The sequence below is a fragment of the Medicago sativa genome, chromosome 1, assembly GCF_051527215.1.
Source record: "Medicago sativa cultivar Bolivia chromosome 1, Bolivia_mono, whole genome shotgun sequence".
NCBI lineage: Eukaryota > Viridiplantae > Streptophyta > Magnoliopsida > Fabales > Fabaceae > Medicago > Medicago sativa.
This window is the reverse complement of record NC_140749.1, coordinates 60267821-60339909: the sequence shown is the minus strand read 5'-3', so window position 1 is coordinate 60339909 and position 72089 is coordinate 60267821. Positions and strand designations below refer to the sequence as shown.

General features: G+C 35.4%; 6 protein-coding genes and 1 long non-coding RNA gene across 8 annotated transcripts; 3 read left to right on the top strand and 4 right to left on the bottom strand.

Annotated features, from left to right (window-relative positions):
* Positions 1–15864: 15864 nt before the first annotated feature.
* Positions 15865–17442, top strand: LOC146955975 (uncharacterized). Its single transcript, XM_085748997.1, has 2 exons — positions 15865–17307; positions 17422–17442. The coding sequence occupies exons 1-2, from the start codon at positions 15865–15867 to the stop codon at positions 17440–17442; spliced, it is 1464 nt and encodes a 487-aa protein (XP_085605123.1).
* An 11958-nt stretch (positions 17443–29400) lies between these two features.
* LOC146955974 (uncharacterized) lies at positions 29401–32533 on the bottom strand. The gene is made up of 2 exons (XM_085748996.1): positions 32380–32533; positions 29401–29750 (listed from the first exon to the last, which is right to left on the bottom strand). The coding sequence occupies exons 1-2, from the start codon at positions 32531–32533 to the stop codon at positions 29401–29403; spliced, it is 504 nt and encodes a 167-aa protein (XP_085605122.1).
* Positions 32534–43331: 10798 nt separating this feature from the next.
* LOC146955973 (auxin-induced protein 6B-like) lies at positions 43332–44228 on the bottom strand. The gene has a single exon (XM_085725370.1). It carries the CDS (start codon positions 43904–43906, stop codon positions 43574–43576), a length of 333 nt encoding a protein of 110 aa, XP_085581496.1. The 5' UTR covers positions 43907–44228; the 3' UTR covers positions 43332–43573.
* Positions 44229–48987: 4759 nt separating this feature from the next.
* Positions 48988–50164, top strand: LOC146955972 (uncharacterized). Its single transcript, XR_015018462.1, has 2 exons — positions 48988–49279; positions 49510–50164. It is a non-coding gene; the product is annotated as an uncharacterized LOC146955972 (long non-coding RNA).
* A 4654-nt stretch (positions 50165–54818) lies between these two features.
* Positions 54819–55788, bottom strand: LOC146955971 (acylphosphatase family). Of its 2 annotated transcripts, none has more exons than XM_085725308.1 (2): positions 55433–55788; positions 54819–55311 (listed from the first exon to the last, which is right to left on the bottom strand). In XM_085725308.1, exons 1-2 carry the CDS (start codon positions 55739–55741, stop codon positions 55039–55041), a joined length of 582 nt encoding a protein of 193 aa, XP_085581434.1. In that variant the 5' UTR covers positions 55742–55788; the 3' UTR covers positions 54819–55038. The 2 variants fall into 2 exon arrangements, with proteins under 2 accessions (XP_085581434.1, XP_085581440.1); XM_085725314.1 differs by having other exon boundaries at positions 55400–55741.
* Positions 55789–56581: 793 nt separating this feature from the next.
* LOC146955970 (uncharacterized) lies at positions 56582–60924 on the top strand. Its single transcript, XM_085748995.1, has 5 exons — positions 56582–57580; positions 57637–57668; positions 59049–59374; positions 59504–60401; positions 60477–60924. Exons 1-5 carry the CDS (start codon positions 56582–56584, stop codon positions 60922–60924), a joined length of 2703 nt encoding a protein of 900 aa, XP_085605121.1.
* Positions 60925–62717: 1793 nt separating this feature from the next.
* Positions 62718–64091, bottom strand: LOC146955969 (uncharacterized). The gene has a single exon (XM_085748994.1). The coding sequence runs from the start codon at positions 64089–64091 to the stop codon at positions 62718–62720; it is 1374 nt and encodes a 457-aa protein (XP_085605120.1).
* Between the last annotated feature and the right edge of the window lie 7998 nt (positions 64092–72089).

Here is a 72089-nt window from a genome sequence, read left to right as displayed (position 1 = left end):
ATAATTCAGAAGCTCTCTCTCCACTTCCAATAAATGGAGATTTAGTCATTTTTCCTTTGAGACAAGATTCACAAGTTTCATATGATTCATAATCATAACTATCAAGGTAACCTTCCTTGTGTAACTTGTTAATTCTTTTCTCACTAATGTGACCGAGCCTACAATGCCAAAGGTAAGTTTTATTTAATTGATTATCTCTTTGTCTCTTGAAACCGGAAGAAACATGCAAAATAGAGTTATAATTTACATTCGGCAAGACATATATGTCCCGTTGGAGACAACCATTCGCATATAAATCATCATTATGATAAATAGAGCAAATATTATTATTGAAGGTAATACGAAAACCACGCTTGTCCAACATAGAAATTGAAATTACATTTGAAATAAATTCCGGAACGTAATAACAATTATCTAACACTAGCACTCTGCCAGTGGGCATTATTAATGAGACTGATCCTACGGCTACAGCAGCAACATTTGCTCCATTCCCAACTTGAAGGTTCACTTCACCTTTATTCAGCCTTTTGGTTATCCGCAGTCCCTGTAACGTATTACAGATGTTAAAACAACTACCAGTATCTAATACCCATATTGTAGGATCTGTAACAGTTAAAGAAATCATGAAAACATTTTTCACTAATATCTTACCTTGTTTCTTCAGAGAATCAAGATACTTCTTGCAATTTCTCTTCCAATGCCCCTTCTCTTTACAGTAGAAGCATTCAACATCAACTTGATTGACATTGACCCTTTTGTGCTTAGGTTTGGTCACACCACCAGTAGGTCCAAAAGGTTTCTTTTTTGGATTAAGCTTTCTTTTGCCCTTTTTCTTAAAGGTCTTGCCAACAACCATGACAGTTCCTTTCTTCTTTTCAGAGGTAAATTGATTCTCATAATCAATCAACAAGTTAAGCATCTCATGCAAATCAGAGTCCATCTTGTTCATATTAAAATTCACAACAAATTGTGAGAATGAATCAGAAAGTGATTGCAGAATCAAGTCTTGAGAAAGCTCTTTCCCAATATTGCACCCCAACTTCTCAAGTTGTTCGATGAGATCAATCATCTTAAGCACATGGGGTCCAACTTGATCATTTTCACTCAATGAGGACCTGAACAAAGTTTTAGACAGCTGATATCTAGCTGTCCTACTTTGACCACCGTACATCTTCTTAAGATGTTCGATAATTTCAGATGGATTCATATCCTCATGTTGCCTCTGAAGGTTAGAACTCATGGAAGCTAGCATGATGCACTTAGTAGTGAGACATTGCTCCAAGTACTTCTCATAAGTATTGGTAGCTTCAACATTGGTTGGATCAACCGGTGCAGTCACAGCAGGCTTATCAATGATGTCGATTAGTTTTTCGTGCATGAGAACAATTCTCATGTTACGGTACCAATCATCATAATTGGGTCCAACCAATTTTCCAGATTCAAGTATTCCACGGAGCGAAAGAGAAGACATACTGTTTTATCATATAAAAATTTATGATGTGAGAACATTTTATCTTTTAAAATAAATAAAAAAAATTGGAAGATCACTTAAAAGTAATATATAAAACACTTGGTTGTCAAGTCGTTTCTCATATATAAGTTTTAAGTCATGATGTATCGTATACAAAAAAAAAATATCATACCACATAAGTTCCTGGTTGTCAGGTCAATCCTATTGGTGTGTGTATATATATTTTTTAAGTTATAAATTAATTTTATTACTCCTCCGGGTAGTCCAGACGTTAAGTATATAATTAATTTAAAGTATGCATCATATGCTATAATTAGTCGTTAATTACAAGTTTTCTGGTAGTCAGATCAACTCTTGAATTTTACTACTAATTATATATACAATAAAACATTTTTATCATTAATTATAATTAATTATTAATTATAAGTTTCCTGGTAGTCAGGCCATTTCTTATTATTGACAATTAATTATATATTAAAATTGTATCATATACAAAATACACGATAAAAAAAAAATTGAACATTTTAATCAAACATGTGAAGATATATATGGATTAACAATTTAATACATATAATAATTGAACATAAATATCAATTATATCACATTCAAAATTGTTTAAGTAATTAAAATGTAAATTGCTCAAAGCATTACCGATGCATATTTATACTTATATTATTATAAATCATTTTGATATACAAATATCAACATATATATGTAAGTCTATACGAAAACATATATGTAAATATAATCAAATAAAATCGAAATGTGCAGGACACATGCAAATGGTTTTAATTCACTTTTATCATCATATATAATATAGTAAATTTACCAAATTGAATATGTACTAGCATTTTGATATTTTGATTATATCTAATAAAAGTATAAATGGTAACAAGCTAGCAATCTTCGTTACGTCACACATGTAATTTTAAAATATCAATGAACCGTCGTAACGATGATTACGTAAAGAAAAAAAAATTTCAGCTTTGTTATATTTCTGAAATTATAATTTAAACACAAAAGATCCATGCTCTGATACCAATTGAAGTAAAAATAGTGTTCATAACACATGCAACGGAATATAGTTTGGATCTATTTTGCGATTAAATTATAAAATTATAATTTAGATACTAAAAGTGTACCTTTGTATCAATTCTTGAAGCATGAAAAATTCTTCAATGATATGAAGACTCTACGCGTATCCACACCGAGACCAATTCTTACTCTCAACCTTTGAGTAGTGGAACAAGAAAACTAGAGCATATTTTGTTTTGTATTTTGTTGTGTTGTGTGTCTTGATCAAATAACTTAAGGTCTATTTATAGGTCACACACACTACTATCAAATAGAAGGTGTTGACTCATCTTAATGACCTTTTAATTTCATATGGTCAATTCTTATAAAAACAATTAACACATGTTAATGCTAATTTATTTGAAAAACCATTTTTCTACTAAGATGACCATTGACCAATATGATTCCACATAATTATATATAATTGCACATATATAATGTCGTACGTTTTTCTTTCTTTCTAAAAGATCAATCATTGACCAATTGCCTTATTTCCATATATACATGGCCAATGCAACGTACACCAAACTTTTCTTATTTATTTACTTTTTCAATAAATAATATGCTCTTGTTCATATATATTATTTGTATTCTCTGTACTAGCAAAAAATACAATAATATTCCACTTAGAAAATTTATATTTTGATTAATTAAATTCTTCAATTTAATCATCAAATAATAAAGTAATTCTTTAGCAAGAATTAGAACACTCGTTTGTGTGTGACCCTGTAGGTTCAATACTAAACTGGTAATAGATTAATCAAATTAATATATTAATCAAGGTAGGCGTCTAGTAACACTCCTTGACGTCCAGGTAGTATGAAGTATTACTTTTCCTTCAAGAACCAATTAGAATAATATAATATTTTTCTTCCGTCGTTACAACTCTTGTTAACTCTAGAGCATGGTACAATTGTCAAACTCTAATAAGTTAACATATTTGACTTAAGAAACTCATTTCTTCTTTCATTTAATTTCCCTGGCCAGGGTTTTAATTTTATCATAGAGTTCAAACTCATTACCAAGAGTTGACGGATCCCATCTTGATTAGTCATTAATTATACAAGTATTTAATCGTATCCAATATCCTTTCAACTAGCACCCTAAGGTATTAGGTGTTCAGAATCAAAATACAATAAATAACATGTTAATTACCATGACAATCTCAGGTCAAAGAAAATCATTATATTCTTTCTTGAGAATTTTTCTATTGACATTTTAAGGTAATATCGACCATTAGAAATTCTCAGTCGAGTCAGTTCAATGATCACATCACTATATGTATCATCTATATATGTAATTTAATAAATGAGACTTATTAATCTTTATCCAATAAAGACTATCACATATATATTGATCTATCCGAATTATTGATGTCCTACTCACAATAATCATACGATCAAGAACAATTTAGATTAAAATAATAAAAGACTTGTTTCTCATTATCATAATCTCTATCATGATAACAAGTCTATAGTCTTAATCAAGGACGTTATCAAATTAACTATTTCACTAAACAGTAAACAAGATAATGAATATTTATTAAGTCTAAAATTGGTTACATAATTGATTGGATCTTGGGCATCTCCAACAATAATTAATACATTGGTCATGGAAACTTGCACGAAAGAGTACTTGATTGGCAACTTGTAGATATATATAGTACTAGATTCTTCGCACGATCCAGCTATATTGTTGGTCCGTATATTATGTTTAATTTTTTTAATGGATATATTATGAAAAGAGAGTGTTGCTAGCATGACTCTAACAGATATTGTGATAAATATTAAGTAAGTTATATTGGTGGTTCATATAAATATGTGACATCCCTTAAAAAAGAAGATTCTCATATATATATTTGGATCTTTACATGATTTAAAGGATGTCATATGTGATAGAATGATAATTACATCTTTTGGGGCGTGTTTGTTTCAAGGTAAGAAATTAAAAGTTATGAGAGAGAGAGAGAGAGAGAGAGAGAGATAGCTAGAGAGATATAGGCGACGAACATGGAGTTAACCTACGATCACCGCGTCAACGGCCTTTTTACGCCAGATGAGAGGTTCAATGGCGGGGGGATATGACAGGGAGGCACAAAGGGGATGGGATATAGGTGAGTGGACTGAGGTGAGTATTAGACGTAGAAAGCTAAGGGACCAGATTTTCAGTGAGAGTGTTTACATCGGGAGAGCAACAAACAATTAGGGTTCGGCAGGGAGGATGAATTCAGGCCAATTCGGTACAGGCAGGGAAGGTCATGTCATCGAACAGGGAGACATGTTATGTCTTGTTTTTCTTCGGCTGGGGTTACAAAGGTTTCAGCTCGGGGAAGGCCACGTGTTCGATGGTGTGAACGTGACCATTCTGTTTTGCTATCGCAATCAAAAAGGGAAGACAGAAGGTCGCTGGTTAGAGTGAGTTCTACAACAATTCAAAAGCATGTTGTTGTTTATCGTAAACCTGGTAGTGTAAACCGAGTGCAGAATGTTACAACAAAGTGATCTTTTGATCATGGCAATTGAGAGGGAACATCTCAAGCATCGGTGGTTTTTTATCTTGCTTATATTCTAGAACATCTATTATGTGTTGATTTGAGGAGAGGGTTGGAGGTATGTGGTATGCTTGCTGCTATTTATGTTTCAAGAAACCTCAATGTTAGAGGTCATATATTTGGTTTTGTCAACTTTATTAAAGTCTGTCATGTTAAAAAATTGAACAAAGCTCTTAACAATGTGTTCTTTTGGGATAATTGTTTATTCACAAAAGTTACCAAATTTGATAGGTTTGGAAATAATGTCCGTAGTGGAGGTGGTTTGGGTGAGGGGGAAAAAGTCTTAGAGAGGAGGGAGAAGAAGATGGCGATGTTGGAGTGGGTGGGGTGGTTGAGTGTGTTATGGAGATGGTTGGAGTTGAGAGGGGAGGTAAGGACTCTGGTGTGGTTGTCAAAGGAGTATCTTATGTTGGTGTCGTGTCGGGGAAGAAAAAGGAGGCGACGTTACATTCTGATAGAAATCTAGAATAGGGGGTATCGGAAAGAATTTTTTGCCTTTGTCTGAAGATGATCCGGTTTGACCCAAGAGGATGGTGGAGCTGCTGCCTGCAACGGTTGAACCACTGATTTGTCTGTCGTCAGCCTAGTTATGTTGAGCTGTGGTGAGCTGATGATTCTGGTGAGGTGGTTGATCGTCAGCCCCCGATGAGACGAAGGGGGCTATGTAGCTACACTTGTTGTGACGCAAGTAAGTAAGGGTTTCAATAGAAGGGGTTACAAATTTAGGATAAAAAGTATCATACATGTCCCAAAGCAATGCTTGGGTATATATAGGAGTTAGGCAGGGCTTGGCTAGCGAACCTTATCCTAACAAGTAATGATCGTACCTGTTAGTATGGACGTGGGTAAACCTCGGTTCTGGGACTCGCCTTCGGCCATTGTAGGCATGGTCAACCCTCGGACATTGTGTGTAACCCTCATCTTGTACAGTAATCTGGTGTGTTTTAGGGTGTGTCCATCATATGGTATCGCCTACATAATGGACCCAGGTCAGACCCGAGCGGAGCCTGATTGGGCTTATCCCTATCTGGAACAGAAGATATTTAACTGTCAAGCAGAGGCTTGACAGATAAAGTTAGAAATGATACATTTGTTCATATGCTACAACATATTGTTTAGATGTTGTGTTTATGGAGTTCAAGGTTATAGCTATGGGAGGGGGATAATGTTTTTTCTATCATAATGGGGATGTGGATGTGATGTCAGTCTTTAATGAAGCGGCTGAATTTTCCAAACATTATTTGTACGATTGTCGGCCTTGGTCGAAGAAAAATTTTGTTCAGTATGAAATAGGGGCTTGGGCGAGATGTTATGGTATTCCTATTCACGCTTGGAAGAGTGGATTTTTTTTTAAGAACTAATATTGGTCTTAGGCAGGTTACTAAATATTGAGGATCAGACTCTTCACAAATAAATGTTTGATTTTGCTCGGTTGCTTATTACGACCAAAATTTTGAAAAAACTAAATGTTTTAGAAGATATATGGGTTATTGGACATAAATATACGATTCAGATTATTGAGGACCTTGAGTTTGGGTTAGTTGAGGATGCTTGTACGGTTGAATATGAGGATGATCATCAATTGATGCATTGTAAACTGTTATGTGTGAATGATGATGAACCTCTTGTGGAGACTCTAGTGAGTCAATTAAATCAAGATTGGGTTAAGGAGAAGCAAAATGTGTTAGAAGGTGAGGTTGTTATGAAAAATTATGATCCGGGGAGGGGGGCAATGGTTTATCGAAGGATTAATTATGACTGAGTCCAATGGGTCAGCTGTGAATAAGGTGGTCGGCAGTAAAGGTGATGAGGAGGCAGCTTTGTGTTTGGGTGATTCGCGTGTTGGGAGCGGATCAGAACTATTTTCCCCCTTTTTAAGTGGGAAAAAGCTAAGTTTTTCAACCCAAACTCAAGTGGAAACTTTGCCTATAAATACAAATCCTCTCATTCATTATTTTTCTCATTCATAACGAAGTGGTTGAAGAGGAAGGCAAACACTAGGAGATTTAAGGGAGGAGTCTCTCCTCACTTTAAATCTCTAGGATATGTTTCATCTCTTTTGTAATTTGTCTTTAGTTACAATGAATAACTAAACCTATTTGGACAGGGTTCTAAGACGAACCTCTATTTTATTTGCTGAATTATTTAATTTAAGTTTTTTATTCATTTATTTTATAAATCCTATATTCTGGAGCTAACCGTTACAAAAGCATGGACTTTTTCACCAAGGTATCAAACAAAATGAATTGAACTATATGCATATGGATGGATTATGATGATGTCAAAATTATTTCTAAATCAACAAGCTCGTTACACCTATTCCTTCAAAAAAAAAAAAAAAAAAAAAGCTCGTTACACCTATAAAACCGAGAATTCATTGATTTTCTCAAGAGTTATAATTTATATTAATTTATTTACAAGCAAATTAACTCTATTCTGTATTCAATTTAAGATCGTAAAATTATTCAGAAAAATCTCTTACTACTAACATATATATGTCGGTAAATGGTTTTGTGGTTCATGATGCACTTTGTCTGTGTTACCACAATATTGGAAGATCAAGGAAAATGGCAATCATAAGGGAAGTAATGATTGATAAATTATGAGTGAATGAGAAATGTATGTTCAGTCCGGCCCCTATATTGCTAACCGTTTTATTGAATTATACAGTATCTGTTACTAGTTATATCTGCAATGAAAATCGGGACTTTAGTATACAAACACACTTTCATTGTCTGCAGAGAGAGTAGGGTCTGAAGACAAGAACTATTGGGGAGACTGTGGTCGCAGGGGAAACAACGGGTTTAAATGTTTCATGATCATAAGAGAGGACAACATCACATCTCCATCCAAAATTTTAAGTCAAGATTGTTTTCGATAATTCGGAGGCCTCGCTATATTTTTGACATTTTTTTCATTTAATAAAAATTTAAAAAAAATCTAACAGCACTTGTAAAGACTTGTAATGACAGACAACTAAGTTGTAGCGATTAAAACACGACTTTACCTACAGGAAATTCATAATTGAAGTTTCAGACTTTTACCTACAGGAAAATAACATTTATAGTGATGGAGTTTAGCCGTGGGTACTAGTGTTTTTCCTTATGTTTTTAAATTCAGAAGCCCCTCTAAGTTTGTAGTAAAATACATAAGCAATGATTAAAATATGACTTTTACCTACAGACAATTCATAATTAAAATTTCGGAAGTTTACCTACAGAAAATAACTTTTAGTGATGGATTTTGCCGGTAGGTACAAGTGTTTTTCCTTTTTTTTTTAAATTCAGAAGCCCCTCTAAGTTTGATGCCCTGTGCCAGGGGCTTGTCCCAGCTTAAGTTATTAAGTATATGAGTCACCTTTCTTATATATCCAACATTTTACTCATTCATCGGCGAGGTGAGACATAATCACTCGTAGTGATTTAATGATTGATAAATTATGAGTGAATGAGAAATGTTTGTCCATTACGGCCCCTATATAGCTAACTGTTTTATTGAATGATACAATATATATTACTTTTATATCTGCAATGAAAATGGGGCCTTTAGTAGACAAACACAGTTTCAATGTCTATTTAGAGAGTAGGGGTCTGAGGACAAGAACATAATATACAGTACATAAATAATAAAACATTGGTGTCATGGATGAAAACTTGCACGAAAGAGTACTTGATTGGCTACTTGCAAATATATATACTAGATCCTTCGCACGATCCAGCTATATTGTTGGTCCATATATTATGTTTAAATTTTTTTGAATGGATATATTTTGTTAAATTCAAACATACAAAAATGAGCTATATTAATAGATATTGTGATAATATTAAGTCGGTTATATTGGTGGTTCATATAAATTAGTGACATCCCTTAAAACAGAAGATTCAGACATATATTTGGATCTTTACATCATGTATGTGAGAGAATGATAATTTACATCCGTTATTGTTTTCCTTGTGGCTAAGTGCGCATAGATGACGAGATGATAACCGAATATGAGATTAAGACTAATAGTAAAGAGAGAACTTCTACGGTACATTCGTAAAGATATGAAGTAGTCATGTATCATGACAATAAATAGTTTATCTTTTTTATTGCTTAGCACGCCGACGTGTCGGTCGATTAATTTTTTCTTGTTTTGAATGCAATATTTTAGGATTATATAGAAGGGAAATGATAGATATATTGACAAAATTTATCAAGAAAATTTCAAAACAGTATATTTGCTAACACTTTTCTTTAATTACACATCATTACCTCCCTTGATTTCCGCCAAATAACAAATTTAATTAGTTGAGACATTTTCTTGATAAATTTTTGATAGAAACTCTCTAGATAAATAGCAATGCTCTAGATAGAATCGAATCTAGGTTAGTTTATGTTATTCTTTATTAGTTATTTCTGCATTTTTTAATTGTAGCAATTTTTTATTTTGAAAGTATTTGTATTATGGACTAAATTTATTTATCCTTTTGTTATTTTTTTTTAAGGATTTATAAACACTTTCAACATATAAGATGTCACACGAAGTATTACAACTTAATATTTGGTCAAAGTTAGGCAGGGCCGGTGGCTACAATAGCATTAAAATAGTTTTAATTATAATTTATCCTTTTGTTATTTTTTTTTTTTGAAGGATTTATAAACACTTTCAACATATAAGATGTCACACGAAGTATTACAACTTAATATTTGGTCAAAGTTAGGCAGGGCCGGTGGAGAAATTCTTAGGTGGTCCAGGACCAAGAAATTTTCTTTGGTCACAACCAAAGAAAGAAGAGAGAGAAGAGAGAAGAGAGAGAAAATGAAAAGTATTTGTTTATTTGTGAAGAGAGAGAGAAGGCAAAAACTCTATGTATGACCAAACCAAATTTCTTGGTCCTGGTTCACACAAGAGTTTCTCGGGCCGGTGATAGCTACAATAGCATTAAAATAGTTTTAATTATTAATGTACACACGAAGACTAGTACTATTTTCTGTTCAACAACATTTATGTTTCTATGTAGGATCTTGGTTGATTGTTTGAGCATAAAATAAAACGACAGTAAAAATGATAGAATTAACAAATAAGTAAACATTGGACTTTCGTTAATTATTTTTCTTATGTTCAAGTTATCATTCATATCTTCACATATCAATCTTCGTATGTTTTAATTCCTGACAAACGATGTGAAAATAACATCCAAGATGGTTCCTCACTCTTAAGTAACCCTCCGCCTTGTTTGTTTTGTGCTCCTCTGTGTTCTCTCTAAAGTTTCCCAATTCAATTTATAAGTTGAGCTTTCTATTTATACATACAAGGTAAGTAAATTTTTCTAAGCGGATTTGTGCTTGTTGAACGATTTGACTTTGCTTCACCATGAAATAAATTCAGATGTTCTTCTAAAAATCACTATACTTAGATGGTTGATTAGGTCGCTAAACGATTTTGTCATCTTTCATATCTCAAATTTTTGTGGCCGAATCGCCCAACAATTTCATGCTTGATAAGCCATTTGACAACAATCATGTTTCTTCATTCCTTTGGCTCAAAGCTCTTCAGTTGTTTTCCATCCATGAGTGTTTATGTCTCTTCAGCCTACTAACACAAGGAAAGATGTAAAAACAACTATTCTTATAGTAAAAGCTTGTAAGTTCTTTCTTCAAAAAAAAAAGCTTGTAAGTTCTAAACAAGTACAACAAATTAGGAGAATTCATATGTTTTTCATCATTTCATATTAATAAATGTCATTAAAGGTATATTAAAAAGTGAAATTGACACTTATCAACTCTTCTTAACTTAGAACTTTTTTTTTCTCTCAAAAAAAATAAAACTTAGAACTTTTTTTGCCAACAAAATCCCTATCAAAATTGTTGAGATTTTATCTCCATATCTCTCTCTATAATCTCCTTAGATCAAGGGATTGTACAGTTGTATGTTTTATTTTGTTTTCCTGATTTATAGCCTCTGATATGCTAATTCACTTCTAATTTGGAGCTTATTTGTAACAATATATATTGATGCTATGTACCCATCTGATTTAATTGAGAAAGTATCAATAATAAAATACTTCTTTCTTTCAAGTTGGTATCAGAGCGATACCTAAAAAAAAAAAAAATCCCGAAACCCTAGCCAAAATGAGTGAACCACAAAACAATGAAAAAAATGTTGAAGCATCTGGAATAAAATTAATTCCAGTTTGTGGTTCAATCTGAAGGCGTTTTTAATGATGGAATCGTTCTTGATGAATTAAACTATGATGTTTGGTCACAATTGATGGAGATGCATATTGCTGAAAGAGAAAAACTCTCTTATATTAGGGGCAAAATGAAGAAACTTTCCGAAACTAATGATGGGTATGCGAAATGGTATGCTGAAAATCAGAAAGTGAAGAGATGGCTATTGATGTCCATGAAACCTGAAATCATGAAAAGGTATTTACGTATACCTACTGCCCATGAAATATGGAGTGCCTTGTCGAAGGCATTCTATGATGGAAGTGATGAATTGCATGTCTTTGCATTGAATCAAAGGGCTTTTACTGGTAGACAGAATGGAAGGCCTTTATCTGAATATTATGGAGATCTGGTTGAGATATTTCGAGAATTGGATCATCGGGATATGTCATACCCCAAATTTTGACCACCTTGCTCTGTTTTTACCCATTTTTGTCTATATTTCAAAACGGATTAATTTCTTTTTTTATTCGCTTTAACCAGTTAAAATTTCTTCAGTCGTTGTTTAATAATTTAAAGTCTTTTATCTTGCAAGTAAAATTTTGTTCGCGCTTTATCTGGTTGAAATCGCTTTATTTGTTTTTTTAGACATTTTAAATTTTTACGCGTGCTTTTAAAGTCTTTTATTCATTTCTTTGATAAATAGACCTTTTTAGGTAAATTCCTTTTGTCCGTATGATTAAACTGTTTAAAAAGTTTTGTTCGTGTTTTAAAAACACCGCGAGTTTTAGTCGTCTCAGTCGAAGTTTCGACAGCTTTAAATTTTATTACATTTTTTTATCACTTTTATATTATTTTACAATTCTATTTTATTTTATTTCATTTTAACCATTTATTCTTTTTGCTTTTAATGTCATTTTTATTTTGTTTTTTTAATAACTTGTTTTGTCTTAAGTCCATGTGTCCTTTGTTAATTGGTCCAAGAAGCATCTAATTCTTTCCTTTGTCTCCAAGTTTCTTCAAGGGTAACTTGGTCTTTAGCACATTCATCTTTCATAACCTAGTTTTTTTACTATAAGTAGTGGTGCCAATCATTGGCAAAGGAGGCTGCACTATTCACACTCATACATCCCAGCGGCACAGAAACTCAAAATGAACAACATTCCAAATTGGTAGCCATAGAAAGATGGATCAAAACCCATTTTCTCTTCTCCTTTTCTCAAGAGCAACATACAAAGAATAATAACACTATGAACTCAAAGCAATTTCCAGCAACCTTCTTCATTTTTTCAGTAGCACAATTGTAAGCAAAATGCACATTCATTTTTTTCTCGTGTTCACTTAACATCCAGTCAATCCACAAACACAATATGATCAAAAAATCATCAAAAATCCATCATCACGACTAACTTCCGCAACAACATCTTCAATTGTTCATACAACCTAACAACAACTTCAAATCGATCTACACACAAACACATTCACAAGGTCGAATCATCATCATCAAAAACGAGATCAAGCCGGTGAAGAGAAGCAGAAGTTGAATGAACCGAATCTGGACAAAGAGGCAAAACGTGAAAGAAGAAGAAGGAACCGAATAATAAAGCTCAGCGGAGAAGCACCAGATCCGAACCGGAACAAGAGATGGCTGAAGTCATCCGTCGTGTTTGTTCATCTCCGATCTGAACCTAAGGTAATGTTCCTTGAACCTTTTCGTTCAAACGTTATGAATCTTGTGGTGTTTTGTTGGTTTTAGCTTCATTTATGGCATGGACAAAGAATAGGTGAAATTATTTTTTTGAAACTTGTATGTTAGATCTAAAAGGTTTTGTTTGTTTGGTTTGAAAAACTATTGTTGAAAATGAATTGGAAATGGGAAGAGGATTTTAAAACTGTGAAAATTTTCAAGTTTGGCGGAGTTGCGAAGCTCCGGCACGGTGGTGCCACCACCGGCCACCGTGCCGGAATCCTCAAACTCGCCTGAGAAGATGAAGCAATGGGGGTACTGGTTATTTCATGTAAAGAGATAAGTGAGCAATTTTTTTTTGAAAGAAGAAGAACGTGAGATGTGTGAAGGTGATTTAAGCCTGATTGATTTTTTTGTTAGTTAAAACATCTTTTATACTATCCACATCCCAAACCCATTTTTATGACCCAAACCCATGGACTTAACTCCATATCCGACCTAGCTGGAAAACCCAGCCCATTGTCTTTTGTTTTAAACCCCCTGTGCTGCTTGCTGTTTGCGCCATCTCTTCATGGCTGCCTGCACCTCCCTCTGTTCCTTACATGTTAATTTTTATTCATACTTCCATGCGTTTTTCATCTCATGCATCATCTTACTATGAAGTCTGTTTAATGTTAATTATGCTTTCATACATTGTGGTTCAAACAATTTTTTTCATGTCATGCATCGCGTTCTTGTATGGTTTGTTCATTAAATCAATTTCCACCATATGCATTATCATCTATGTAGGCTTTTAAACAAAAATCATTTCATGCATTTTAAATGTTGTTTACCACATAATATCTTGTGTTAATTTTGCTTTAATATTCCAATTTCTACTTCATGCATTGCTTTAAAAACTACTTCATCTCATGCATTTTTAAACTCATTTTGGGACTTTGCTCCAAGCATTCTAAATACTTTAATCTCCATGACTTTCATTTTGCTTTAACGTTTTAAAAAGTTTTATTTCATGCATTTTAAATGTTTCTACTCCACAATATCTTTTGTCAATTTTTGCTTTAATATTTCAATTCATACTTCATGCTTTCCTTTAATATTTTGACCTCATGTTTTCTTTTGGTAATCCATGCAAGGCTTTTACGTTTCTTATCTTGCTTGCTTTAATCCTAGCATAATCTCTTGCATTTTTCTTCTTCTTGCAATTTATTTACTCTCCAATATCTTAGTGTGTATTTTAGGCATTTGATGTAATTTATTTTTGAGCTTTTATTTCTTGCTTTAGAATGCCCCTAGGATGGTATGTAATAATGTAGTAATTGCACACACCGACACAAGCACCGACACTATCACTTTATTTATCGCCTTACGCTCGCTTTATGTTTCACGTTATTACGCTAGCTTTCCGTTAGTTAGAAAAAACCTTTTTTATCCCAAAAATCAAATGAGCAAAAGTCAAATCATTTTCTTAATAAACCTTGGATCCAAATCCAAGTGATTTTCCCTTTATTTTCTTAATCAAAATTCCTAATTGAACTTTAATTAAACTTAGACTAAATTTCGCAAATAAAATGAAACAACCTCACTTCTATTTTATTCTTCTATGCCTTGAGGTCTCGCAACCCTTCTTAAAAATCATTTTCAAAAATCAAACTAAAATCAACCTAACCCACAAAAATGTTTTTATAAGAGTGAACTACGACGGTTTTGATCCCTTTAAGGGTACGTAGGCAGAGGCTTTAATCCTTTCAAATCGATCAAATAAAATCGAGCAAGAATAAAATCTTGGTCCGATCAAGTCCGGTAGATTGAAGGTTCAAGTCCGATCAATGGCTTGACACCCGAAAATCTTGGTCTACAAAAATGGCGACTTCACTGGGGATCCTACGCGGGTTAAGCCCACCTTTCTTCTTTTTTAACTTGTGCTTTTTACCTTGTAAATACGTGTTTACTCGTTTATTTTTAACGTGAGTGGTGAGACAAGTCCAAAACCCAGACTTGAGAGAAACATTAGGATAGGATGGTGGTATAATCATAGTGTCCTGCCAAGAGTGAATTTTGGTTGTGGCACATGTGATAACCCCACTCGACTTAGGGATCTTAGAGATATACTATGTTGACATGAGTATTCGTGATCGACATGTTCATTTTTAAGTGACCGCTAAAAGTTGAGGACCTTTAGTTACCTTTAACCCCACTTGGCCTTTTTAGGACGTAGTGCGGTGGCTAATCTTGAGTCAATCTTGATTTAGTTGATACGCGATACTACACTCAGACGAGACTTTATTACGGACGATATTGGAACGAGAGTAATTTCGTAAACCGATAAAATTCGTAAGTGGTTGAAAACTCTGGGAACTTGGTAGAACCCTCGTCACTTTTGCAAATGGAAACCATAGTCCTTACCAAATGGCGTTATTGTCCCTAAGCTCCAACATTGTATACCTTAAACCTCATCATGTATTCTAGCATAACCATGCATACATACATGCATTCATCCATAAACCTTTTTTTTCATCCATTAAAAAAAAATATTGAAGGATTTAGCCAAGATTTTTGTAAACATCAAAGGAATGGACCTTGTAAGAATGAACATCAAGCAATACAGTTTCAAAAAAAAAAAAAAAATCTGAACTAAGCTTTTGCTTTTGTTGAAGAACTTTGTCCTTGGTTTCGTTCTTACCTCTTAAAAAGGAAACCGATTGCAATATCTTTACAAATCTTCAAAGGAAATCATGTTCATCTGCAATGTTTACAATTTACCTTGATAAATCCTTCAATAAGAAAAATCATCATCCAATTTTTGCATAAACATACCATGCATCATTTTGCATTCATAGTTTCTAGTATGTGTCTCATACTTTGTCTCTATCTACAAAAGGTCAATCTATCAGTCTACTCGCACCTACAACACTCGAGCAAATCAGAATGGATCATCTTGAACAAGAGAACCACAAGCTTTGTGAAGAGATGACAACCCTTCGGACCGAAAATGAGATTTTGAGGAACTTGGTATCTTTGATGACGGTTGCACAGAGTCAGCCATTATCTCTTCCAGTTGGCAGCACTCAAGCTCAGACGGTTGCCTCCACTACCCCGATTTCAACAGTGTTTGCTAGTACTCCTCAACATGCTATGCTGGAAGGTTATCTCTGGAGTACACCTCTAAGTTCTGGTGAAGTGTTCCGTCCTGGTATCTCTAAGGTTCAAGCTCCTTTTGTGCAACAGACAACACCTATCTCTCAATCGGGCCCTTTGATCCCTCAAGCTTCTATGACCTATTCAGCTCCTTTGATTCATACTACTCAGCAGGGCCCTAGACCCATCCATCGCTCAGAAAATGTGGTTGCATACGACCGGATAGCTGAACTGGAAGAAAAGTTTGACAGAATACAGTTGGAATTGAAATCTCTTCGTGGGAAAGAACTGTTTGGGAAAAATGCTTATGACCTTTGCTTGGTTCCTAATGTCGTTATACCACCCAAATTCAAGGTCCCCGATTTTAATAAGTACAAAGGGAACACTTGCCCTGAGCTTCATTTGATAATGTACGTGAGAAAGATGTCTGCTCAAGTAGGCAATGATGAGCTCCTTATCCACTGTTTCCAAGATAGTTTGACTGGTGCCGCACTGATATGGTATATGAGTCTGAGCAAGGATGATATCAAAATTTTCAGTGATTTGTGTGAGGCTTTCGTTCAGCGGTATAACTACAACTTGCACTTGGCCCCAAACAGAAAGGAACTACAGTCCATGACTCAGAATGATAATGAATCCTTCAAAGCTTATGCCCAACGATGGAGAGATGTCGCCGAACAAGTCCGTCCACGTCTAGAAGAGAAAGAGTTGACCGATATTTTCCTGGAAACTCTGGATCCGTTCTATTTTGAGCATATGCTTGCAAGTGCATCTGGCGATTTCGCGGATATGATGACCGCGGGCATGCGTATTGAAGATTGGGTTCGAAAAGGACATTTGATCAAAGAAGTTGTTCCCACTAATGGTTCAGAGGAGGAATACCAGGAAATGAGTGTGGAGGAGAGTCAGCCTCAACAACTGTATCCGGCTTATTACCCTGTTGCCGCTGTTATGCCTGTCACAAATGCTCTGCAAAGTTCGGGTTATCAACCCCAGTTTCAGCAATATCAACAACAGCCTCGACAACGGACTTCAAGGAAACAGATTGATCCTACTCCCATGACGTATGCGGAGTTGCTTCCAAAGTTGCTTGAAAGGAATTTGGTCTATACCAAGGCACCTCTGCCAGTGCCAGCAAAATTGTCAGCCCGGAACAGGCCCGACCTCTTCTGTGCTTTCCATCAAGGGGCACCAGGACATGATATTGAGCACTGTTGTGCATTGCAGAAGATAGTTCAGAAGTTGATCCAGAAAAATCTCATACCTTTTGAAGAGTTTTGAATTTGAAGGTGCAAGCTAATCCGTTATCGGATCTTGACGTCTAATGTTGTTACATGGAATGTTTAGCTGCAACTGGGTCTTCGTTGATGTTTATTTTTACTACTCATCTGTTTAATTAATATGTTTGTTTGTTGCTTTATGTTTTTCAAAAAAAAAAAAATCCTTTCGTCCCCCCCGAGACGGAAGTGAACTTGTTTAGGGCTTTTTGCTTTATGTATTTTCATCATTAATTAAAAGGTCGTCTCGATCTCGACTTTGTTTTATTTTGTGCTTTTTCTGGAAAAATGGTAATACAAAAAACCAAAAAAAAATTCTCTTTCTTTAAATCATTTTCACATACCTGCATAATCATAATGTTTATATCAATAATCAAATCATGCATTAATAAACCCGTTGAACACTTTAACCCTATGCTCTCTCTCGACTTTGAGTTCTCTGTGTTCGAAACTGAAGAAAAGGAGGATGAAAGTTTCCTAAATGTGATATATTGCCTACTGGGGCATTTTGGCCGTCGAAGCTGCAAGTATCAAGAAAGATTGTCCAGAAGAGGACTTTCATGTACAAAGACTGGCACGAGATGCTTCCATCTGCCTGCAGGGATATGTACTTCAAGTGCACACTTTAACAGGGGCAACCCCCCCACCATCCCTCAATATACAATATAAAAGCAATGCCCCACATGGAGGTCAAAGTTCTGTCAACGGGAATTCCAATGAAAGCTAAGCTGGATTGAATTTAAAAGTGTTATTGCAATGTGCCCTGTACAGTTATGTCAAAAGGATAAAGCAAGTATTTGACAAAGAAGGCTCGTCCCCGTGAAAGTCAAGAAAGTGGCTTTGTGCTAAAAATGTGTTACCTGATTCCAGGGGCAAAGGAGTGCCTAATTACGAAGAATGGTGACAAACTTGTATGTCCTGTGAATGCCATTGCAGTCAAGAAATACTTTGTTAAAATGAAAAGCTCGATAAGTCGCAAACCTGAAAAAGCGGCTTAGGCAAAAAAGAGCGTCTCGATGGACTGAAAACCCGAAAGGGCGGTTCATGCAAAAGTTAGAGACATAAAAAAAAATGATAAAAAAAAAATGTACTTATCCTGATAGGTTGAAACCCGCAAGGGCGACCTATGCAAAAGTTAAGGATTATGACAAAGTAACTGCATCTGGTCGGACATGACTCACTTGGGGAATTTCAGCCGTCAAAAGACCGCCAACTCATGGCAAGGTAATTGCATCATAACAGATATGACTCATCTGGGGCATTTCAGCTGTCAAAAGACCTTCGACACGAAGCATCTGCAAAATCAAAGACTCGGAACAGTGGAATTCAAAGTTGTTAGAGAGCATAGCGGTTATCGTGTTCAATGTACCTTTTCCAATATGATTACCATTTTCCAAACTTTTTTAAATCTTTGGAACCACGCCTTTGGCAGGTCACCACTCCTTTACATCTAATTTGAGCCTGTGCCCATTTATTTGAAATTCTCATTTATTCTGTTTGCATAATTTTCTTCTATTTTTGATGCGAATACCTAAAGCAAAAAAATAAAAAAAAAATCTTTTTGTAATGTCTTTTGAAAAGCATAAACAACAGGTGCATCTTCTTTGAACTTATGAGTAGTAGAAACATACATCAACATTCGTCTCAAGGACAGTTAAACTCTGCATGGTAAGCATGACAAAAAGCTGGGAGATGACCTCTGTCAAAAAAAAAAAAAAAGAAAAGAAAAAGAGCTCGCTAAGTCGAAAACCCGAAAGGGCGGCTTAAGCCAAAAATGAGCGTCCCGGTGGATTGAAAACCCGAAAGGGCGGTCCAGGTAAAAATTAGGGGCATAAAAAAAAATATATATACTCTCGGTGGATTGTAAACCTGAAAGGGCGATCCAGGCAAAAGTTAGGGACTTTCAAAAAAAAAAAAAACAATACAAAAAAATGAAAAAAGACAGAGGTATCACAGTTCAAGTGGGCCAAATGGAAAGAATGCACTTTGTGCTGGCTTACGAGTGACGACTTTTGCTGGAATGGTTGATTGAGAAATGGCGACTTTTGCCGGTGATTTGATGAATGGCGACTCCTGCCTATGGTTTAATTGACGGTGTCTCCCATCTGTGGCTTGATTAATATATTTTATCCCTTAGAGATGGCGACTTCTGCCAAATTGTTGATTGATGAGCTGTTTCCCCAAGAGGATTGATTATGGGGCATTCTGTCTCCAAGCGGTTTGATTACGGGGCATTCTCCCTTCAGTGGTGTGGTTATGGGTTGTTCGCCCACCAGTGGTCTGAGTTTGAGCTTTACCCTGACAGTGTTTAACTCATCTCCAATAATGTTATCCCCAATGAAGATTGCCGAGTGTTTGTACTGCGGTGTCAATCCATCTCTCATCTTACCTATCCTCTTTTGTTTCATCAAGTTCACCTGTCATACAGTCATATATTCTTACATTCATATTCTCATACATTCATTCATACATATAATCATGCATATAAACATTCATGCACATATTGCTTGCATACAAATATCATTTATACATGATTGCATTTACCACCTCGTGTCTTATTTCAACTGTATCTCATAAAAGCGTCTACCCTAGTGTGTCTAGTCCAGAGATGTCATTCATTGTAAGCCCGGTGGATTCCGACGAACTCTTACCAAGCCCGGTGGATTCCGGCAAACTTATCAAAAGCCGAGTGGATTCTCGCAAAACTCTTATGAAGCCCAGTGGATTCTGGCCAACCTCTTATCAAAAGCCGAGTGGATTCTCGCAAACCTCTGATCAAAAGCCGAGTAGATTCTCGCAAATGTTTAAAAAGCCGATTGGATTCTCGCAAACCTTTCATCAAAAGCCGAGTGGATTCTCGCAAACCCTTCATTAAAAGCCGAGTGGATTCTCGTAAACCCTTCATGAAAAGCCGAGTGGATTCTCGCAAACCCTTCATCAAAAGCCGAGTGGATTCTCGCAAACATTTCGTCAAAAGCCGAGTGGATTCTCGCAAACGTTTATTTTTCTTCAAATTGTCAGTCCCCAAACCACGGACAACTTGTGTTTACCTATCATTCCCTTAATATGTCGTCCCCAGCTTGTGTTCAAGAGGCATCACTAATCCAATACATAAAAAGGTCATCCTCAAGGTGTTTAATTCATAAATGTCACCAATCAATTTGTGTTCAAATGGTAGATCTCATCCAATAATCACTTCATCAATACTAATCAATATAGACAAGCTTTATCTTCTGTACTTTCGTCCTTACCACGGGCTGTCGGTAATGGACAAGCTTTACTTTCCGTCTTAAGCTTTATTTTCCGTCCCAAGCCTTATCTTCCGTCTGAGCTTTATGTTCCGTTCAAGCTTTATCTTCTGTATGTTCGTCTTTACCACAGAAAGGTAATAGACAGTCTTTTCTCCCCAGTGACCTATCAGTTTGTTCCCCAGTTAGTTTATTTTTGTCGTCTTTGCATTCATACTTGCATCGTTTGCATTCATATCATTATATTCATAAGCATCGCATTCTTAGCTTTTCAGCTGGTCAAAATTTGGTGTACTTAAGTATTTAAGTCTCTTCGACCCATCGATTTAAAAGTCTTCTTTCAAATCTTCGTGACGAAGAAACTTAAATAGGGGCATCTGTCATACCCCAAATTTTGACCACCTTGCTCTGTTTTTACCCATTTTTGTCTATATTTCAAAACGGATTAATTTCTTTTTTTATTCGCTTTAACCAGTTAAAATTTCTTCAGTCGTTGTTTAATAATTTAAAGTCTTTTATCTTGCAAGTAAAATTTTGTTCGCGCTTTATCTGGTTGAAATCGCTTTATTTGTTTTTTTAGACATTTTAAATTTTTACGCGTGCTTTTAAAGTCTTTTATTCATTTCTTTGATAAATAGACCTTTTTAGGTAAATTCCTTTTGTCCGTATGATTAAACTGTTTAAAAAGTTTTGTTCGTGTTTTAAAAACACTGCGAGTTTTAGTCGTCTCAGTCGAAGTTTCGACAGCTTTAAATTTTATTACATTTTTTTATCACTTTTATATTATTTTACAATTCTATTTTATTTTATTTCATTTTAACCATTTATTCTTTTTGCTTTTAATGTCATTTTTATTTTGTTTTTTTAATAACTTGTTTTGTCTTAAGTCCATGTGTCCTTTGTTAATTGGTCCAAGAAGCATCTAATTCTTTCCTTTGTCTCCAAGTTTCTTCAAGGGTAACTTGGTCTTTAGCACATTCATCTTTCATAACCTAGTTTTTTTACTATAAGTAGTGGTGCCAATCATTGGCAAAGGAGGCTGCACTATTCACACTCATACATCCCAGCGGCACAGAAACTCAAAATGAACAACATTCCAAATTGGTAGCCATAGAAAGATGGATCAAAACCCATTTTCTCTTCTCCTTTTCTCAAGAGCAACATACAAAGAATAATAACACTATGAACTCAAAGCAATTTCCAGCAACCTTCTTCATTTTTTCAGTAGCACAATTGTAAGCAAAATGCACATTCATTTTTTTCTCGTGTTCACTTAACATCCAGTCAATCCACAAACACAATATGATCAAAAAATCATCAAAAATCCATCATCACGACTAACTTCCGCAACAACATCTTCAATTGTTCATACAACCTAACAACAACTTCAAATCGATCTACACACAAACACATTCACAAGGTCGAATCATCATCATCAAAAACGAGATCAAGCCGGTGAAGAGAAGCAGAAGTTGAATGAACCGAATCTGGACAAAGAGGCAAAACGTGAAAGAAGAAGAAGGAACCGAATAATAAAGCTCAGCGGAGAAGCACCAGATCCGAACCGAAACAAGAGATGGCTGAAGTCATCCGTCGTGTTTGTTCATCTCCGATCTGAACCTAAGGTAATGTTCCTTGAACCTTTTCGTTCAAACGTTATGAATCTTGTGGTGTTTTGTTGGTTTTAGCTTCATTTATGGCATGGACAAAGAATAGGTGAAATTATTTTTTTGAAACTTGTATGTTAGATCTAAAAGGTTTTGTTTGTTTGGTTTGAAAAACTATTGTTGAAAATGAATTGGAAATGGGAAGAGGATTTTAAAACTGTGAAAATTTTCAAGTTTGGCGGAGTTGCGAAGCTCCGGCACGGTGGTGCCACCACCGGCCACCGTGCCGGAATCCTCAAACTCGCCTGAGAAGATGAAGCAATGGGGGTACTGGTTATTTCATGTAAAGAGATAAGTGAGCAATTTTTTTTTGAAAGAAGAAGAACGTGAGATGTGTGAAGGTGATTTAAGCCTGATTGATTTTTTTGTTAGTTAAAACATCTTTTATACTATCCACATCCCAAACCCATTTTTATGACCCAAACCCATGGACTTAACTCCATATCCGACCTAGCTGGAAAACCCAGCCCATTGTCTTTTGTTTTAAACCCCCTGTGCTGCTTGCTGTTTGCGCCATCTCTTCATGGCTGCCTGCACCTCCCTCTGTTCCTTACATGTTAATTTTTATTCATACTTCCATGCGTTTTTCATCTCATGCATCATCTTACTATGAAGTCTGTTTAATGTTAATTATGCTTTCATACATTGTGGTTCAAACAATTTTTTTCATGTCATGCATCGCGTTCTTGTATGGTTTGTTCATTAAATCAATTTCCACCATATGCATTATCATCTATGTAGGCTTTTAAACAAAAATCATTTCATGCATTTTAAATGTTGTTTACCACATAATATCTTGTGTTAATTTTGCTTTAATATTCCAATTTCTACTTCATGCATTGCTTTAAAAACTACTTCATCTCATGCATTTTTAAACTCATTTTGGGACTTTGCTCCAAGCATTCTAAATACTTTAATCTCCATGACTTTCATTTTGCTTTAACGTTTTAAAAAGTTTTATTTCATGCATTTTAAATGTTTCTACTCCACAATATCTTTTGTCAATTTTTGCTTTAATATTTCAATTCATACTTCATGCTTTCCTTTAATATTTTGACCTCATGTTTTCTTTTGGTAATCCATGCAAGGCTTTTACGTTTCTTATCTTGCTTGCTTTAATCCTAGCATAATCTCTTGCATTTTTCTTCTTCTTGCAATTTATTTACTCTCCAATATCTTAGTGTGTATTTTAGGCATTTGATGTAATTTATTTTTGAGCTTTTATTTCTTGCTTTAGAATGCCCCTAGGATGGTATGTAATAATGTAGTAATTGCACACACCGACACAAGCACCGACACTATCACTTTATTTATCGCCTTACGCTCGCTTTATGTTTCACGTTATTACGCTAGCTTTCCGTTAGTTAGAAAAAACCTTTTTTATCCCAAAAATCAAATGAGCAAAAGTCAAATCATTTTCTTAATAAACCTTGGATCCAAATCCAAGTGATTTTCCCTTTATTTTCTTAATCAAAATTCCTAATTGAACTTTAATTAAACTTAGACTAAATTTCGCAAATAAAATGAAACAACCTCACTTCTATTTTATTCTTCTATGCCTTGAGGTCTCGCAACCCTTCTTAAAAATCATTTTCAAAAATCAAACTAAAATCAACCTAACCCACAAAAATGTTTTTATAAGAGTGAACTACGACGGTTTTGATCCCTTTAAGGGTACGTAGGCAGAGGCTTTAATCCTTTCAAATCGATCAAATAAAAATGACAAAAACTCCTACTTCTTCTCCCTCCATTCTTTCACTTCAACTTTTAACAACAAATTTTCAAATAAAAATAAAGTTAGAAAGAGGTTCTCACGGAGTACCGTGAACGACGCGGGTGCCTAACACCTTCCCGAATCGTAACCAACCCCCGGATCCAAAAAGGGTTTTTCAATCTCATTTTTCCCTTCCCAAGAATAAAATCGAGCAAGTCCGGTAGATTGAAGGTTCAAGTCCGATCAATGGCTTGACACCCGAAAATCTTGGTCTACAGGATACATTGATCATGAAAGATCTTGATGATACAATTGCATATAAAAAAATCCACCGATCAATTGAGGGTCCATATATTTTTGGCTGGGTTGGATGGCACTTTCGAGCAAGTTTGTGGGGAAATTCTGCGTAGGGATCTGATTCCAGGATTGGAAGAATGTCATGCCTTGATTCGGCGAGAAGTTGTGCGACATGCTACTCTAAAGGGGAAAACTAGAGACTCTGAATCTGTTGCAATGATGACTTAAAATCGACAAAGACCAGGTAAAGGTACAGACAAATCTTCTTACAAGTGTACCCACTGTCATCAAACTGGACATTCCAAAGATCGCTGTTATGAACTTGTGGGATATCCAGAGTGGTGGGATCACAGTCGAGCACCTAAAAAGCGGGGCTCTAAGAATGCTTTCACTGCTTAAACAAATGCAAATGATGACAATGGAAAAATGGGCTTATCATTGGTTACAACAAATATTGATGGTAAGGCTCTAAATATCTCTGCACCTGTTTTAGATAATATATGGATAGTTGATTCTGGTGCTACAAATCACATGACTTTTGATTCTAGACATATTGCAAATCTTAAACCCTCTTCACAAAAATCCATTTGTACTGCTAATGGTAGTGAGGCCTCAGTTGTTGGTGAAGGGTCTTTATCTCTCACTGAAACTTTAAATCTTGACTCTGTTCTAGTTGTCCCATCTTTAAATCATAACCTTTTATCTAATTCTGAAATCACAACATCCTTATCATGTGTTGTTATTTTTTGGCCTAACTCTTGTGTTTTAAGGACATTCGAACAAAGCAGACGGTTGGTTATGGTATTAAGCAGGGGAAGCTGTATTACTTGGACTTGACATCAAAAGGCTGCAATTTGTTATGTCAAGCTTTGAAAGTGGAAAGCTCTAAGCAAAATAAGAATAAGACTGAAGTTTGGCTATGGCATCGACGTTTGGGTCATGCATCCTTTGACTATATCAAAAGATTATTTCCTAGTTTGTTTGAGAATTTGAATTCTTCAATTTTTCGTTGCGATGATGTGAACTTGCAAAAAGTCACCGAACTTCATTTCCTCTTACTTTAAATAAAAGTTCTTTTCCTTTTATGGTTATTCATTCTGATGTGTGGGGGACATCTAAAATTTCAACATTAGGTGGCTCACGTTGGTTTGTTACTTTTATTGATGATTGTACTAGAGTAATTTGGTTGTGGTTAATGAAATCAAAAAGTGAGGTGAATTTGTTATTTCAGAAGTTCCATAAAATGATTAAAACTCAGTATAATGCTCAAATTCAAGTTCTTAGGAGTGACAATGGAGAAGAGTATAAAAGTTCTGAATTAAAACACTTCTTTGAAGTATAAGGCATTATTAATCAAACAACTTGTTCCAATACACCCAAACAAAATGGGGTTGCTGAACGAAAAAATCGTCATTTGTTAGAGGTTGTTCGTGCTATATTAATTGAGGCTCATATGCCATTATCCTATTGGGGGGAAGCTACTGCTTTTGCAATATATTCAATTAATCGAACACCGTCACGATCTATTGCATATAAAACACCTTTTCAAGCTCCTAATGATGTTGTTATTGCACCAACAGTTCCAAATTTACCACTTTGTATCTTCGGTTTTGTAGTGTTTGTTCATCTTCATAAACATGAACGTAGTAAATTAGCTCTTCGTGCCTTACAGTGTGTTTTTCTTGGATATGATATGCATAAAAAAGGTTATAGATGCTATCATCCTCCAACGGAGCGTATGTTTATAACAATGGATGTGGTGTTTCAAGAGGAACTAATGTATTTTTCACCCAAGGCTGAATTGTAGGGGGAGTATCGAAAGATATATGACCCCGTAACAGGTTCTGATGTTCTTGATACTAGTGAGATCAATTTGGATATTGATATCAGTTCACCTTTAGAAGATGAAGACATTATTACACAACAAAATCCAAGTCCATTAGTTGAAGATGAAGAAGTAAGTGGACCACATATTGAGAGTTCATCATTTGAAGATGAAGAAGTAAGAGGACCAGAAACTGAGAATCCATCATTTGAAGAGTTTGAATCCCTCGCTAATATACCATATCAGTCGTCTCCTGTGGTTGTACCTCTTCCTTATCAACTCCATGAACGTTTTAATCGAGGTATTCTTAAAACTAGATATGAACATGAAATTTCTAGTAAAGTGAAGTATCATGTGAGTCATTATGTTTCTAATCACAATATGTCAGAATCAAATAAGTCATTTGCAAATTAATTATCTGTTATATCTATTCCAAACAGTGTGCAGGATGCCTTAGCTGATCCAAAGTGGAAAGCCTCTATGAATGAATAAATGAATTCATTACAAAAGAATGAAACATGGGACTTGGTCGATTGCCCAAAAGGAAAGAAACCAGTAGGGTGTCGATGGGTATACATTGTGAAGTATAAACCAGATGGTGAAATTGAACATTTTAAGGCAAGATTGGTAGCAAAGGGATATACTCAAGCTTATGGGATTGACTACACGAAGACATTTGCACCAGTAGCTAAAATCAATATTGTAACAAGTTACAACAATTTGATGTAAAATATGCCTTCCTACATGGAGAATTATTAGAAGAAGTTTATACGGACCTTCCACCAGGGTGTAACAAGTTAGAAAGGCATAGCCAGAAGGTGTGCAAATTAAAGAAGTCGTTATATGGGCTAAAGCAATCTCCGTGGGCATGGTTTGGAAGATTTACAAAATCCATGCTAGCTTTTGGATACGTTCAAAGTAACTCAGATCATACTTTGTTTTTGAAGAAACAACAAAGTAAGATTACCTCCCTTATCATATATGTAGATGACATGGTGGTTACAGGGAATGATCCGGAAGAACGGAAAGCATTGCAAGAGTACTTATCTAGAGAATTTGAAATGAAAGACCTTGGTTCCTTGAAGTATTTTCTCGGGATTGAAGTATCTAGATCAAAAAAAAGGTATTTTTTTTATCCCAAAGAAAATATGCATTAGACTTGTTGTAGGAGACTGTTATGTCAGCATGTCAACCATCTACTTCACTAATGGAGGAAGGCTTGAAGTTACATATTTCAAAAGATCAAGTTCCAATTGATAAAGGAAGATATCAAAGACTTGTGGGAAGATTAATGTACTTATCTCACACAAGACCAGAGCTTGCTTATGCATTGAGTATTGTTAGTCAATTTATGCATAATCCTTGTGAACAACATATGAATGATGTCATACATATATTAAGGTATTTAAAATCAGCTCCTGGGAAGGGGATATTGTTCACTAAAAATGGAAACCATGAAGACATAGATGTTTATACAGATGTTGATTGGGCTGGAGCATTAGATGATAGACGATCAACGTCGGGTTACTTCTCATTTGTGGGTGGCAATCTTGTTAAATGGAGAAGTAAATAACAAAATATTGTCGCCCGCTCAAGTGCAGAAGCTGAATTCAGAGGTATGGCACTTGGTCTTTGTGGAGCCTTATGTTTGAAACACCTACTAGAAGATTTAAGTTATCCACCAAGGCAACCAATTCATCTTTATTGTGACAACAAAACTGCATGCGATATTGCTCATAATCCAGTTCAACACGATCGAACAAAACATGTTGAGGTGGACAGATTTTTCATCAAAGAGAAATTAGATGCAGGGATTTTGGAGTTGCCTAGGATTCGATCTGAAGATCAATTAGCCCATATGATTACTAAGGCAGTCTCAAGTAAAGTATTCTTGAAGTATCTTCACCAGTTGGGCATGGATGATATATATGCACCAACTTGAGGGGGAGTGTTGAGATTTTATCTCCATATCTCTCTCTATAATCTCCTTAGATCAAGGGATTGTACAGTTGTATGTTTTATTTTGTTTTCCTGATTTATAGCCTTTGATATGCTAATTCACTCCTAATTTGGAGCTTATTTGTAACAATATATATTGATGGTATGTACCCATCTGATTTAATTGAGAAAGTATCAATAATAAAATACTTCTTTCTTTCAAGTAAAATAATTCAAAACATAGTTCAAACATCAAGTGTGGACCGCCAACATTCAAGGTTTGTAAACAATCAAACATTTTTAATTTCCACTATTTCAAGTTTTCATGATTCATGAGATACAATTACAAAAGACAACTATCAAAATATCAATGAATCAAACATTGCTTATGAAATTATTGCTAAATCAAAAAGTGATGTCAAACATTTCAATTAAAAGTCAATTATTCATAATCACAATGCTCACAAAAGTGTTTCACTCAAGTAGGTAAATGTTTCACTCGATCCTTGCATTGCAAGCAAATCAATTTTGCTAGTCATCTAAGCAGTATCATAAAACATGAAATCAATCATCGATCACTAAGGTTTTAATTTCTTAGGGTTGTAATACTGATAGATAAGGGAAAATTTGAATGTTTTTCTTTTAAGTTTAGGGTTATAATTTAAAAAATTAAAATTAAAATTATGTGCGACTTAAAATGGTTAATAAGTGATCACTCACTGACTCACAAACTATTTAGGTCAAGTGGTTACTATCAAAATTATAACCCTAAACCATAGTACTAGCTCATACATATTAATCTATACTATATATAAAGACATTTTTTAAAATTGTTCCACTTTCACAAAATTGTTCAACTTTCACAAACCTTTGACATTTTTCAAGGTAATGCACATTGGTATAAACAAAAAATTTAAACCAAGCTTTTTTTTTAAAAATCAAACCAACCACCAGACATTGTCATTGATAAAAAAGGTAAACATGTCCAAGTACACAACTCAAACCAATGCTTGAGCACTTAAGTCTAAATAACTAACAATATGTTCAAATAGAAAGAATTAAATGAACGAAAGCTTTAAAATTTCATAGATTTAGGTGGGCTTTTAGTCTTCTATTAGCACTTCTTTTAGTCATTAGTATTAGGTGGACACTCGTTAACATTTCCCTAGTTTATATATTCAATGTTCTTCCTCTTGTCTACTTTCTTCACTTCGCCATTTTGGTCTATGAAGTGTATCTTTAATCAGTTAATTTAGGCTTTAAATATATTTTTCATTATACAATTTGGCTTATACATTTTTTTTGGTAGTGTTACAATGTAACGAGGCAAAAAGAAAAAGAAAAAAAGAGAGAGGCGAAATTAAGTTCCAAGCTTATCTCTCAGGATGAGAGATTCCATCTCAGGCGGAGGGCAGTTCCAGTGAGCAGAACACCTTGCATGTGGTCCTTCCTTGGCCATAAAATCTGCACACATGTTTTGTTCCCTAAGAACATGCACCAATGTTGTATTTCCATTTTCATGTAAAACATCTCTAATATGAAGGATGTCAGTAGCATAAGTGTGCAAGGTATGATCATGACCATCAATAATCAGGTCAACTGCTTCCAAACAACCACTCTCACAAATAATGTCGACATAACCTTTTGTACTACAAAAATCAAGACCTATTTGGATAGCACGTAACTCAGCTAATAACGCATCACCTCCAACTTCATAGTGGGAAAACCAGTTATCCAAATCTCCATCGTGGTTGCGAATGTAACGCCCTCTTTGTTATTTAATTTATTTTCTTGAGATAGAGTCGAATTATATGATTTATTTTATTATGTGATATGTTGACATTTTATTGAGTGCCTTTATTTTATTATTTATTAGAATATACTTAGTGGAAGAATATATTTAGTGGAGAAATATAATTATTAGAATAAGTAGATTTGGGGGCTGAAATAGAAAGAAGAGAGTTATTGGGCCTAATCAGATTTAAGAAGAGTAATTAGTAATATAAATAGAGGAGAGATTAGGTTGAAAGGGGAATATATATGCAAAAAAAAACAAGGATTTGGAGAAAACAAGGTTTAGAGAGAAGAGAAGAGAAGAGGAGAAGACTTAGAGGCTGCCGATTTCACTTCTTTAAGGTAAGGGTGAGACGATCTTTCAGTAATATTAAGTCTGTGATTCTGAAATTGCATCTAACATGTTGTAGGTTTAGTTTGTGAGAATTTGGGAATTAGGGTTAGAAGTTGTAAATTGTTGATTAGATGATGGAAACCTGTTGAATTGATGTAGGAAAACAGTGTTCAGAACTTAGAACTTTCATAGTACAACGATTAGAACCAGTTTTGGGGTTGAGTTGATGAAAATTGAGATTTTGACAAAAAGTGATTTTAAGTGTTTTTGGGAAATAAGTGATTCTGGGATAAGCTGTTTTGGAGATTTGAAAATATGATTTTTCAGTAAAATATGAAAGGATTTGTCGAATAGAACGCGTAGGCGAAAACGGAATTGGAATCGGGGTAACGGTTAGGTTTTTACGGAAGAAACGGTAAAATCAGGACTGCACAGAGCTGCAGCGCAGGTCACTGGCTACTGTCTGCCCACGCCTGGGCGCAGCTTGCCCGCGCCTGAGCGCAGCAAGGCAGCCCTTCATGGGTGACTGTTTGTTGTGCCTTCGTTGCGTGCTGTCAGGACTTCGATTTTTGCGTTCTTGTGTCTTTTTCACACATTTCTGTTTTGAATTGGCCTTAGGTGTAAACATGAAAGTTTTAGATAATTGTGTTAGGTTTCTAATGGTCTTGGTTTGGCTCAAAAATTATTCTTAGATTTTGAGTTATGATGAAAATACTCCAAGTGGGTCTTAGTAAAACTTTATGAAAATTCAGCATATCTATTTCTAAGTTAAACCAAAACTTATGGATTGTCTCCAAACTTCAAAGCTTGTGTACTATGAGTTTAATTAAGGTGTTAAGAGTATTTAACCTATGCTGTGATGAGTCTAGCTAGTGGTAGGTTACCTTGAATTGTTGCCTTGCGATCCTTTTCGCACGTGTAGTCTTGAGATGACCTTGGGGTAGGAAATGAAAGTTATTGATGATGTTAGAAGCTGTCCAGAAGTCCTGAATTAAGATGATTAATATTAATAGTAATGTGATGTTGTTAAATATGCACCTTAAGTATTACTTATGATGATTATGTTGATGCGATTCATTCTTTAATGATTATATGATGTATAAGAGCTGTTATTTGCTGCATATGTTGTTGTTTCGCTGTTGTTGACCATTAATGTCATAAAGTTGTAAATGTCGGTCTAAGTTGTAAAGTTGTAAGATGTCGTCCAAATTATTGGAGTCATATAAGATGTTCATGATGTTTCAAGTTGTAAGAAGTTGAGTCCATGCATACTCATTCAAGTTTAGGGCTTGTTGCCCTGGAGCCATTGCTCAAATACGTTGGGGGCTTGATGCCCTGGAGCCTTTTTACGCTCAAATCTGTTGGGGGCTTGATGCCCTGGAGCTTTTGCTCAAATCAGTTGGGGGATTGATGCCCTGGAGCTTTTTACGCTCAAATCTGTTGGGGGCTTGATGCCCTGGAGCCTTTTTACGCTCAAATATGTTGGGGGCTTGATGCCCTGATTGGTACCACATGCATTTGCATTGTCAAGATGATTTAAGATGTTAAGAGTTGCATAGTCAAGTTGAAGTTGCATAGTCGAGTCAAAGTCGTCAAGTTGTTAAAGATTAATTTACGAAGTTGATTATGAAGTTGATGTTGATGATTGATTATGAAGTTGATGTCGATGATTAATATGAAGTTGTTCATGATGATATGATGTTACATGATTATTATTATGATATGTTGATGATGTTTATGTTGTTAAATGTAATTGATGAATTATATGCTTAATATTGTTGTTTGTGAAATCTCACCCCTTCTGCTTGAAAATGTTGCTCTTCGTATGGGTAACTTGCAGGTAACCAAGACTAGTTGCGGTCGTGAGTGGACTCCTCACAAGTGTGTGTCTTAGGTGCTCTGATATGTAACGGGATGGGAATTTTGTTATAGCTTTTTTGTTCCTTACGTATTATTTTCAGAAGTTTTCATGAATTGTTATTGAACTAAGTTTTATGAGATTTTATGTTGAGGCCCTTGTGCCAAAGATTATGTTTAAGTTGTTGAAACTATTCCGCTGCGAAGTTTAAAATAATTACGTTGTTGGATTTTGAAGGATAAATATTTATTTATTCAGTTTATGATTTTAAGAAAAGAATGTGACATTCTGTTATGATTGAGAAACTCTGATTTTTATTATGAAATTTTTATGTTGGGAAAACGGGGTGTTACAGCGAACAACACCACCAGCACCTAAACAACTAGAATCTTCTAGAAAGCTGCCATCAATATTGAGTTTGAGTCTACCTTCTGGAGGGGGATCCAATGAGCTAAGAGGCGCGATGAGTGTGGGTCCAAACCGGGATTGGGATAGTAAGAAATGCATTCATCATGTAAGAAAAAAGTCTTCGCACCACATCTTGAATACGCCAGTGTTGATCCTCAAAAATAGCATTGTTTCTCCAACACCAAGCATACCATACTCCTGTAACAAATAACATAGAGGAAGTACCCTTTGTCATCTCATGAAGCCAAACCTTGACAATGATGCCGACGGGCATTAATAGGGAGAGCATGGTATGCTTTGTCATCTCATGTTGCAATGATGCCGACGGGCATTAATAGGGAGAGCATTGTGAAAGCAAAGCCATAGAAAGTGTTGATGTTTTGCTGGTACTTTCAGGCGCCAAAGCCAATTCATGTTACAATTCACATTCCAATCTCTATTTTGTTGAAGAAGCCAATAATATCCACTCGAGCAAGTATATTCACCTTTCTTTGTTTGCTTTCATGTCCACGCATCTTGAAGTCAAACATCCAAGCTATTAGGAGCTGGAAGCTGATGAATATAGTGAACATTATCAGTTGGTATGATAGTGGCAAGTTCTTGCAAGTTCCACCTACCATCCTCCCACACATCCTTCAAACACATAACTGAATCACTTATGTTAACAAATGGGACCAATTGGCAGGGGGGACCGAGTTGTGTCCAGTCAATATTCCAAATCGATGAGTTTCCGGAGCCTACACGAAAACTAAACCCTGCAGCAAAAAATTTAATGGCATGTTGAATACCACGCCAAGTGATTGATGGTTTATTATGTTTCTTATTCATCCATAAAGACGTGTTGCCCATGTATTTATGGGAAAGAACTTTCAGCCACAATTTATCTTTATTATGAAGCATCTTCCACACTAACTTACCAAGCAGAGCTATATTAGTAAGTCTAGCTTCACGAATACCTAGGCCACCAAAGCGTTTAGGGGTTGTAACAATATTCCAATTAACATGATTCCAAGTTCGAGAAATCCCATCGCCACCCCAAAGGAAACTCCTAGACATCTTATCTAACCTGTTGCAAACATAGGTAGGAAGATAGTGAAGTTGCATGGTATAAATAGGAATTGTTGTTGTGACAGACTTCACAAGGCAGGCTCGTCCTGCTTTATTCAAGACATTTCCTTTCCAAGTAGCTAGCCTTTTTGAAACTTTGTCAACAACGTCATTATATACATTTCGAGAAATTCGACCCTTGACAAGAGGAAAACCAAGGTAATGACCCAAATCCGCCACAAATTTAATAGTTGAAATATCTTGTAACTCACGCTTTCTTTCCCCTTGAACCATCCTAGAACACATAGCTTTGGATTTTAAGGTATTAATCCTTAATCCCGAAGTTGAACAAAATTCCTCTAAGGTATCCATAACCACTTTGACCTGTTCAGTACTAGCTTCACAAAACAACATAACATCATCGGCAAAAAGAATATGAGATAATTGTGGGCCACCCTTAGATACATGTATAGGTTTCCATATTCCACTTAAGACTTTCTGTTGAATACTAAGAGATAGTTTCTCCATACAAAGAACAAACAAGTAAGGGGATAAAGGATCACCTTGGTGTAGACCTCTAGATGGAGTAAAATGATCAGTTTTGGCACCATTCCAAAGAACACTCAAATTGCTAGATCGAACACAACTCATGATGAGAGATATAGTTGCTAGAGGGAAACCAAAATCATGGAGAGTGAGTTCCAAGAAGTCCCAATTAAGCCTGTCATATGCCTTTTCAAGATCAATTTTGAACGCAATAGTGCCTTTTTTTGCATGAGAATGATGTATGAAATGGACAACCTCCTGGGCCAAGATGGCATTATCAGTAGTACTTCAACCGGGGATGAAGCTACTTTGAAGAGGGTTATCAGGTCAACAAGAAACGGTCGCAAGCGACTAACCAAAACTTTTGTGATTACCTTAAAAATGACATTACAAAGACTGATGGGTCTAAAATTCTTTATTCTTTGGGGATTACTCTCCTTGCACCACAAGAAAGCACTAAAATTCCGAGGCACAAAATTCCTCGGAAATCGTCCAAATCTCCTCGGAATACCAACTTTTTCCGAGGAACTCATGTCTTGGAAAAATAGTTGGTTGCAATCCAAATACCGATGAAATTTCCGAGGAACTTTTGTTTCCGAGGAAATATGTCCTCGGAATTAAGATGTGACGGCTGACACACAGACTGGCGCTCCTGTTGTGGCTGACATAGAATTGACTAGCATTTCCGAGGAACTTTGTCCTTGGAATGTATTATATTTAAAAAAATAATAAAATTATAATTATTTTCCTGTTTCAAAATTTTAAATTTCAAAAAAGTGCCTGTTTTTAAATTTCAAATTTCTAAAGAAGCCACCAGCGTGTACATCACAAACAGCAAACGATGCAACAGATGAAACCATGCTACCACACCAAAAGGGAGCCACCCAAAGCCTACCCCTTCGACAGCACCATAAAAGCCAATCCACCACCTCCACCTCCCAAACCACACGCTGCTGTAAGCAAAAACAGCAACCCAAAACCCGCTACAGGCCCTCCAAAACATGCCAAAACACAACACTGAACAGGAGCTCAATAACACTCCTAAACCGCACCAGAACACACCTAAAGACAACACTGAAACAGCAGTTGCCAGCACCTGAATACACGCAGCTTGTAGGACCAAGACATACCCCTGCCTCACATCCAATCTGCCCAGCAAAAAAGGAACAGCACCACCGCAGAGGAGCCCAAGCTGCCATGACAGCAGGCCGCACGACAACAGATAGGTAGGCAGTCAGACAGCAAAAATGAAAAATAGAATTTTGGGGAAAAAGGGTTTTGTGGGTTCAGCGAAAAATCAAAAACAAAAATGGTGAATGTCAACTCAGCTTGATTCTTTTTAGCTTCTATTGAAAGATTTGAGAAGAATCACTAAAAATATTTCAAAGATTATAAACCCTAATCACCAAATCATACAACAAAAGGATGAGAATACCTTTGAATATTTGATTGAGTTCTTTAATGGTTGTGTGACCCAGCTTCGGTTACTATAAGGGAAGATTTGGTGAGAGTTCTTCAATTGTGAGAAGGAAAATTGCCGAGTTTGGTTCTGTGAGAGAGAGTGAGAAGCGCTAGATCTAACCTTGAGAGAGAGAGAGAGAGAGAGAGAGAGAGAGGAATATGCTCTCAAATATATAAAAATCCTTGTTACACGCTTTGAAAAGAATTTGATAATGACAACATGTTTTCCGAGGAACATTTTCCCCGGTATTTAACTTGGAAAAGCGCACCACACTGACTTTGCAGGTATGCGGAGCAGAGATTCTGACATGGACATACCGAGGAAAAAGTTCCTTGGAAATCCTTAATTTCAGCGAGAAACCATTGTTCCTCGGAAATTTTTGGTCGGAATACTCAACCTTTCTTGTAGTGTTGGGAATTAGGACAATTAATGTCTCTTCAATTGAAGCATTAATAGTACCTATATTGAAAGCCGTATGCACGAGACGCCATATGTCATCACCAATTCTTTCCCAAAAATGTTTAAAAAATATGGGTTGGAAGACATCAGGGCCAGGAGCTTTATATGACTTCATACTAAACACGGCGCTCCTCACCTCTTCCTTAAGGACTGGTGTTGTAAGAGAATCTCTGCATTGTTCACTTAAACGAGGCATATCATTAACCAATAGAGTATTTGGAGTAGTGGAGTGGTCAACCTCAAATAACTGTTTAAAGTAATTTATGGCCTCTGTTTGGAGGATAACATCATCAGTACTCCATTGACCATTTTCAAGAAAGAGACCTTGGATCTTATTTCGTTTTCTCCTCACTAGTGTCTGAGTGTGGAAAAAACTCGTGTTACGGTCTCCCAGTTTCACCCAATTCTCCCTCGACTTTTGGTACCAAAGGATCTCTTCCTGTCTCAAAACATCATTATATTCTTTTTAAAGTGATGCCTCAGTCATGGTGAGGTGGGTTGAATTCACCGTTTCTAACTTGTGTTGCACCTGCTTTAATTTCTCCGCAAGAATACTTTTCCTTTTATAAATGTCACCAAACACCTCTTTGTTGAATATAGTTGCATCTAACCGAACATACTCAAGACTCGTGGGTACAATATGTTCACCTTTATCCCAAGCTTTATAGCCTACCTCTGGAAAATCTTTATGTGTTAGCCAAGCAGCTTGAAAGCGAAAAGGTCGCACTCGTTTAGCTGGAACAAAACCGACACCCCTTAAGAGGATAGGGCGATGATCGGAATAATTCCGTGTCAAGTTCTCTACATAAGCTTCTGGAAAAGTAGTACGCCACGCACAATCTCCAAGGGCCCTGTCCAACCTTTTAGCAACCTTCAAAATCCCTCGTTCCTTACGAGTCCAAGTATAAGTACTACCTGTAGCTCCAAGGTCAATAAGATTACATTGCTCCATCATATTCGAGAATTTCTCAGCTTGTCTAGCTGTAAAGACGCCCCCCTTTATCTCAGAGGGATGGAGGACTTCGTTGAAATCTCCTATCATAACCCAAGGACTCAAAATATCTTCGCGAATAGAAATAAGATAACTCCATAATTTTTCACGATTGACTAGTTGAGGGCTACCATAGATAGCAGAGCAAAACCAGATACAATCAGCCTTTTTAATGCAAATGGTGACCGCTTGAAAGTAGACATCTATCACAGTAATATCGTAATCGCAATCTTTACTTTTCAGCACCCAAATACCCCCCGAATGACCGGACGCTTCGGAGAGAGCACATATCTCATAACCCAGACGATTCCAAAATATTGATGCTTTTGAGAAAGGACAATGAGTTTCCATGAGAAAAATAAAGAGAGGATGATGTTTCCTTACCAATTCCTTAGCGTGTCGGCGACCCTCAAGACTAAGAGCACCTCTGATGTTCCAGCTCAAAATAGTAAGATCTTCAAAATCCATGATAAAACATATATTGTAGTGTGATCACAATAGTGTCCTCTCACAATGAGGAGAGAAAAAAACCAAAACTCTCACAACAAGGAGAGAAAAACCAAAGCTCTCACAAGAGGAGAGAAAAACCAAAAATCTCACAATGAGGAGAGAAAAACCGAGTTCAATAAAAGCAAAGTATTATCCTTACATTAACATCACCGGGAGAGAGAAACGCCTTTGATAGAGAAAAATCGAATACAGATGCTAGGTTTATAGTGAAAACAATGGAGGACGGATCAGGAAGAAAACACACTCTATTGGATTACCAAATAGAAAAGGTACCAAGAACAATTTCAATCATGTTGCAACAAAAGAAAAATTGCTCACGGTTTCATGTATGGCAGAAAAGGCAATTGGTGACAAAACAAGCAAGTATAAAAGAAAAAGACAATCGATGGACAAAGGAATTCAATCGATTATAGCCATAATTGATTTTAAGTCACAAAAATTTGATCATAATATCATAGTCGATTACTAGTAGTAGCACAAATTTGATCGATCGCAATTTACCTTTAATTAAAAATTACGGCTCGAGTTTAGAGGGAAATAGCGATCAGGGTTTTAGGTGTGGCAAACTCTAGGACTTTGGAATTGAATGAAACAAGAAAAATTGATTATTCTAATCATATTGCATAGTACAAGAGAGACTGATGTATAATTCTGGAAGAGGAGAAGTAGTTATTGTGACAGCAGCGGTGGATCCAAGAGCATCAGGTAGAGTAGTCTTGCATCGCCAGTGATCGCAAGACTACTTTTGATAAATTCATATATTATAACAATAGAGGTATATGGCAATGTGTTTATACTTTTGATAAATTCATATATTATAACAATATATCACATAATTAGATACCAAAATGATTATTTTTAAATATTTTAACATTTTTTGTTTAGGGAATACATTTTTATAGTATTATACTTGTGACAATAATTGAAAGAGGTATTGGGTGCCCTATGTTGAAATATGCCTTGAATTAGTGTTGGGAAAATGTCCTACATCGGATAATATGAAGAAATATTCAAGACTTGGCATATAAATAAAAGTCTTGTGTGTTGGTATTTCTTGCACTAATAGTTAGTGGGTTTTGCTATAGTTAGCATTATCTCTACTATTCAGTATTTGTAATCTGAATTATTATCGATTATAGTGAATTCTTTTCAGTGGCTCTGCCCGTGGATTAGTCATCACATTGCTAGATACCACGTTAAATCTTATGTCGTTTTTCATTTTGTCTTTTACTATTATTGTCATTATTCTCGCGTCCCGTTATAACACCCTCACTAGTCAAAATTTCTGAATCCAATACAGAAAGATTCAAGACACTTTCAAAAGTTAAAATAACAGTTTAAAAGAGTTTTCCTGGGTAAACATCGTAGATGTAATGCATCGGAACGGTATAGCAAGCTATGGAACCCGTCCTAGACTAATAAGACTTAACACACAGTGAATTGGTTTAGCAAGCTATGGAACCCAAGACACTTGTTGTATGTTAGAGGTCTCATAATCACATTACACCCCCACAATTCTTGTTGTTACGCGGTTGTGCGCTAATAGGCCGTGCGCGTGCCTGGTATTCATGAATGCTCTAGAGATTTTGCCAAGATCTCATGCAAGCGGCCCCACTTGACACTCATATAGGCGATTTCATCAAGTGTATGCTGCAAGTCATACACCACCCACAAGGGATATGATAATCGTTGAAAGCATTATAGCTTATCCTCTCAATATTGCAGTGTCTAGCACTTACTCAAATACACCATAGGAAAGAGACTAGGATTAAATTTAGCGCTAGCAGAACTAACATGTGACTTGTTCTTACCACATTGAACCTTCTTCATGGGATCTCCAATCACAAAGGTTGGGTTCCTATCACATGTCAATTTCGATTGGCTTAAGTCTCAATCCCCTCGATGCTCACAAATTTATTTCATCCCAGGGGCTTTATTAGTACGTACTTTACACACATTGATGAAGACAAAAATTTCTTTCATCAAAGAATATTGACTAAGACTTCTCTCAGTCAATTAATCTCATATTTTCCAAGTTAACAAATATAAACTTGTTCATCATAATAAATTCATACAGGTCTGCTTAGTTGTCTACTAAGCGACAACATATTCATCAATAAGATAAATTTACTTATAAATATATTCTCATTGGATTCATATCTAATTAACGTCATTGTATTATTTGAATACAATGGTTTATCCACTTTTTCTCTTAAAAAAATGGTTTATCCACTTTTAAACAATATCTCATATATTGTCAAAATGACTTTTTGATATATGTCATCGGGTCTACTTAAATAAATTCTAAGCGACAAACCCCCACATTGGGAAAATAAAACTCTACGAGTGGATTTATTATACAGGTCTACTTAATTTTTTTTTTCTTTCCAAGTGACGACACCCCCACATTGGGGAAATAAATTTAAATCAAACATCATTGTATTATTTTAATACAATGGATAATCCACAATATGTCACCAATAATTTAAGGTGAATCTTAATATATATACATCGCATGAATTTAACAAGTGCAACCGAATATATTCATGTCTACTTAAATTAATTTTAAGCGACAATATAACACCTCTATTGTACTCATTTCACTCATACATATCATATATCTTCACGAGTTTCTCATAACATAATTATACAATCTTTCACCAAAAAAAAAAAAATTCTCAAATATATATTCTCATGGATATCGCAAATATTTATACCAAGAGAATTTTCAATTTTGAAAAGCTTCTTCAAGAAATATATGCTAACATTGGCACAAAAATAAATACTTCACAACAATATAGAAATTCTATACAAATCTAGCATGCATATCAAGTATGGGTTTATCACACATTTTCCAAACTCATTTCTTGATTAATGTCAAAAAAACCTTTCATGTTTATTTAATATTCCACAAAGGATAGTAATCACCAAAGTAGAGTTAGAATAATTAAGCATGTATAATGAGAATGAAAATTTATACCAAACGAAAAGCTTAAAATCATTTTTCAAATAATTGTTCATATTCAACAATATATGAATTTTTCCAAAACAATAATCCAATATTAAAAGCATTAAAACATGGCATGCTTTGTAGTAGTTGTTAATCACAAAGTTGAAGATACTGAGCAATAGTGAGCATGGAGAAATCAAGTAATGTCATGAGGTCAAACTAAATACAAAACAACACACAAAACCCCCAAATTTGGAAATTGCACACATGTTATCCGTAGAAAATATAGGCAAGTACACAGCCAATTTATATTCGACATATAATACTGTATAGCAATTTTCAACGAGGATAAATCAATATATTTATATTGATCAATCAGAACAAAGTGTGATACAAGTAAAGTTTTTTAGAAGCACAGGTTCATAATTACTAGTGATTGATCACTCACCAGTTCTCTTTTATAACTAAAGTTCTGTCATTTCAGTAACATTTTACTAACAATAGATCACACAATCTAATTTCCATAGATTAAATCATTAACTCAAAATTAACTACTCAAAAATTAAGAAAGATGAGGAGACTTACCTGGTCCTTTTAGTAGATAAACTAAATTAGTACACCAAATGACTTTGAAGCTTTGTTTCAGTTTATCGCTAATGGAACATGACTTTGTCAAAATTAAATGATTTCAATACAAGAGAAAAGATTCCTTGGCCTCAACACATTTTATTTATCAGACGGTTTCGTGTAATAACATGAGCAGAAACGAATTCAAATAACAACCATTGAAAATTAATTCAAAGATTTCCATCGCATCATGCTTCATCAATTGAACACAGGATTTCATTTCAACAAATATCATGATCAAAATTAAACAAGGTTTTAAAAAACGGACCGGTACCGGGATTGCGGCCGTTACAAATCGGTATCGGCAACCACCGTGACCGTTTTTGGACGATTTTACGTTGAGAATGAAAATCACAGCAAAATCGCCGTTACGGACGTTACAGACGCCGTTGCGGACGTTACGGACGCCGTTACGGCCGCGAAACTCCGTTACAGACTTGAACATACAGAAATTTGAACAGGAGAAGAAGGAATCGAATATCAGATTAAGAAAAAAAGCACAAGAATACTTCTGCTGTTGTGTGATTATTTGATCCTTCCTGCTTGCGATTTGCTATTGGCAATTCTTTGTTCATTCTCTTGTTGTTACTCTTCTGGTGTTGTCGTTTCTTGCTTCTCCATACGTGTGTGCGTTTGCAATTTCTTTAGTTCCTGCTTGCCGTTTTTTCTCCGTACGTGTTCAGGTTGGTTGTGTTTTTGTTTTGTTTCAGTGGATAAGGTTTGTGATCACTTGGTTACCAATACACACACGTATGCTTCACTCTTCATTCAATAATAATAATAATAAATTAATAATAATTACTTTTAGATGGTTGATTTTGTGTAGATTCAAAGAGAGTTATTTTAAACCATTGATTTTGTTTATTTGTTTTTTCATATATTTATTTATTAAACTCAAAAAAAAAAAGTGTACATTCATCTCTTATTTATTAAGTTTTAGGTAATTTTAAATTGACACTCTTAACATTCTATCTTTTCAAATTGTAGTCTATTTTTATATGCTATGAAAGTAGTTATTTATTAGTTAATTTCTTTTCAATCTGTCAAACATTCTATCTTTACTAAATGTAGTCTGTTTTTATTATTATATTTACTTTAAACATGTTATAATTATGGGAAAAAGTATTAATCTAAGTTATTATACATATTATATGATAATATAAATAGTTTTAATAAGTTTTGTGACACGTTTTGATTAATTCACACCGCAACGACCGTTATTTGTATCGCAGCGTCCGTTACAGCCGAAATCGTGACAACCTTAACGCGACCGCGATCGCGACCGCGACCGTTATTTAGAACCTTGAAATTAAATTCTCTGCAATTTCACCTGTTAACACAAACTGTGATCTTCTCTTTGTCACGCTTAATTTCAGCCAATTTATTATACGTTCCTCCATTCACAGATGTCGCACAGCAACTTGCAGTGGAAACCCTGACATCGGCAGCTATTAAACAATTACTAAACTCCTCAAGATTGTTGTAAATTTATTGATATGTGAATTATCTCAAATAATAATCAGCATAAACATATAAGCAATAAAATCAATAAGTAAAAGAGAGAGATCATTAGACTTATCTATCTTTAAAATTGCGGTGATTTGAGGCCGGTGATGAAGAGCAAACAAACACGAAATCATGAACGGCAATAATAACCTGCAAAATAGTAAACTGTTATCTAACCTGAGGCGTGACATAGTCACTGTCCTTGAGGATTTTATCCGCCTCATAAGCGCATATCCTCCCAGGATACAACAGTTCTTCCCTAAAATGAATCATATCAGAGGTGACAGAACAACTTGAATTTGCTAAACACAGGAGATATAACCCAGGAAAAATATTGAAAAGAGAATAAGTTTTGTGTTGGTGAAAAAGTGGTATTTTACTGATGAGGAAGTGTTACACCAAATTGCTAAGAGAGAAAGTATATATTTAAGTATGCTTTTGTGAATGTGGTGATCTCTAATGTACAAAGTGTCTTTCTGGTTGTTTTTCAAACGTAAAAAGACCTCTCTTATTATAATATATATTCCCAAGATATATGTTTGAGAACATGCCACTAATTCCACAAAAATAGCCACATGACTAAAACCATTTTTTCAGTTGAGAAAATTAAGGTAAGGATTAATTGACTAAGTAAGCATACTGAGTCATGGTTAGCTCATTTAGGAAATAATAAAAACATGTGGAAACATCATTTTTGGATGGACTTAGTTAGAATTAACTTTTGAAATAAAATAAAACTCTAAAATTACAACAAGATTTTCCTAATCACTTTTATTGCATAAAGAGCGTTGCAACATAATTAGAAGGCCCAACAGTTCCCTTCAAGACAAGGTGTATTGAAATTCATCAATCTTTTACAATTCTTCATAAACCAGTGCAGTAGATGTGATAAATTAAAATTTTACATAACTCTATGTGAACCTGAGCATATCAAACAGAAAAACATTGATATAATCACTTATTTAAGATACATTGGCCAAGAAATATCTTTGATATTCCTAGCTGTACCTAGTGTATCTCTCGTAATATGTTGTATCTTCTCTATGTTTTCCGACTATCTAGAATGTTTTGTAAGTCGATCGGCCGGCACGGAACAACGAGAGTTCCCTTTTGTCTGAAACCATACTCCTCCCAAGCATCATCAAGCAATCCCAAAAAAGCAGGATCAGTTAAGTAATCTAATCCAACAATAAACCTTCTAGTTTCTACACCCTTCTTTGCAAGAACAGCAAAGTAACCTTTCATAACATCATCAGCAAGCTCACTTGTGGTTGTGATTGTGGCATGATCTTCATTCCTGTAACTCAGTGCATGTTTTTTTGGTACAAAGAGTGATAAACTCTTTTGTACCTTCCCAACAAATGAATCAAGCATTTTGAATACTGAAATAATTAATAGTGAATTATTAGAGAATAGAGAACAAGGTAGTATCTGAATTATTAACTGAGATTGGAATATAATTTTATATGCAGGTTTGGCTATTTATACTGAACGAGGACACGATATTTCTGAACTTTAGGTTATATACGTAGCCACTTAATAGACGGTACCGGTGGGTCTTGCCCTATACACTGCATTTATTGCCATTATTCGATAGGTCAATTACTTCCATCTCATTAGCCAAAAATTTCTTACAAGGAGGGCCAAGATGAATTTGTTGTCCCTAGCTATATCCAACCCTCTTACTGTATTGTTTGGTAAACTAAAGTATATTTGTATATAATTGCAAAGACTAATTTTATAAGATAAATCAAATATATATAAGTTTACATTTCTCAACATATATGTTTTTTCATACGTTAATAAAAATATTATATTAAATCTCTAACCATATATTTACATAATTCAAGTATCTATCATGTGTATTAGACTTTGTCGGTACATTTGGTAAAACAATGAATACAAACAATAAAGATATTTTGTTGATGTGAATGTTTCGAACTAGCTAGGGCAAATGTTTCAACAAGAGAGCATCGATTAATGCCTCTATGCATAATCTAACCTACGGGAACACGAGCGGGGAGCAAATCATATGCAAAATATAGCATACATAATTTAAGGTAACTTGTGGTGGCATTGAGCACTGGCGGGAGGGGTGATACCAAATAGTTTTTAGTACAATGTATGTATACTGTATAGTAAGGTATAAATATTTAAAAGGAACCAATTTTTTTGTTTTAGTGTTGATATCGATGGGCTTTTGCCCTTTTTGTACCAAAAAAAAAAAATTATATTGCTAAAATAAAATAAACACATTTAATTAGATAACTTGTTTCAACTAACAATTTACCTTTCTATTTAACGAACGGAACTTGAACTTTCAGAATGTGAAAAACTAATGTTTGAATTTTGATTTTGAGATGTGTTTACATTTAATGTTCAACACAATGTCTAGAATAGATTTGTCTTCAGTGGAGAAAACTTATGGAAAACGTAAAAAGTTACATTTCTATTTTCTTTACTAGCAAAACACCTATAAAAGATTTGATTATTTCAATCTTAAATTTTCTTTGATATCTCTTAATCTTTTTATTTCTTTTCTAATATATTTTGTTCAATGTGTTGGATAACAATGCAAAAAAAGTCTCAATGTGAAAGCCCCGATCAATTGTTTGTTTTTTTTTTTAACTCATTTGCCTCTCTCTCCGCCGAAACAAGGTTTTTAGAATTGAAATTGTTATAATATTCAAATAACCTTTAACTATAAACAAAGTGTTAATGATTTTAAAACAAAAAATGCAAGTAGAAAATAATTCCATTGATTACGAGGGCATCATTCTCTTAATTAGTTCAAAGGTGTAGGCATGGCAACAAAACTCGTACTCATAGATACCTAACCGAATCAAACCAATTTGACGGGTTTTTCCCGCTTTGACTGAATTTGGGTATGGGTTTGGGTTTTCCCCGATTTCAAAACACAGGTACAGGACGGATAACGGGAGAATATATATGTACCCACCCCGAACTCATACACAAACTCGTCCCGAATGTAGAAAATCAATTTATTACCCCTTTATGTAAACAGAAACTCAAACCGTAAATTATTTCAATCACACAAGTCATAGACTCGATCTTTCAGCTGATATTCACTTATCATAGTTCTCTCTTTTCTCCTTCCATATCTCACACTCTCAGCCTCTCTCTTCTCCATCACCATAGTCATCCATCGCCATCATCTCGGATAATGCATTACAACATTGCACTCATGGCTGAAAAATACATTTATTTTTATTAAAAAAATTATCCACTGAGGAGATAGGGATGGGGCGGGGATACCCAAACCCGTCGAAGACGGGGATGAGATTTGATTTCTCATCCCCCCACTAGATATGGGTAGGGTAATGGATATATGGGAGTAGGGTATGGGGACGATGGACGAGGAAGGTAAAACCCATCTCCACCATGCCGCATTACCATACCTACAAAGGTGTAGTACCAAAGATTTCAAGGTCGGATTTAAATGCAACCATTTACTAGGACAAAATGAGAAAAACCAATGGTCATGATCATCTCAAGTATCGTGTTCAAGAACATGTGACTAGACACTAGAACATCTAAAAAGACACGTATATATAACTTTAAAATCCAGCACAACGCCAATCAATGGTACGAGGTGGTTTAAACCTAACATGCTACAGGCAAGTTAACTTTACTTTGAATTTAATAGAAGATGTAAAAATTGATAAGAAAAATCTTAGTTTGTCGGTACGGGGTTTTGTGGTTCTTGGTGCAGTTTGTAAGTGTTCCCACTATGTCTATATGGTAAAATGACAATGGGATCATTAGTAAATTATGAGTGAATGATATGTGTCTTTCCACTCCGGCCCCAATATAGCTACCTGTCTTATTAAATTGAATTATAAAGATTGTTATTAAGATTTCTGCAATGCAAATGGGACCTTTTAGTATATAAAGACACTTTATGTTGTCTGCTTAGAGAGTAGGGGCATGAGGACAAGAGCATACGAGACTCTTTTTTTTAAGGACATATGAGACTGTATATAGTGATGTTTTATCGTATATACATAATGCATTAATTCCTCATGGAAACTTGCACGAAAGAGTACTTGCTGCAGATATATATACTGGATCCTTCACACGGGTCAGGTGGTATGGACTAAGGAAAATGAGAAGATATTAATATATATTGTGGCAATATTTAGTGATGTTTCAATGTCGGCCATATCTTTGGATCTTTACATGATTTAAAGGATGATTGTATTGTTAGATGAATACGTTGATTTGTGACGAATACAAGTTAAAAGAGTTGCGAATTTACATATATGCATTTCAATGGAGAAAAAAATAAGACAATAATATAACAATATAAACTCCTCTAAAAAAATAACAATATAAACATTTATATTTTGATAAAAAAAAAAAAAAAAAAAAAGAGGGATATATTGACTCCAAGAGTAAGTCTAAAGAGTTACTCCACATCCTCACCCTCTATTTTATCTAAATTTAATAGACTAGATTAATGTCTTATTAATAATCATGTGATTTCATCTACCAAATCATTTTCACAATATATTAATTACAATTTCATTCTATTGATTTAATGAATTTTAACAATCTCGTGAGGAGTTTCCTTCTTTTACGTTACTATATTTTACTCTTATCAGTACCACCATTCATAAATCAAGTCTCCTCTAAAAAAATCCTTAAAAAAAGAATCGCATCTTAATAAATTAAAAATCTATGGCTTTTTATCTCCACGATAGAAATAGATAAAAGATACTCTAACTCAAATTTAAAAGCACGGTCAAATTTAATTCACAACTAGCATTAACAACATATAAGTTCACTGATCGATCGATCAATCCTCAAAAGAATAAATTCAATAATAATGATAATCATTTCTGCAAAACTTGTATGGATAATAAAAAAAAAAAAAAAAAACTTCTATGAAAACATCAACTCATTCTAAAAATCACATACTAATGGGTATCAGGGAAAATGTATGTAATTTGGATTGTGAATCGTTAAATAGTCTTTTTTTTTTAAGAATGAATCGTTAAATAGTTGTAGAGAAGTTTTTTTTCTATATATTATTTATGATCAAATTGCGGAGGAGATGCATTTGTAAAGAATAATTAGGAATTATATTTTTTTATTACAAAAATTAGGAATTATATAATTTCTTTACCAACTTACTAATGATTAATTGTGTTTATAAAAGGTTTTCTAAAAAAATTGTGTTTATAAAAGGTAAATAATGATTGAGTAAAAAGAAGAAAACGGTAATTAATATCATAAGATTGGTTAAGGTGAATGAGGTTACATGATTATTAATAAGAATTAAATCTAGTCCATCAAATTTAAATGAAATAAAGGGTGAGGATGTGGAGTAAGTCTTTAGACTTACTCTTGGAGTCAATATATCCCTCCTCAAAAAAAAAAAAGTTCATTTTACGTGATTGTAAATGATTTATTATAGAAAAACAATAGTTTTAATCCTTGAAAGTAGGGGTGTTTGCGGTGCAGTTTGGTTCGGTTTTGAGGCTAAAAGTCATCCGAACCGCAAGATAAAAAAGCATGCGGTTTGGTTTGGTTCGGTTGACTTTTCAAATAAAATCCGAACCAAACCAAACCAATGCGGTTTGGGTTGGATCGGTTGGTGCGGTTTTTTTGAGACAATGCAATTTTTTGTTTCCAACATTAAAATCGAGTTAAAAAGGTAAAACACGGTATATTTCCAGCAATATTTTCGACAATGTTTTTAATTTCATTCCACATTAGAATTTCATTTTCACCAAACAACATAAATCAAATTAAAAATGTGGACAAAAAGTAATTCTATCATATAAGAAATGTAAAAGACTAAGATTTTATCATTTTCTAAAAGTTCAAGTAACACATAATTACATTTTTGAAATAAAAAGCGAAGAAGAAACTTAACAAGAGAAAAAATAGGTCATTTTAAAAAAGTTTTCATTGAGTTTCTATGAGTATTGGTCTAGGTGACATTGATTTAATTAGTGTTTTTCTTATGTTGCGGTTTGGTTTGGTTTGGTTCGGTTGGTAAAATGAAAACCGCAAACCAAACCAAACCATACGGTTGAGGAAAAAAAGTGATCCGATTACATCCAAACCAAATGCGGTATTTTGCGGTTCCAGTTTGGGTTGGTTTGGTTTGCGGTTTTTCTATTGGATTGGTTCGGTTTTGAACACCCCTACTTGAAAGTGTGAAGCATTAAAACTTTAGTCATTTAAGTATTTTTAGTTAGTTCCTTCCTTAAAAAAAGAAAATGTATTTGTTAGTTCAACTACTTAACATTGTTAGAAAATCTAATGTTGCACACGAAAGTAAACATGTTGTGTTTTATATTTAACTATCCTAATAATATATATTTAGCTATCTGAAATAAGTTTATTATCAAATATTAGTAATAGATTTTGTCTTGTTTTATCACTTTCAGTCTCTTCAGCAATTACAAATAGAGTTTGTTACCATAAAGAATTTGCAAGAATAAACTCAAACAAATGGCTGGTGAGTTTCTTAGAAACAACTAAGTTTTTTATTTGAACACTTGTTTTAACCTAAGATTCTCTCTAACCCTCTTCGCCTCTGCCTTCTCTCTAACCTAGACTCGTCGTCCTTCCTCGCCCTTCAAACCCTCTGATGTAGCCATCGATTGTGGTGGTGCGACGAGCTCTGCCTCTGCATCACCCACAGATCCCTTGGGGTCACACAACACCAATTCACTCGAGTATTGGTGGATCCAGATGTTAAACCCATTTTGGGTATGCCCTTAGTTTTCTTCCATCTTGAAGCAGTTTTTGTTGTTTCTAATTCAAAAATCCCGCACGAGTCGATTTTTAGCAGATCTGCATATCAGTTTGATTTCTGGTCATGTGGGTCGCAACCTTTTGGTGGTGGTTTAGTTTCATGACTTTTTCTCAGTTTCTGGCTAGTGTTGTGCTCATCTTGCCTTGGATTCCTGATTCTAACCCAAATCTGTTGAGATTTGCAGGATTCAAAGTATACAGATTTGCATCCATTGCGTTGGAGATACGGGGAAGGTCTTATTTGGTAGTTGTAATGAAGTTCCATGTTTCGGCGTGTGTTGATTCGAATTGGGTGGCGACGTCGTGTTTAATTGGATCTAGTTTGCCTTGAAATGGCGATTATGACTTGCTGCTGTTTTTGCAGGGAGTTGATATATCTTGGATCGATTCTGTGTTGGTAGACGATTCATACGCCAACTTAATATTCGCCATTTACTTTGTTTGGTTTGGACTGTGGGGCTCGAAAGGGTCGTTTAGCTTGTTGTCATTGTTGCAGGGAGTTGTGGTACATGAACCGCCTCAGTGTTGACTGAGGGTTCAATCACCGCATTGAAGACCTTTAATTAGTTTTAGGATTAATTAGAGGTTGTTGATACACTTGTGTGTTGTTTTAATTTTTGTATCACCCATTTGGGATCGACGTACACTCTTATGTGGTTTTACTGGGTTAGGTTTATGTCCCCAAGTTTTTATGTAATTTTTCCCTTTTTTTAATAATATCTATGAGTCTTTGACAAAAGATTAGAGTAGAGTACCAACTTAGTTTGGAGCCACTCTTTTTTTTGTCATTTTGCTCTTGCCTTATAAAATAAAACTGAGTTTTTCACATTGATAAAGAAATTGCTAGTATATTTTATACAAGTTAATTATAAATGAACTTAACTCGTTGAAAGTAATTTAGCTCAATTTTTCTAAATAGTTAATGTTAGTTTTTACTTTTTGTGTTGCTTTCAATTATAATTTTTCTCATAGGCAGTGTTCCAAAAATCAAGTGTAACTTGTATATTAGCCTGAGTTTACGTTTTTAAGTGCCAAAAATGTGTTAATACGGAGGTAAACTCGTTTTTTATGAAATCGGAATGTTTGACCGAGTTTACACGTGTTAAACTCAGGTAAACTCGACCGAGTTACGAGTTTACGTTTAAAAAAACACTTTTTTTTTTATCTTGGGCCATTTTTTTTGAGCTCATATTCTTTCAAAACCCAATTCTTTTTTCAAGTTTAAGTACTGAAGTTAATGTTGAGATTAGTTCAAGCCAAGTATTTAGTTCTAATATTGAAAATCTTTTATCATCTGGAGAAGAATTTGATGAAGTTGGAGATGAAGACACCGATGATAATGATGCTATGAAACTTTAGAAGGATTGAACTTTTGAAGCAATTAACTAGTTTATTTTTTGGATAGGTTTATTAATAACTTTAAAAATTTGTGAAACTTGGTTTTTTGGATGGTTTAGAGTCTTATGAAACTTATGATTTTGCAAGTTAATTTTATAAAATTTTAATTTTAAGTAAACTCGTATGAGTGTACGAGTCGAGTTTACGATTCGAGTTTACATATGTAAAACAAGTTGACGTAAACTCTCGAGTTGTAAAACCTTGCTTATTGATAGTGATCTTACTAAAATTTTGTATATCAAGTCACACCTAGATGCATTAGATGTGATTCTTTGCTCCAAGACTGTAACATCTAGATGCAAATTGATTACTACATCCATTGGTATCTCCCAGCCTTCACATCACCATTGTTTTCCCCTCCCATTTGCCCCCATTAGTATCTCTAGAATACTTGCCTTTGGTGTGGGATAGCTACGCACCTTCAAAGGTGATGATGTTTTCTTGGCAATTGCTTTTAAAAAGGCTCCCAGCAAGAGCTAATTTGCTCAAAAGAGGAGCGCTTCAAGGTGTATGGGATCCGGGTTGTGTTTGCTGCGGAGAAGATCTTGAGTTGGAAGACCATTTTTTAATATGTGTGAATTTGTTAGTGCCATTTTGGTATGGAGTATTTAAATGGGTAGGTGTGTTTGTGGTGCTTCCGGGAAATTCACAATCTGTTCTTCAAATATTGGCGGGATTGGTTAAAAAGGGGAAAAGTTTGAAGGGCTTATTGTTAATTTGGCATTTGGTGGTGTGGTTAATTTGGAGGGCTAGGAACGATTGCATTTTTAGTTCCAAAACAACTTTGATTGCAGACACTTTGGACGTTATTATCGTAGAGTTAGTTTTTGGGGAAAAAATTGGGACCTCCTTGTCTTTTTTATGAATGGTTCACATTACCATTAGATTGTATACTTAGATAGTCTAGTAGTTCTCTTGTGAGCTTGGTTGTACACTCCTTTGAGGGGCGAAAATTACTTGTACTTAACCTCAATTTTCAGGTTTAGTCCTTATGTACTTATTTCGTCGATTAGTATACAAGCTTTGCTTTGCTGCTAAAAAAACACATTGTTTTTTGCTTTGCTGCTAAAAAAAACATTGTTCATCGAACCACCGATATAAGCTACTATCGTAGATTAATTGCACGCCTACTCTACTTAACAAGCAAACACCCAAATTTGAGTTACACATTTCACTAATGGTTGCTTAACAAGCAAGTAATGGTTACTTCTACAGAGCTTCACCTGCAGGCTACACATGGGTTCTCCATATAAGAGTTCTCATGCTCGAGGGTTATTTTTCCCAGCAATCCTCTTCCATTATATTAAAAGTTCTCATACTCGGGGATTATTTTGTCCAGTGTCCTCCTCTCTGGACCTTATGGCATTCAATGATTCTGATTAGGCAACTTGTCTTAACAAGAAGATATTTGCCTGGTTTTCTTTTAATTTGTATTCCTCGATGATTCTGTGATTCGACGGCATTCCAAGAAGCAAAAGGAAGTTTCATGTTCCTCCATAGAAACTTAATACAGAGCACTTCCATACTCTATTTGTGAAATGAAATTGCTTACCTTTTTGCTGATTGATTACCAAATTCCCTTTGCTTTGTGTTTCATGAGAAATTGCAGTCCAAGCTCATTGGTTGCTAATTCCCAGTTTTGCACAAATGGTAGATATTTTGACTAAACCATTAGACACTCAATCTTTCTCCTTTCTCTTGCAAACAGGGAGTAATATCCATTTACTCTCCGGCCGAGGCATATTAGATTCTCCTTGAAGTCCATCAAGTTATGTGATTCTCCTTGAAGTCTCAGGTTCGATTCTCTCTAATGTCAATTTAAGTGGGTTCTCCTTGAAGTCTCAGGTTCAATTCTCTCTAATGTCAATTTAAGTGGGTTAATTTAGCTTCTTCAAAAAAAAAAAAAAAGATTCTGTTATATTTATCAGTTATGTGATTATTTGTTACCTGGTTAGTATTAGTTGTATTAACCATAGTCATTATTATCTGCTTAGCTTTTAATTTATCCTGTTATAGTAGTATTCAGACCCTTGAACATGTGTGTGTATATTTCATTTCCAATCAATAAAGAGCTAAGTTCATTTCTATCATTTCTCAACTTCTCAATTGTTTTAGCTTGAGCTGAATTCATCTTCGGTATAGCATTTAGCATTTACCATCAAGTTGGTTGTGGTTTATTTCCAACATACTCTCCAATCTAATAAATCAGATCTAAAAATCTGAAAGAAAAAAATGCATTGTGCATTTTGAAAATAAGTGACAACAAATTCCCAGTGACATTGTTTAGAATCACTAATTAACAAGCTACATCAAAATAAGTTCAAAGACTAACTAACTATACACTTTTGTAGTAACTTGTAAGGCAACATGACCCTGTTTGGATAAACAGCTTAATAAACACTTATAGAAATAGTGTTTATTATAACAAAAGACAATAAAATAAAGTCAAACAAATTCCATACAAGCTATGAGTTGTTTTCATAAACTATCATGGAGAGCATATAAAAATAAGCTGAAAACAATTTATGGACATGTCATAAGCTCTCCAAACGGAATAATGTAAAGATCATGCAGATTACAATTCCAAGTATCGATTGAAGAATAAAATCAAACAGTTGGTTTGTGTTGGAAACCAGTACCAGGATTATTCTCATTGCATGGGAAAGCCTAAAGTCCAGTAACAACAGCATTAGGTGGACCACGACGATACCTCTGCACCGCATTGGCGCTGCCGGAGAACAGAGCCTTCACATTACCATTGGTTCTAAAACCACCTATGTAAGCAGCTATTATAGACTAATTGCACGCCTACTCTATTTAACAACTACACACCCAGATTTGAGTTACGCATTCCAATAACTCAGCCAGTATATGGTTGCTCTTACAAAGTTTGATTTGCAGGCTACACACACGGTCCTCAATTAAAGAGTTATCATGCTCAGGAATTATTTTTCCAGACTCATCCTCTCCACACCTTACGACAGTCAATGATTCTTTCATTCAATGGTGTTCCAAGAAGCAAAATAATGTTTCATGTTCAAGAAATACAATGAGCAATGGCTAACCTTTTAGTTGCTTGATTAGCAATTCCCATTGTCTACCCTGTTGTTCTTTACTGTGATTACTATTTTGCTTGTCACATTGCTGCCTATGCAATCTTTCACGAACTATTGAAGCATATTGACATTGATTGTCTTGTGTTTCATGCGAAATTGCAGTCCAAACTTTTTCATTTGTTGCCAATTCTAGTTTTGCACAACTGGTTGATATTTTCACCAAACCATCAGACCGTCAACCTTTCTCCTTTATGTCTATCAAACTGGGAGTGACATCCATCTTACTCGTTGGCAGGGGATATTAGATTATGCTATATTAATCAATTAGGTGATTGTTTGTTAACTGACTAGTATTAGTTGTATGAACCATAGTATTGTTTGTTTAGCTTTTAGTAGCATTCAGACCCTTGTACAAGTTCATTACTATCATTTCTCAAATGTTTTAGCTTGAGCTGAACTTCATCTTTGGTGTAGCAGTTGACTACCTAACCTAATATCACCTATACACCATATCAGTTGGTGTCTCCACGATAAACTACTTTGCACAGCTGATTCACCCATAATCATCATAGTCTTTCATGTTGTATAGTATTAGGTGAGGTAGTCAAATACTACACCGAAGGTCGAAGGTGAAGTTTCTTTCCAATAAACTCTCCAATCTAACAAACCGAACCTAATCAATTAAAAGGAAAAAATGTATTGTGCATTTTGAAAATAGTTACAAGCAGTTTCTAATGACATTTGATTTTCAAAATCATTAATTAACAAGCTACATCAAAATAAGTTCAAAGAACTAGGGACAATGTATGGAAAGGTAAATTTTCAAGCTTATAAGTTACAACATATAGCTTATAAGCTCGTAGAATCAAAATAGACATGTTTTGATAACAATTCTCTCAATTTTAATCTTATTATCTTAGCATAAGTTTGGTTTAGCTTTTTGAAGTATCAAATCGCTTCGCAATACACATTTTGCCGTGATTAACATAAGCTACAAATCATAGTAGGTTTCATTTCAACGTGCGTTCGATTTTGGTTCCAAGGCAAAAACAAACATACACTTGATTGAAAAAATCAAATATTATTTAAAAGTATATTTTCATATCATTTTATACTTATAAGCTAGTTGAACCACTGATTTGAGCAAATACTACAAATTCAATCCACTAACTTATTCAATATCAACTACCTTATTAACAATCCGCTACGATTTGGTTACTACAACTTACACTTATTCCGTGGCATGATTGAAGAATAATATCAAACAGTTGGTTTGCGTTGGAAACCAGTACCAGGATCATCATCATCACCACATGGAAAAACTTCAAGCCCGGTAACAGCAGCATCAGGTGGACCACGACGACACCTCTGCTCCATTTCCTGCACAGCTTGGACGCTACCGGAAAACAGAGCCTCCACAGACCCATCCCTCCGGTTCCGAACCCATCCTTTTAGCCCCAATTCCCTCGCATTTTCCACTGTCCAGTTTCTGTACCATACTCCCTGCACTCTCCCCTTTATCACCACCCTCTCCTACAAAAAACAAATATTAATCAACCATAATAAATTACTTAATTAATTAATTAATTAATTAAATTTGAATCAATTAATTCACATTCACCGTTTTGGTAGAAGAGGAATCTTGAGAACTCGCCATAACGGAAAGTGAACGTGGAAGACGAAATTGAAGAGAAGAGGTGTAAGTGTTATAACGGAAATTGAAGGTTCCAGAAGCAGTCTTAGTGGTATTATAACGGAAATGGAAGATGCTGGAAGAAGTGTTATTTGTAATAGAATTGCTCAAATACGCAATGAATCTTGGTCGCAGATGAATTGATGCCAATGCGATTGCCATGGTATAAATAAAACTGAAACAGTAAGGGATACGATAGTAATAGTATCTTGTTTGAAGAATACTGGGCCTGGGCCATGAAAAGCCCATGAACGCCAGGCTCAGGCCCATGGTTATTTATATTGGAAAATTTTGAGTCCAACGTGAAATTGAAATGGCGAGGAGGTTTGTTTTGAAGGTGTATGTATCTGCGAAGCATATGACAGCGAATGTGGTGGATTGGCAGCACCGGAGGGTGGTGGCGAGTGCGTCGACGGTGGAGAAATCAATAAGCGACGAGTTTGAGTTGGGGAGGAGCTGTAACGTTAAAGCGGCGGCAGCGTCTATTGGGGAGGTGCTGGCGATGCGGTTGAAGACGGAGGAGGCGGGGCTTGTAATGGAAGGTGGGGTCCACATGGATGTTGAGAAGGAGATTGAGAAGAAGAGTGTGGATACTGGACCTGAGGTTTGGGCTGTTGTTGATGCTTTGAGGAAGAGAGGTGTTAAGGTCTTCGTCGAGAATGAGCACAGTGTTTATTAGAGAATAAGGAGGAAGACAATAATGCGGTTACATAGCTTCGGATCACTAGAGTCTGAAGTTACAGCTTCCGATCACTAGAGTCTGAAGTGAAGTTAACTAGTTTTACAATTGAGATTGTACTTGGATTAGCTTGTTCATAGGATGATTGTACTTTAATTTCTTCCTATAAATACCTCTTGTAAACACTTTCACATTCTTGAGAAATAAAAATATTCATTTTACACATTTCATAACATGGTATCTAGAGTCTTTCTCTCTCTCATTCTCATGAAGAAAGTTTGTTACAAAGTTAGTTACAACAACTTTTCTTCTTCATCTTCAACCTTTCGCCATTGATTTTCTGCAACTTTTTTCAGGATTTTCTTCGATTCCTGCGTGAATCCTTGCTATTTCTTTGCATTTTCTTGCTTTGATCTCGTCTCGTTTCAATCATGCCTCGCCAAAATCAAGTTGATACTGAATCTGTGTTCCATGTGCATCCAAGCGAAGGTCCGAATTCTGTTCAGATTACTCCGCTCTTGGATGGATCCAATTATCTCTCATGGAGTCGCTCCATGATTCGAGCTTTAGGCGCGAAAAACAAATTGAAGTTTGTTGACGGTTCCATGGAAGTTCCTGATGAAGAGGATTTGAATCGTAGTGCCTGGGAACGGTGCAATCATCTCATACAGTCATGCATCATCAACTCTGTTTCTCCGCCAATTGTTCAGACTTTGGTTTTTCATGAAACCGTCATTGATGCGTGGTTAGATCTTAAGGATCGTTTTGCAAAAGCTGATACGATTCGAATTGCTACACTTCGTTCCAATATCAATAGCTTGAAACAAGGTTCAAAATTTATTTTAGAGTACTTCACAGAGATGCGTACTCTATGGGATGAGCTGAATTCTCATAGGCCTATGCCTCATTGTACTTGTCCTCATCCTTGTCGTTGTGCTGTTATGAGTAAAGCACGTAATTACAGACAAGAAGATCAAATCATCCAGTTTCTCACTGGATTGAATGATAAATTTGGAGTTATCAAAACTCAGATCCTCATGATGGATCATCTTCCTACTATCAATAGAGTTTATGCTTTGGTGATTCAGGAAGAAAGCAACAATAATTCAGCATCTCCAAGCATTAATGAATCCATTTCTTTGATCAATGCATCTGATTCTTGTAACAAATCAGATTATTCATCTGGAAGAGGCAGAGGGAGAGGTCATTCATCTAGTTCAAGGCCTCCACGCCAGTGCACCTTTTGTGGAAGAAGCAATCATACTGTGGATTATTGCTATGCCAAGCATGGATATCCAAATAATTTCCAGCGACAAACTCCTTCTGTTAATGCTTCAAGTAGTTTTGAAACAAATGAAGCACCATCAGGAAGTTGCAATGAAGCATCTTCATTCAGTGCCAATATCTCACAAGAGAAGTATGATCAGCTTGTAAGTTTGCTTCAGCAAGTGAATTTGTTGCCTTCATGATCCACACCTTCTGTCAGTGCCAATCAAATCAGCTCTTCTCCCTTGTCAGGTATATCATCCATATTCTCTTGTTCTATTTATGCTAAGTCTGATATATGGATTTTAGATTTAGGAGCCAATGAACATATCACTTCCTCTGCACATTGGTTCACATCTTATCACAAATTGATCCTAAACCTGTTAATTTGCCCAATGGAACCTCAGTTTTAGTTCAATATGCTGGCACTATCCATTTTTCACCTCAATTTTACCTTGAAAATGTCTTGTATTCATCATCATTCACTATGAACTTGATCTCTATCTCTAAAATATGTGAGTCTTTGAATTGTTATGCCAACTTTCATGACAAAAAGTGTTTGTTACAGGATCTTTACTCCCAGAAGATGATTGGTTTGGGTGAACAGATTAAAGGTTTATATATATTAGATTTAGATTCTTTTAATAAGCCTTTGTGCAATAGTTTGTCTATTAATCACATTTCCACCCATATCAATTTAACCATACCTTCATCTGCATTGCGGCACTTTAGATTAGGACATGTTTCACCCAAAAGACTCATTCATATGTCTCAATTGTATCCCACTCTCACTTTTGATCACAATGCCACATGTGATATATGCCATTTTGCCAAACAAAAGAAATTGTCTTTTCCTTCTAGTGTATCTGTAGCTTCTAGAAAGTTTGAGCTTCTGCATTTTGATATTTGGGGTCCCATTTCCACTCCTTCTGTTCATAATCATAGATATTTTCTTACTATTCTTGATGATTTCAGTAGATACGTTTGGATTGTGCTTTTAAAATCTAATTCGGAAGTTTCTCAACATGTTAAAAACTTCATTTCTCTTGTTGAAAACTAGTTTCATATAACTCCTAAAGCCATCAGGTCAGACAATAGGCCTGAAATTTTACTTCATTCTTTCTATGCCTCTAAGGGTATCATACATCATAGGCCATGTTTTGAGACCCCCCAACAGAATGGTAGGGTTGAGAGGAAGCATCAACACATCCTCAATGTAGGTAGAGCTCTTTTGTATCAATCCAAACTACCTGCTCCATATTGGTCATATGCCCTTTTGCATGCTACCTTTATCATTAACAGAGTCACTTCCCCTAATCTCCACAACAAATCACCATACCACGTTCTTCATAGTAAACTCCCTGACATTGAGTCATTCAAAGTTTTTGGTTCTTTATGCTACTCCTCTACTTTTCAAGCACACAAATCCAAACTATCTGCTAGAGCCAGAAAATGTGTTTTTCTGGGTTACTCTATTGGTTTCAAAGGTTCAGTTCTTTTAGATATTCACTCAAGGGAGATTCATATATCTTGACATGTTTAATTTCATGAACACATTTTACCCTATCCATCCAACCCTTTGTCCATAACCACTAACTGGACCTATTTTTCCTCTGATACTTGCATTGCAAGCAACCCTATACCTCCTACTTCCTCATCTCCACCACCACCTATTATTGACCCTGACCCACCACATGATGACTCTAAACCACCTATCACTCCTATTTCACCACATATTCTCAGAAAATCTACCAGAACCAGTCACCCTCCATCTCATTTACAAGACTATATCTGCAATAATACTTCTGGTTCATTTCATGCTTTGTGTGCCAATGTTAAATATCCCATTTCTGATTCCCTTTCTTATACTAATGTGTCTCCTTCTCATTGTGCTTTTTCTCAATCCATTAATTCACACATTGAGCCAACCACATATGATGAGGCAAGCAAACACACTTGTTGGCAGCAGGCTATGCAGGCTGAACTTGCAGCTCTTTAGAATACTGGCACTTGGAAACTGGTGGATTTACCACCACACATCAAACCAATAGGATGTAGGTGGATATACAAGATCAAACATCATGCAGATGGTACTATTGAGAGATACAAAGCAAGATTGGTTGCCAAAGGATACAATCAAGTTGAGGGACTGGACTATTTTGATACTTATTCATCAGTTGCCAAGCTCACCACAGTCAAAACTGTTATTGCTTTATCAGCTATCAACAACTGGCACATACATCAACTTGATGTGAATAATGCATTTTTCCATGGAGACTTGCAGGAAGATGTATATATGACTGTTCCTCAAGGTGTCATTACTTCTAAACCAAATCAAGTCTGCAAATTACAGAAGTCTCTCTATGGTCTCAAGCAGGCAAGCAGAAAGTGGTATGAAAAACTCACTTCATTACTTCTTGCCCATCAATATACACAATCAACCTCTGATCATTCATTGTTTATCAAGAAAACTGCCACTACTTTCAAGGTTATGTTAGTGTATATTGATGATGTGATAATTGCTGGTGATTCATTGCTTGAGTTTCAACACATCAAATCCATCTTGCATTCTGCATTCAAGATTAAAGATCTTGGGCAACTAAAATACTTTCTTGGTTTGGAGGTGGCACATTCTTCCACATGCATCTCATTGTGTCAAAGGAAATATTGTCTTGACCTTCTCACTGATACAGGTCACTTAGCTTGCAAACCTGTATCTACACCTTCTGAACCTGCATGTAAGCTTCATCAAGACAATAGTGCACCTTACAATGATGTCCCCTCCTACAGAAGACTGATTGGTAGGCTGATATATCTCACCAATACCAGGCCAGATATCACCTTTGCTACTCAACAGCTCAGCCAATTTCTTTCTTCTCCAACAGAGAAACATTTTGTTGCAGCTACTAGAGTTCTCAGATATCTGAAGAAATGCCCAGGTCAAGGCCTCTTCTTCCCTAGAGCTTCTTCTCTATGTCTCTCAGGGTTTTCAGATGCTGACTAGGCTGGGTGCATAGATTCCAGAAGATCAATCTCTGGTCAATGCTTCTTTCTTGGCAGCTCTTTCATTTCATGGAGGACTAAGAAGCAATTGATTGTTTCAAGATCCTCATCAGAAGCTGAGTATAGAGCTTTGGGTGCAGCAACATGTGAACTGCAGTGGCTTTTGTATCTGCTCAAAGATCTTCATGTTTCACTCATTAAACCTCATGTGCTCTATTGTGATAATCAGAGTGCTTTACATATAGCTGCTAATCCAGTTTTTCATGAAAGGACAAACCACCTTGAGATAGACTGTCACTTGGTTAGGGAAAAATTGCAAGCAGGAATCATGAAGTTGCTACCAGTTTCTTCCAAAGATCAATTGGCAGATTTCTTCACTAAACCACTTCTTCCTCAACCATTTCACATTTTATTGTCCAAGCTGGGAATGCTTGACATTTACCATGTCCCAGCTTGTGGGGGACTGTTAAAGAATAAGGAGGAAGACAATAATGCAGTTACATAGCTTCTGATCACCAGAGTCTGAAGTTACGGCATCTGATCACTAGAGTCCGAAGTTAACTAGTTTTACAATTGAGTTTGTACTTGGATTAGCTTGTTCATAGGATGATTGTACTTTATTTTCTTCCTATAAATACCTCTTGTAAACTCTTTCACATTCATGAGAAATGAGAATATTCATTTTACACATTTCATAACAGTGTTGTAGGGACTAAATCGTAAAATTCGTTGTATTTTTTTTTTATGTATTTCTTTGTTTTGTAATTGTTATGCCATGTTTCTTGTGTTGTTCCTAAAACTTGGTTGCAATGTAAACTTGTAAATTGGGTTTAAGTAATGAAGCCAAGACACTATGAAAAGGTTTTGAGTGTTTATTTTTCCATCACAGTGATTGTGATTTCAAATGCACTCATAAATTTTAGATTATATATAATTTGAAAAACATTAACGTTAAAAAAAACCTCTAAAATCATATACTTTTTTTAACTCTATAAGTTACTTTTAATCTAACATATTTTTGTAACAAACCTTTTTATTGATTAAAATACATATGGTTTCAACTAATGTCACGCAAGGGCTTACACAATAGTGGAATCTATTTAAATCTCAACAAATAGAAGAGTGTTTAATGGAAAGAGTCACAGATTGTGTTGTTAGCACTAATCTTTTTATAAATGCCTCCAAAACTATGTTAATGTTTTGAGTAATTGTATTGGTTGTGCATTGTCTCATTATTAAGATCTAATACTGAGAATCTGAGTGTTTCGATTTGGTTATTTTGCAATTGTTCCACGATACAGAAGATACAAACACAAGAAATATATTGATCAATATATTCATGAGGTTGAAGATGACAAGTATAATAAGAGTTAAGACTAAGAAACCTCCTGACCTCTTATTAAACTTGATCAAACTAGATTTAAAAAAGTGGAGACGTTGTGGAAAGCAATTACATGGTCATTGTAGCAAATTCTTATAATGCCCAATTTAATAGTCTTCATAGCCTAATATACGAAGCCCAAGAGTGATACAAATGTTCAGGAAAATTGCTATTCTCTCTGTCCATTTTGCTCATTCTCACGAATCCTGCTCTTTACCCAAATCGTTTCGCTCATTCCCAAAGTAAAATACCAAACTACCCCTACGCATGTTAAGTTATGCTAGTGCAAATACTAACGCAAGTTAACATGCGTTACGTAGGTTAACATGCGTTAGTATTATTTGTTGAAAACACTGCCCATGTTAACATGCGTTGGTGTTATTTGTAAAAAAAATAACGCATGTTAACATGCGTTAGTGTAATGGAGTGCGTGAGTTAACTCACGTTTCCATTTGCACTGGCGTGAGTTAACTCACGTTTATAGCAGAAGCAGAAACTGCATGCATGCATGCAGTAACAGAACAGACTTTTGATAAGTCTAGAAAGACCTGTAATCACGCCACATTCATAACTTAACCAAATTAAGCCAGTTTAAGAAGTTTATCGGATAATACGACATAATTGATCAAAATTAATTAAAAACATCGTTTTTCTCATAATCACATAATCACACATAAACGATCCAAACGGTCCAAATTTTACAAATACGCCGGTAATGACCCGTAATAATTTAAACACACTTAATGACACATAAACGATCCAAAATAATTCTTTTCATATATTTATATAATATTAGTTACATATTGGCCATAAATATCAAAATTACACAATAGGCCACCAAAAAATATGTCGGGGTGTAATACCACCAAAAAATAGGACGAACACCCACCGACCCAAAAGTGTCATAACCTATCTAACTAGACTAGTGATAGTGCATAATCTCCATCTTCATCCATGACTTCGTTCTCTTGCTTTGGCTTTTCCGGGGTGTCCAAAGTAATAAGATTGTGCTCATTTGTTGGTTTCTTTGGCGGCTTTGGCTCCTTAGACATGAGCTCATCGAAGGCGGTGTTTCTATCCAAAAACTGAAAAAGCCATTGCTCCGCATCACTAATCTTGTGAGTCATCCACTCCTTAGGAGGAGGTGGTAGCGGACAATTTTCTTTCAACTTCACATGAAGAAAGTGGTCCGGAATCAAGCAAAGGCACATTATGTTGGAATGTGCATTAAGTGGTGGAGCACTCCGGATTGGAAAATATGTCTCACATGAACCACCCAATTCGGGCAAAGTCAATAGAACAACCGCTCTATTGTAGCAACTAGCAACAATGTGACCCATATCCGGAGTGGTCAACCACTTCTCTGGAGGTGCAATACCACTTTTACTTGTTGGAGGGTGTAAACCATCCAAGATAAGTTTGTAACGGCTCTCGGTAGAATATATTGGCAAGTAGTCACTCTTGTGAGTTTTCAACTCATTAATAAGTGCATGACGAACCAAATCATGATCATCCTCATGAAATCCCGTGTGCCTAGCTACGACCCGGAAACCACAATTACCATCACCTCTAACATTCACAATGTCTTCAACGTAAGGTCTCATGAAATTTGGAATTTGTGAAATGTATGGTATTTGCAAATAAGGTTGTTTTTTTGAAGTAGGAGTTGAAGTTTGTGAGCGGGAGCAAGGGCCAAGACGAGAACCTTTAGTCTTATGAGACTTACTCTTGCCATGTGAGCATTGACTATCGGGATTTTGAGCATCAATAGTTTCCCACCTAGAGGGGATTCGACCCGTGGACCTCGTTTTCGGTGTAGCCTTCACCCTTTTAGGTGCTCCCTTAGTGGACATATTTTTTGGAGGTGGCTTTAACATTCGGTATGTATTGGTTTTGTAGGTGGAGTCCATGACCAAAACGGTGGGAAAAGTGTTGAGCATATCAATTGAATCCGGATGTGCAAAGAATAAATCTTCAAGAGTAGTTTCCTCGCTATTTGCTCTTGTGAAATAGACATACCGATGCTTCTCCAACTTTGTAGTCAAGTATTGCAACTCGGTCTTGTCCTCCCTTTGTCCCTTGCCCCATCTAGTTAGTACATTATACACTTGCTTGATGCCTGTCACACTTTCTTTGTTTCTTTCCTTCAAATCTGTGAGAATATTCCTAGGTTTTGCCAAGCTCTTTGTCATGTCGATAACTCTTTGCTTCTCCTCCCCTTTTAGTCGACCCGCAAGAAGGTGGCCGGATAAGTTTGGCGCCAACTCATGGTTGTGAACTCCACAAAGCATTGCAATCCACCATTCTTGTGTTTTTTTTTCAAAGAAGCATTTCAACCTAAACGGACAATTGCACTTCCTTGATCCCGTGCCTTCAAGCTTCGGTTTCTTCCTCGTCCTAGGCAGCTTGTATTCACCACTCCTCTCACATTGCATCGTCATGTATGGCGCTATTGTACTAGATTTATCTATAGAAATAGTAAATCCCGCCCTAGCCGCTTGTCGACGAACCCAACCAAGCAATTCTTCTCGATCTTTCCATCTCTCGTTTGTTGTAAAAAATGAACCGGTGTTTTCTTCAATAACACGAACACCGGTAGGTACCGGTTTAGGCTTCTCTTCAAAGTTACCGGTAGGTACCAGGTTTGCTTGATTGTGAAGTATGTGAGCTTCAACTTGAAAAGGAATTTTCACTTTAAACTTCACTTCATTGGTTGGTTTGCCTACGCCGGAAGGTTCACCGGAAGCTTTGTTTTTGCCCGGTTTGGGCTCAACGCCATCCTCCGCCACATGTTCCACCATGCCACTCAATGTCTACTCAATAAAAAAATACAAAGAAAAAATAAATAAATGACTTGTGCGGCAAGCAAAGCATGTAAAAAAAAGTGGCGCAAAATTTCAAAATCTGGGCAACACACTAGCGTGAGTTAACTTGCGCTAGTGTTATCTTCCTACGCAAGTTAACTTACGCACACCTCACAACTAGCGTGAGTTAACTCACGCTCAGCCCTAGCACCTACTGACAAAAATGACGTGACAGGCAGAAAAACCAGGAAAATAGGATGAGTTTTGGGGATACATTACCTGTTCTTTGATGCTTGATGAGCGTAGAAACTTGCTTCCTGACGATTTGCAATGATTTGGAGTTGAGATTATGACCCAAAAATTCGCACTTTTTGGGTTTTTGGAGGTGGAGGGAAAGAAAAAATGGTGTTTTGGGCTTGCATGCTGGGTTTTGAACTAAAAACGGCACTTAGCATGACTTAACTCACGCTACGTGACTTAAGTCACGCTACGCAAGTTAACTTGCGTAACACATGTTAATATGCGTAGGGGTAGTTTGGTATTTTACTTTGGGAATGAGCGAAACGATTTGGGTAAAGAGCAGGATTCCATTCTCATCTCAAACTTCTAAATATAACTCAATTGTAAGTTAACTCACGCTAAGTACATGGGCCCCGTTTGGATTGGCTTATTTTGAGTTTATCTACTAACATAAACACTTTCAAATGTGTTTGGATAAATTATAAAAATAGCTTATAACAATTTCATAAGCCGCTTATATCATATTTGAATAAACCATAATTTTGAGCGTAGTACATAGCTTATACGGAGCTTATGCATTTATATGTGACCCACTTCGATTCTCACTTTCCCTTTTTTTTTTTTTTCAAAGCCTATATATTTTTATTTTATTTATTATATACATGTGTTTTATGTTGGTGATGAGTACATTGAGTACCTAACTAGTAACTTATCTTTAATTAACACACGTAAATTCTTCTTTTACGCGAAAGCAGTTTTGTTTATCTTTATGTTAATTTAATCTATATATACATATATGTTTTTTTTTTTACAAAGTATATATACATTTTTTATACAAGGTATATATACATCTTTTTTTGACACGATACAAATATAAATACCAAGTAAACTTTTTATAGTTGTTTTGCTCCTCCTCTCATGCATGTTTTCTTTTAGTTTTTTTTTTCCTTTTGCTGATTTTTGTTTAACAAACCAAATTATTATTTTTTGGTCAATTTTAACAAACCAAATTCAATTATAAAGGAGAGAAATATGTTCTCGTGAGTTTAGCTCAGTTGGTAGGGACAATGCATAATATATGCAAGGTTCGGGGTTCGAACCCCGGCCCCTTAACTTACAACTTGAAAAAATTACGAGATATTTTTTCAGCAATGATCTATGAGCTTGTTTGGGTTGGCGGTGGGAAAGCCAAACCCACGTTTCAAGGACCTACTTTCGTGAAAATCTAGAAGCTTACTTTCCTAGCTTTTGCTGCAACGTGGTTTTCTACCGGCGTTTTGGAAAAATTAAGCCATTCCAAACACACAATATGACTATTAAACTTTTACATATGTTTGATTTATATATATATATATATATATATATATATATATATATATATAATTGTTTATGTAATGACACATCCAAACACTTCAATTTATGTAAGTACTTTTTAGTGTACATATCTAAACATAAATAGCTTATCGAGTATAAGAGCTTATGATGTAGGCTCTAGTGTATAAGCTCTAATGTTATAAGCATCTCTATAAGTTATTTATCCAAATGGGGCCATAGCGTGACTTAACTCACACTGAAACCTAGTGTGAGTGAACTTCCGCTCGGTATCAACGTGAGTTAACTCATGTTGGATTTTGTTTTACATCATAACAACAACGACAATATAGCCATTGTGTTTCAAAAGCAAGAAAAATCCACTTCTCCCTCCAAACTCGAATTCCCACAAACTCAATCAAACCAAGTTCAACTTCTACTCCAACATAAAGCAAGTGATTATGATCATTTGACATTTGGTTTTTTTTGTTGAAAAGTTAGAATTTTTTTTTTTTATAAAAGTTGTTAAATTTTAGGTTTTTAGGGTTAACGAAATTGTTAGAATTTTCGGATGTTAATGATCAAATAAGTTAAAAATTGTACTTTAGATGTTGTTGATTAGAGTAAGTTTCACTCCAGGTAACTGAAAAAAGTGATTGAACCGATCTTAAAATTGTGAGCGGTAGTTAACTGCCGCTGAAAAATGTCGAGCGGCTGTTAACTGCCGCTGATATAAGGGAATGAGCAATTCCATAAATTAGAAGAGTAATTTTCAAAAAAAATTATTTAACGGACTCAATGGATATATTGATTGAAATAACAACAATGTCTAACAATTAATGAAATGAAGTGAAAGAAAACCTAATAGTGAACCTAACTATCTAATGCTTATAGATTATAATCTAAAGAAAATTTTGATATTGATAACACGACTTCTTCAGTTAAAGCATGAGCTATCGTATTTGTTGTCGCATATTAATATTGAACTCCACCCGAAAGTTTGTGAACTGTGAATGAAATAGTCTCTGGCATCCTGATATGATATGAACAAATTCTGAAACATCACGTAATTTGGAGTGAAAAGTGACATTGGTTGTTTTAGAATCCACTACAAAATCGACATTGTGCATATGCATGTCACTTAATCATTCTATGGCATTAAATAAACATATAGTGACATGATATGCATTGTTCATATCATATCCTGATATGATATGAACAAATTCTGAAACATCACGTAATTTGGAGTGAAAAGTGACATTGGTTGTTTTAGAATCCACCACAAAATCGACATTGTGCATATGCATGTCACTTAATCATTCTATGGCATTAAATAAACATAAAGCTTCACCAATAGGAACAGAACATAATATGGAGAGAAACTCATGGTTTTGGCTAAAACAAAAGCTCCATCATCGTCACATACACATATACCAATACATATATGATTCATAGACTGCAAAAAGAAAGCATCAATATTGCACTTAAGACGACCAGGGGCCGGCCTTTCCCAATACACATCACGACCTGCAGTTGACAAGGAACTCGACAACATTGGAAGCCTCGCGTGCGAAGTCGAAGTGGTTTTCTGATTGTCCCTCGTACTTTGAATAATATTAGCATCATGCCAGTCTTCAATGAGGTGACGCGCTCCGTCAACTATGTTGGCACAAAGTTCATTCTCGTTCTTCCAGGTTTAAGGTTACGGTGCTTCAATAAACTCCAGTAAATGGCTGCCAAACGTTGAGCATGTTCTTGAGATAGATTCTGTAGCAAAGAAAAAATAGCACATGTAAGTTGGAGACAAGAAAAACGTAGTTTATCTTACTCCAAATACCCGTCATTTGCTACACTTGCATTTCAAAAGGACACTAAAAAATAATATGAGTAAAATCTTCATGATTATAATTACAACTAACACAATTCGTTGGAGACTGGACTCCTTTGTCCTCAAGATTTCCCATGTTCTTGTTATCGTCATACATGTTTGGATTTGCTTAATATTGGAAAACTACTTTTGCTAAGTTTCTAAATAATATTTGATAAAAATCTATTTTAAAACTAAAAACAATAATAAAAAAAATCACTAAATCAAACACATTTTAACATCTTTACAATGCAACTTAGCCAAAAAACGATCCGAGTTCAATTCACCTCACGTTCATTAAGAAAATAAAAACAGGGTGCTCATGTTTTTTTTAAGGGTGCTCATGTTTCTGTTAATTATATTTTTTTTAGCATGTTTCTGTTAATTATTTAACTTGTATAAATCACCACCTTTCATCCTTAGGGAATAAATCAATTTCTTATACCATTATCTTCTTTACAAGTTGTTCAAATGACACCTACTTCTAGAATAACCTAGATTATATATACCGGCGATGGTCGTCAAGCTTACTGTGAAAACTGAAACTGAATCTCCATTAATGGAGAGAAAAAGCTTGAGAATGAAGAAGAATACAATATTATTGAATTGTTTCATACAACTAAGATATACAAGTAGTACATGAAGAGTATATATAGAACCTCTATGATCTATAACTGTCAATTAACTCTAGTTACTCTCTAACTAACTATAGTTAAAAAACAGTTACAAGTAGTTAACTTGCAGTGCAAGTTAACTAACTAACTACTTTCTATACTAACTTCAACACCCTCCCTCAAGCTGGAATGAATGTCAAGCATGCCAAGCTTGTGTTGCAGATTGTTGAAAGGTCCAGGATGAAGAGATTTGGTCAATATGTCTGCCACTTGCTCTTTAGAAGAAACTGGTAATAGGTGGAGCATGCCTGTTTGGATTTTGTCTCGTACTACATGGCAGTCTATCTCAATGTGTTTTGTCCTCTCATGAAAAACTGGGTTAGCAGCTATGTGCAATGCTGATTGATTATCACAGTATATGATGATAGGTGATGGATGAGGGACAAGAAAGTCTTGTAGAAGATATAGCAGCCATTGTCCTTCACAGGTGGCTTGTGCCAAAGCCCTATACTCAGCCTCAAAAGATGATCTAGAGACAACACTTTGTTTCTTACTTTTTCAACTGATAAGAGATTTGCCTAGGAAGAAACAGAAGCCTGTAGTGGATCTTCTAGTGTCAGGGCAAGCACCCCAATCAGAATCTGAAAACCCTTTGAGAGTTAAAGGGGAAGAAGCACTAAAGAAGAGACCTTTGCCAGGATTATTCTTAAGAAACTTAAGAACATGTAAAGCTGCTGACATATGATCAGTTCTAGGTGTAGCTAAAAACTGGCTGAGTTTGCTTACTGCATAAGAAATCTCAGGTCTGGAGTGAGTCAAATACAGAAGTCTTCCAATCAATCTTCTGTATGTTGTAGGTTCAGGTAAAATTTCACCAGAATTCTTGTGCAATTGAAGATGGGGTTTAATTGGGGTGGAACAAGGTTTAGCACCAAGAAGGCCTGCATCTTGAAGAAGATCCAGAGTATATTTCCTTTGACATAAAGAGATTCCATTTTGTGACCTAGCAACCTCAAAACCAAGGAAGTATTTGAGAGTTCCAAGATCCTTAATGCTAAATTTATCATCAAGCAAAGTCTTGATAGTTTGAATCTCATTGATATCTGTCCCTCCTAAGACTAAATCATCAACATAAACAAGAATAACTGTGAAGCCTGAAGAACAATGTTTGGTGAAGAGGGAATAATCTGCTTTGGATTGAGTATATCCTGATTGAAGCAAGGTCTCAGTAAGCTTGGTGTTCCACTGTCTGCTAGCTTGTTTGAGACCATAAATGGACCTTTGAAGTTTGCATACAAGGTCAGGTTGAGGTAGAGGCAAACCAGGAGGAGCTTGCATATAGACTTCTTCATTCAAATCACCATGAAGAAAGGCAGTGTTGACATCAAGTTGAAACAAGGGCCAGTTCTGAGAAGCAGCAATAGCAATAAGAGTTCTAACAGTTGTCATTTTCACTACAGGACTGAAAGTATCCATGTAGTCTATGCCTTCTGTTTGTGTAAAACCCTTGGCCACCAATCTGGCCTTATACCTTTCCACAGAACCATTAGCATGTAATTTGACCTTGAACACCCATTTACAGCCTATAGCCTTCTTTTGTGGAGGTAATTTTGCAAGACTCCATGTATTGTTTTTCACCAGAGCAGTTAACTCAGCTTGGATAGCCAGTCTCCATTGTTCATCACCCATAGCCTCCTCATAGGATGAAGGTTCAGAAATGGCAGACAAATTGAGAGTGTATGTTTTGTGTGCGGGGGACAATTTATTATAAGACAAATGATGAGAAAGAGGATACTTACTAGATGAAGATGATTGTGAATCAGCATGAAGTGAAGAATGGATTGTATTAGTGAGAGATGTACAATGATAATCCTGTAAGTATGTAGGTGGTTGTACATGTCTAGTTGATTTCCTAAGAGGTATTAATGGAGATGGAGATGTATCAGATGATGCAGATGCAGGGAAAGAAAATGATGATGATGCAGATGAAGGAGATATGTTTGGTAATGATTTATGATTGGCAGTATTGGGAGAGGGAGATGTAGATGCAGGTTGTGTATCATTAGTGACATATGCATGATTATTGGGAGAATTTGGTGTATGACTTGGATTAATGTCAAAAATGTCATCCAAAAAAGGAAAAGAAACTGGTGCATGTGTAGATGTGGGAGTCACACTGTCATTGGACATACTAGATTGATAAGGAAATATATGTTCAAAGAAAACAACATCTCTTGAAAGAAAAATTTCTTTTGAATGCAAATCAAAAAGTATGTAACCTTTAACACCATCTTTGAAACCAATATGAATGCATTTTCTTGATCTAGAATCAAGTTTCTTTCTGTGAGCTGAGAGAGTAGTAGCAAAACACAGTGAGCCAAAAACTCTCAGATTTTTAATGTCAGGTAAACAATTATGTAAAACATGAAAGGGTGACTGATTGGATAAAAAAGGAGTAGGTAACCTGTTAATGATGTGAATGGCATGGCTAACAGCATGAGCCCAAAAAATTTTAGGAAGATTTGATTGAAATAAAAGAGCTCTAGCTACAGCTAAAATATGTTGATGTTTGCGCTCAACAATGCCATTCTGTTGTGGTGTACCAACACAAGAAGACTGGTGTAAAATGCCATTTTGACTGTAAAAATCTTTCAGTAAAAATTCAACACCATTGTCTGTTCTAATAGTTTTAATTTTAGTGTTAAATTGGTTTTGAACTAAGAGAACAAAGGACTTGATAAGACCAGAAGCTTCAGACTTTAGTCTCATGAGGTAAAGCCAAGTAAATCTGCTTTTATCATCAACAATAGTCAAAAAATATTTATAACCAAGCATAGAAGGAATGGAAAGAGGTCGCCATATATCCATATGGATCAAATCAAAAACATGAGTAGAAACATGTGAACTTAAAGGAAAAGGGAGCCTCTTTTGTTTTGCATAAAAACATGTATCACAAGGAGAAGCAGATTTATCAACAGAAACAAAAGGAAATTTTTTATTAATTTCAACAAGTTTGTCCAATGAAGGATGTCCAAATCTCATATGCCAAAGGTTACAATGCTTATTTGTATCTAGAACAGAAGCTACATTGTTACAAATGGAAGTAGGAACTTGACTAAAACTAACTGAGGGCTCTATGAGCATATACAATCCATGTTTCACTTCAGCTGTACCAATCATCTTCTGTGAGCAAGTTTCCTGTAGGTAACATTTATTATTCTCAAAGATTAGTTTGCAATGAAGATGTTCAATAAGTTTGTGAACAGAAATGAGATTAAAAGAAAATTGTGGTAAGTATAAAACATCATTGAGGTAAAAATTTTGATTAAAAACTATGGTGCCTGCAAGAGAAGTGGTGACTAAAGAACCATTTGGCAATTTGATATGAACAGGGTTAATTTTCTTAAGACATTGAAAAAAGTGTTGTGAAAAACAAACATGATCTGTGGCACC

What these genes read in the sequence shown, in the direction of transcription:
- LOC146955975 (XM_085748997.1), top strand. Translation starts at nt 15,865, where the DNA reads ATGGATCATCTTGAACAAGAGAACCACAAGCTTTGTGAAGAGATGACA. An exon ending in GTTGTGCATTGCAGAAGATA is followed by an intron (nt 17,308 to 17,421) that starts GTTCAGAAGTTG and finishes TGGAATGTTTAG; the next exon opens with CTGCAACTGGGTCTTCGTTG.
- LOC146955974 (XM_085748996.1), bottom strand. Translation starts at nt 32,533, where the DNA reads ATGCATTTCTTACTATCCCAATCCCGGTTTGGACCCACACTCATCGCG. An exon ending in TGCTGGTGGTGTTGTTCGCT is followed by an intron (nt 29,751 to 32,379) that starts GTAACACCCCGT and finishes CCCACTATGAAG; the next exon opens with TTGGAGGTGATGCGTTATTA.
- LOC146955973 (XM_085725370.1), bottom strand. Translation starts at nt 43,906, where the DNA reads ATGCTTGATTCATTTGTTGGGAAGGTACAAAAGAGTTTATCACTCTTT.
- LOC146955971 (XM_085725314.1), bottom strand. Translation starts at nt 55,741, where the DNA reads ATGGGCCTGAGCCTGGCGTTCATGGGCTTTTCATGGCCCAGGCCCAGT. An exon ending in ATTCCTCTTCTACCAAAACG is followed by an intron (nt 55,312 to 55,399) that starts GTGAATGTGAAT and finishes TGTTTTTTGTAG; the next exon opens with GAGAGGGTGGTGATAAAGGG.
- LOC146955970 (XM_085748995.1), top strand. Translation starts at nt 56,582, where the DNA reads ATGCCTCGCCAAAATCAAGTTGATACTGAATCTGTGTTCCATGTGCAT. An exon ending in AAGAGAAGTATGATCAGCTT is followed by an intron (nt 57,581 to 57,636) that starts GTAAGTTTGCTT and finishes ACCTTCTGTCAG; the next exon opens with TGCCAATCAAATCAGCTCTT. An exon ending in CAGCTCTTCTCCCTTGTCAG is followed by an intron (nt 57,669 to 59,048) that starts GTATATCATCCA and finishes TTGCATTGCAAG; the next exon opens with CAACCCTATACCTCCTACTT.
- LOC146955969 (XM_085748994.1), bottom strand. Translation starts at nt 64,091, where the DNA reads ATGCTTTGTGGAGTTCACAACCATGAGTTGGCGCCAAACTTATCCGGC.